We start from the raw sequence: 62,173 nt of genomic DNA on the forward strand, positions 1-62,173 counted from the left end.
TTTGTTGGGTGTTCCCCTCTTGGTAAAAGACCTTTGTAACCATTTGTGATGTGGTGACAGAAAGTCACTTTTGTTCCGAGTTATGTGTTGTGTTGTGGTTTGTCTTGTTCTTGAGGAGCTACTTAATCACCTGGAGCTGTCATCTTATCATCTCCCAGTATAATAAGACCGGCATAACTCCCCAGCACTGCCAGGTTGTACTGTCTTGATTGAAAAAATCAAGCTTTCTAGTTGTTGTTTCTGAATGGTAAATTTAGCATTTACCATTTGTTGTTTCTACCAAGTCTGGTTCAGCCAGTCTTAGACTCTCTGGGCAACCTTTATGCCAGTCTCCTCACTGCTACAACAAGGTTAAAAACCCACAGCATCCAGTAACCCACCTGGGCAGCTCTAATTCATTTCTCTTCTCCTCAACAGCATTCAATAGTTTGCTTATCCAAGACATAAATGTTGTTTTTCTGTTATTGCTTTTCCTTGAAGCTTACCTGCCAACTATCAAGGGCATTTGTGCATTTGGGCACCAGAAACAAACATGACAATGAGTTTAGAATGATGTGTTGTTAAAAGACATTTCCTAAATTTCTTATATCCATTGTAAATGGATAAAAAAATATATTGATGATAAATTTAGCAAAGGTTAAAGCACTTTTACAGGGTTAATTCTCTAAGGCATTTTTTGTCATTCACTAGGTTTGTTAGGTCTATTTGAACTGAACCTCTTTGTATAAAAAGTTCATCAAAGTGACTCTTTGCTGTAATTTGCTGCTAAATAAATAAATAAACTAAACTGAACAGAATTAAATTAACTGAAAACAAATTTTTATTCTGCCCCAGTATGCGCATTTTTTTTTTTTTACAAAAATGTATGTATTCTGTTGGTATTTTATCTAATAGCCCTTCAGAAAGCAGCCTATATTTGTGAAGTGGAGAAAATGATGACTGGGGAATTATCTGAAAAGTGTGGCAGGCATTTGTTTACAGGACCATTCGATCTGATATCTCTAAACAAAATCCAAAGCAACTAATCACCGTTAGAAGACATCTACAGTAATTAGTAAAAAGAGTCAGTCTAAAGTTAAAGGCTGGGCAAGGAGAACATTAATCAGTGCAGAGTTATTCCCTTGATAAATCTGGAGGAGCTGCAGAGATCAACAGCTCAGGTGCGAGATTCTGTTGACAGGACAAAAATCCAATAGAGAATATCTGGCTAGATTTGAAAATAAATATTTGAAGATGTTTTCCATCTAATCTGACTGGCATTGAGCTTTTTATCAAAAAAGAACGGATAAAAAACTCTGTATTTAGATGTGGAAAGCTAGTAAAGATACACCCTGTAAGACATACCGCTGTAACTGAGGTGAAAAGGTGGTTCTACAAAGCACACTTTTCAGATTTTCATTTGTAAGAAATTTTGAAACCCATGTATATTTTTTTCATTTTTCAATTAAACACCAGTTTGTGCTGCTTTATTAAAAAACATTCTGGCTCAGTTACTTTAAAGTTTCTGGTAGAAATGTGAATGTCTGTGAGAATGTTGTGAATACTTTTGCTAGCCCCTGTAAGTACAAATGGTTCATATGTTGGAGCCTGTTAATGATTTCACAGTTTACAAAATGGTAAATGTTACTAATGATACAAAATAATGCTAATGATTATAGATGGTAGACAATTTTGATTATGATTTTTGTTCAGGGCTGTCCTGAGGCCACAGTGAGGCCAGGCCAGCCTCACTGATTAAGGAGAAAAGACAGCTAGGTTGTTTTTGGTCTGTTTTTTTGAAGGAGTGAGGAGGTTTTCTATCACTGAATAATGTTTGGATTTGGAATATGTTTTAAGTCAACTCTGAAGAAACCTCTGGTTTTTACTTTTTAGTGTGCTGTGAACCTCCTCCTCAGAAAGTGTTCCGACATTCCTTTTTTTTAGCTAATTATGATGCAATATTAACCATGACAGCATACAATAAAGCATCCATATTTACTAATTAAAATGAAAGCGTTGTTTCAGGGCAACTTAACAGAAAGAATGTCAATGTTCATTTTCTACAAAAGGCGCCTTTAACTTTACAGTGTGTTTGCACCATTTTAATGACAGTTGTGGAGTCCCAAAAAGCTACAGAATTCACCTACAGTTTTCATTTTCTTTGAAACAGAAGTCATTTCGTGACATTTTATTGTTTGCGTAGCCTCCTCTTGAAAAGAGTCTGGATATTATCAGGATATTATTAGCTTGAGTAAAAGTGATACCTAACAGAAGCGTTTTAGCTGGTGGTGAAAGACCATTATGTTCTCATTTCCTGTTCAAGCTTAGACAAGCGGGACAATTTTAAAACATTTTTAAAGCAAACAGGTTTCCTCAGAGCTAGAGCACAGACCAGACAAGAAATGAAGGAAACCTTTAGGTACATTTCCCATCACAACATTTACCCTTGTGGGAGCCCCACAAGGGTAAATGTTGTGATACCTGAGTTTTGGCAAATATGAATGCTGACATGATCTGAGATAATTTGATTTTAACACACTTTTTCTTGGAGCAGAAGTAAAACCAAATGAATTCTTTCTGTTTGTAATTTTGGCATTGTCTGCATTATCACAGAGCTAAGGTAGGTGGGAATTGTCCAGTAAAGTCTAATATGATCAATACAGTAATGGAAAGGCTCTACCAGATTGTGAAAACAAAACAAGTTGAATTCTTTGTCAAACAGCATTTTCTCCACCTGTGTCAAACTTTAATTTCTCGCATCCATCACATGGGGGCATACTTTGACCAACAGACGGCTCCTTTACACACATTCTGGCCTGTTGTAGCACACACACACACACACATACACACACACACACACACACACACACACACACACACACACACACACACTTCGCTACTCACACAGACTTTGACATCAACTGTCAAGCAGGGTGACACCCCTTCTCTTTTAAATATACACAATCGCCATTCACTTTGCAAAATCCACACACACCATGTCTTGTCTGGATGGGTACACTTTATCAACACACACACGCTCCTACGCATGCACGCGCTCTTTCGCCTGCACACAAACGAGCACTTCAACGAGGGCCCCTCGGCTTATTGGCTCTCCATTTGGCTGGTGCCACTTAGTGCAAAGGTTTTGTTGCTGGCTCATAGGGTGCTGTTCACGGCTGGTTGTGTTGTGAGGGCCACATGATGGAAGCCACGCCCTGAGTAAAGGCCCGACATTAAAGAGTTTATCTGCAACATGTACACAAAGTCTACATATACTCATCGGCGTGAATGATATTCTAACATAGGGCTTTCAAAGCCACATTTGACCAGGTCTTTTTTCAGACTGGAATTTATGTACATTCAACAAATTTTTTAAAAACTCGGGGTGCAAAATGTGTATTTTTATTATGGATTTTACTTAATCTACAGACTGAAAGTTTTACAATAAATTAGACACTCCGACTACTATTTCAAATTCAATTCAAATTCAAAAATACTATTCATCCCAAAGGGAAATTGTTGTTGAAGCTCATATTATGCAGGTTTCTTCAAAGAGCCGTTGTAGATGCTGATGGCTGTGGGCAGGAAGGATCTCCTGTTGCGGTCTGTCTTACAGCAGATCTGAAGAAGCCTCTGACAAAAGATATTTTGTTGTTGTAGGACAGTTTCATGAAGAGGATGCTCAGGGTTCTCCATAATGTTCTTCAATTTATGAAAAATCCTTCTTTACATAATGATCTCCAGAGATTCCAGAGGAGTCCCCAGAACAGAGCCAGCTTTCTTTTTCAGCTTGTTGAGCTTTTCTAAGTCCCTGGCTCTGATGTTGCTACCCCAGCAGACGATGACAGAAGAGATCACACTTTCCACAACAGACTTATAGAAGATATGCAGCATCTTGCTGCAAACACTGAAAGTCCTAAGCTTCCTCAAGAAGTACAGTCTGCTCTGTCCCTTCTTGTTTCTACACCATGGCACAAAGCGGTGCACCAGCTCCCTGTACTCAGCTCCTTGTCCATCTCTGATCCACCCCACCATTGCAGAATCATCCGAGTATTTCTCCAGGTGACAGGAGTCTGTCTTGTACTGGAAGTCTAAGGTGTACAGAGTAAAAAGGAATGGTGAGAGTACAGTCCCCTGTGGTGCTCCTGTGCTGCTGACTACCTGGGTTAGACATACAACCCTTCAGTCTCACACTGTGGTATGTTTGTCAGGTTGTCTTTGATCCAGGAGATCGTTGAGGCCTCTAAATTGGTTTTAAACATAGTCCACAAGTTTTCAACGGGGTTGGAGTCAGGGTTATTCAACAAAATTTCCTTTAAAAAACTGAATAATTATTCTAAGTAAACATTTTACTATTTCAGTGCCACATAGAATAAATTGTTTATGATTTTGACTCAAAACTGTAAAATTGTTTTTTAACTTCAATTAAATAACAGCTAAAAAGGATTATACTTCTATTCCCCTTTTCTGGTTGTGAAACCTCTACTAAGTGTCCTGACCCTCACTAATGTTGTGAGATATGGATCACAACAGAAAGAATGAGTCAGTGGAGGTGGTTCAGACATCTTTCAAAATCTTAAAAAAAAATCTAACAAGGGTGGCATCGATTCGTTAATAGCCCCCTTTACTCTGACACACCAAAATAAAAGTGCACCCAATTGCTTTTAAACATCACTTTAAACTTTCAATTTAAACTCGATATACAGGTCCTTCTCAAAATATTAGCATATTGTGATAAAGTTCATTATTTTCCATAATGTCATGATGAAAATTTAACATTCATATATTTTAGATTCATTGCACACTAACTGAAATATTTCAGGTCTTTTATTGTCTTAATACGGATGATTTTGGCATACAGCTCATGAAAACCCAAAATTCCTATCTCACAAAATTAGCATATCATTAAAAGGGTCTCTAAACGAGCTATGAACCTAATCATCTGAATCAACGAGTTAACTCTAAACACCTGCAAAAAATTCCTGAGGCCTTTAAGACTCCCAGCCTGGTTCATCACTTAAAACCCCAATCATGGGTAAGACTGCCGACCTGACTGCTGTCCAGAAGGCCACTATTGACACCCTCAAGCAAGAGGGTAAGACACAGAAAGAAATTTCTGAACGAATAGGCTGTTCTCAGAGTGCTGTATCAAGGCACCTCAGTGGGAAGTCTGTGGGAAGGAAAAAGTGTGGCAGAAAACGCTGCACAACGAGAAGAGGTGACCGGACCCTGAGGAAGATTGTGGAAAAGGGAAGATTCCAGACCTTGGGGGACCTGCGGAAGCAGTGGACTGAGTTTGGAGTAGAAACATCCAGAGCCCCTGTGCACAGGCGAGTGCAGGAAATGGGCTACAGGTGCCGCATTCCCCAGGTCAAGCCACTTTTGAACCAGAAACAGCAGCAGAATCGCCTGACCTGGGCTACAGAGAAGCAGCACTGGACTGTTGCTCAGTGGTCTAAAGTACTTTTTTTGGATGAAAGCAAATTCTGCATGTCATTCGGAAATCAAGGTGCCAGAGTCTGGAGGAAAACTGGGGAGAAGGAAATGCCAAAATGCCAGAAGTCCAGTGTCAAGTACCCACAGTCAGTGATGGTCTGGGGTGCCGTGTCAGCTGCTGGTGTTGGTTCACTGTGTTTTATCAAGGGCAGGGTCAATGCAGCTAGCTATCTGGAGATTTTGGAGCACTTCATGCTTCCATCTGCTGAAAAGCTTTATGGAAATGAAGATTTCATTTTTCAGCACGACCTGGCACCTGCTCACAGTGCCAAAACCACTGGTAAATGGTTTACTGACCATGGTATCACTGTGCTCAATTGGCCTGCCAACTCTCCTGACCTGAACCCCATAGAGAATCTGTGGGATATTGTGAAGAGAACGTTGAGAGACTCAAGACCCAACACTCTGGATGAGCTAAAGGCCGCTATCGAAGCATCCTGGGCCTCCATAAGACCTCAGCAGTGCCACAGGCTGATTGCCTCCATGCCACGCCGCATTAAAGCAGTCATTTCTGCAAAAGGATTCCCGACCAAGTATTGAGTGCATAACTGTACATGATTATTTGAAGGTTGACGTTTTTTGTATTAAAAATACTTTTCTTTTATTGGTCGGATGAAATATGCTAATTTTGTGAGATAGGAATTTTGGGTTTTCATGAGCTGTATGCCAAAATCCTCCTTATTAAGACAATAAAAGACCTGAAATATTTCAGTTAGTGTGCAATGAATCTAAAATATATGAATGTTAAATTTTCATTATGACATTATGGAAAATAATGAACTTTATCACAATATGCTAATATTTTGAGAAGGACCTGTAACTACCGCTGTTATGTGAAGGTTACAGGGGTTTGTTAAAAAACATTTGTGAACAAAAAGCCTCATGAAAAATACGGCAGACTTGTCAGGAATACAGTTGTGGAGAGCTATAAAGCCAGATTAGGTGATGAGACTATATCCCAAGCTGTGGACGTACTACAGAGTACTGTTCAGACCATCATCTAAAAGTGGAGGGTATTGCCTGGCTGTAAACCTAAACGAACAGACCGGGCAAGAAGAATGTTAATCAGAAAAGTAGCCAAGACGCCCATGGAAACTCTGGAGAATTTGAGTGGGTCAGCTGGAAGAAGCTGCTCACAGGAAAACTATAGTCATGCAATCCACATTTCTGGTGTTTTTATGCCTGAAAATTTATACAAGCTATGTGGAGGACAGCGACAAATATGTGGAAGAAGATGATCTGGTCTGATGGGGATGAAAATAAAGGCTTTGGGTTACATGTAAATTGATCTGCCTGGCCAAAAATAAACACTGAACATCACTCTAAGCACACAATTACCATGGCGGTGGCAGCATCATGATAGGAGTATTCTGTTCTCAAGCAGGGACATGAAAACTGGTCAGAGTTGTTAGAGAGATGGATGGTTTTCTTCCTGGAAGAAAACTTGTTGCAAAAGATTTGCAGAAGACTTGAGACTAGGGTGGAGGTTCCCTTTAGTGCAAGGTAACAACAACCCTGAACATAAAGAATGTGATGCAATAGAATGCTTTAGATCTAAGGATGTTCATGGTAAGAATGGCCCATTCAAAGTCAAAACCTAAAATTAGTCTCGGATCTGCAGCAGGACTTGAAACTTGATGAAATGGACAGTCACTTGCGTTGTGTTGTTGACTTTGTAGTAATCCCTCATACTGGACATGCATGAAACGACAGAGGAAAGGAAAATACTACGTGCACGGATGTTTGAGATTTCATAGTCGAGCTTACCAGTTTCCCTCATTTCTGTTGACAAATTTTTACATTTCCCACATTTTCTTCCATGGTTTCATCAGAAGAGGAGGATAAGCTAATTTCCCTTGTAGCTTTGGAAAAACAAAAGAAAAGAAGGTGGTTTATAAGCCCAATAAACCAAATTAGGGACAAAGAAGAGGAAGACACCTGTCAGTGTAGTGGGAAGAGTGTCAGTGACACTGCATGTCCTCAGGTTTATTTGCTCGGAGCAGTGTGCCACGTTCCATGTGAAGTCTTTTTTCCCCTTAGCAGCTTATTAAGTTTGGAAAGCCACAGATCTACAACTTCACGTTGATTCATGTTTGTGTTTCATACTTTTTGTCTGATTGCTATTTGCTAATTGCAAACCAGTAATCACCAGTGCTATAATTGTTCTGGAATGACAGTTGCTCCAAAGGTAATGTTTCTAGGAATAGAGCAGGAATCCCAAGAAATTTCCTTGAAACTGGAAGCGGGGGGCAGGGTGGATTTTGATTTTGGGAGGGGCAGGAATGGGGGGCATCCATGGTATCTGGGAGCAGATGGCTTGCCTCGCCCTGTGTCTCCTTTTCGGTGACGTCCACTGGGAATCGGAGAGGCCTTTAAGCATTCCTTTAGAGCCCAAAGACAGATAAGTGAGTTATGCAGTTCACCACCATCTGGACTCAGGCAGCGCCTGGCCTGCAGCTGACAACTGCGCGCATGTATGGGTGTACCATAGTTGTAGTAAAAGGGAGGAGCCTGAGCCATTTCTGAGAGCTCTGTCCTCCTCCTCCTCCATGGTTCTGAGTATTGTCAACTTAGGATGCTAAGTTTGGGAATGTTTTTTTTTTTGTTCCCCATCATTGTTGACAAATTTTGGCCCAACCTTGTGCAGCTGACGGTTCCTTCGTGGGACGCAGCATCTGTTGTTAAACAGAGGGAGGGAGCAGGAGACGAAGGCAGGACACCTCGTTAGGTTTGCCAGTTTTCCCGTTCCCATCGTTCAAGCCTTTGTGTGCATTGTTGGCTGCAGCGCCGCTCTGCCAGGTCTGCTCTGTGCTTGACCTACAGCATGTCTGCTTGTTGTTGTGTGACTCTTGATTCTTCACTTAAACACAAAAACAACATTGTTCAAATGCAATTGTGTGTGCAGATGGAAGATTAATTAACTGGTGTTACTGGATTTTTTTATTAGTCTAACAGCTGCAGCTGATTGCACCTCTGGCAACAGTTAGGCCTGTCAATAATAAATTAATTTAACGAATTTACAAAAATATTAAGCAAAAATATTTCAATTGATATTTCAGCATCTTTCATAACAAAAACAAACCCTAAAATTGATACCTATTATGCTTTTTTTTCTGTTCACTTTCCCTCAAGTTGATCTTAACGTAAAACTTAAAAAGCTGAAATGAAATTGTCATGGAATTTCTTAGAAAGGTTTTATTTTAGAAGATATATGACCTAGAAAGTCATGTATCAGGTATCGGCGTAATCAACTGAACAACAGTGCTTATATTTCTGGTTAATTAGTATTCACATTTGGTATTTCTGGGCAAAGGCAATCCAAAGAAATACCCATTCTATAATTTGTTTTAAGTCTGCTGACAAATTTTTAGGTATACTTACCATGAACCTTTGCTAATTAGTCTCTATTTTGTACTCACCCATTGTCATTTCATCCTTCCTCTTTGCAGTAACCAAGCCATTTCCTACCAACATATCAGTTTATTTCTTTTGTTATTTAAGTGTTGTTGATGAGCTATGGAGACTATAAGCAACCTCCTGCTGGTAGACGTGATTTATTGGAGTCACATGACTACAGGTCAAACATTTGGAAGCCACTTCAAGTTTCTGTTTACAAAAATGTTTGTAAAAGACTTCAAAAATACTAGTTCTGTGTATTTTGGGATGTATTTACTGCATGGTCAAACTTTGCTTTCACCGATAAGCACCATTCTCCTCAGTTCACCATTCAGGTAGGCGTTGATCTTGCCACAATGTTTACAAAAGAAAAGAAGGGATTTGGTTTAGGGTTGGGAAGATTAGTAAGCTTCACAACTTGAATGCAAAAGTAAAAGTCATATTTCATATTACATATATGGCATATGGCTGTTAACACCAGAGGTCACTTTGAAGAAAGCAACTTCTTCACAAGAAAACCCCAAATATTTCTTAATTAAAGTAAAACGTATTCTATTTATGTCGGCAAAGCATACCAATAAAACTGCAGGGTTTTTTTTCTACAAATTTGACCCTGCTTCCAAATGTTTGACCTGTCAAGTGCATCTCCCTATGGATGATTATAGGAAAATAAGAAGACAGAGAATGTTTTTAGATTTATTTTTTTTTGTTAATCTGTTCACATTTTAAGAAAACTTTAATTAATTTACCTTTAAACAAGTTAGGAAAGCCCAGATAAGATGTCATGGCTCTGTAACCTTCTGATAGGTTAATATACAATAGTTAATTTAAATAAAGGCACACTTGGGTGTATTTTAACGTGACACCTCAAACATACTGCTGCCTTGTGTGACATCCATCCATTGCCTATAGCTGCTTGTCAGTCCAGAGTCGTAGGCATGCTGTTGCCTATCTTCAGTGGTCATTGGGTGAGAGGCTAGGTACGACCTGGACAGGTCTCCAGTCCTTACTTTTCCTTTGTGTGACATTATGGGAAAATCAAAAGAAAACAGGCAAGATGTCAGGAAGAGAATTGTGGATCTCCATGAGACTATCTCATTCTTGGATACAATTTCCAGATGGCAGAAAGAACCATGTTTATCAGTCCAGACATAATGCTGCTCAGGAAGGAGAAGGGTTCATGGCCATAAGGAGTCCTGTTACATTAGGAGGACAAAAATAGGGAAACGTGCAAGTCTGAGAGCACCATCTCTCAATTTGTTGCAGGGGGAACTGGTGCACTTAATGGCATCATGAAGAAAGAACAATATGTGCAAATACTGAGCAACATCTCAAGACATCAGTCAGTAAGTTAAAGCTTGGGCGTAAATGGGTCTTTCAAATGAACAAAGACAGTTAAACTAGTTACATAGTGGCTTTCGGTCAAAAAGTCATTGTTTTGGAGTGGCCATCACAAAGCCCTGATCTCAGTCCTGTAGAATATTTGTGGTCATGCCTGAAAAGGTGTGTGTGAGCAAGGAGCACAACAAACCTGTCTCTGTTACACCAGTTTTGTCTGAATAATTGGGTCAAACTCCCCGCAAAACGCTGGGAGAAGCCTGTGGAGAAATATTCAAAACATTTGACCCAAATCATTCAGTTTAAACGCAAAGCAACCAAATTCTAAGGAAATGTGGGTAAAAATCTGAAGTTATGAATAACAATAAAACAAAATCTCTCATTGTTCTTATATTTAGCTAATAGAAATAACTGTGTTAATCTTAACTAACAAAACCAGAAAAAATGTTCTGCTTTAATATCAGTGAGAAAAAAAGGATATGTGTCTTTTGTTAATGTGTGTTAATATCTGGCTTCAACTGTATAAATATATTCACTTTGATTAGTTTGTTGTTGCAGCTGACTTTTTTATCATTTCGCCTGACTAAATTACATTTTCCAAACTGAAATTAACAAGACAATAAATTATTATTAAGCCCCTGATGTTAAAGAATCTCTTTACCATTAATTCTTCTATATCTCTTCTAAAGTCCCTTTTTATGTGATAACTACTGCATGGTCATCTGTTGGCATTCGAATGCTCTGCTCGGGTACATCTGCGAATAATAGCACTTGGATCTTGGATCTATTGCTTTCTATAGATACGAAGTATCTACTGTGCAAGAGTAAGGTCTTTTTCCTCTTCTCACCCAACAACTCATCTAGTACAATATCCTTCCAAAAACTTTTACAAGCGTATTCGTGTGTGCACGTGCGAGAGCTTCTGCAGGAATTAGCATGAGTTTGTGTCTGAGCAGACCTTTCCTGCTGAGTAATTGCGTGCTGCATATCAGCCTACTGGCACTGCTCTGCGTGAAAAATGAAAGAAGTTGCTAATCCGCCAGGTCAAGCAGCCAACAGTGAGTGAATTTAACCCCCCGGACCACAGCCACAAATTAGGACAGGCTGACAAGACCCTAAAGTATTCTGGCTGTTGTTGACTGCCAACAGGTTTCAAAAGTGCATGTGAAAGAGACGCAACAGAGAGGTGAAGATTAATAGTGGGTTGCTGACCTTGGAGTATGGTTATAAATCTATATTACCATGAGGATTCTTTCCTTCACCATGTGAAAGATCTGACTAAAAAAATCAGGACAGATCAGAACATTATCAGTCCTTGCACGCCCCGAAAAAATCTCCATGCTTCTGAAACAACACAGCAGGAGTCAGTCAGCCCAAATTCTGCCACTCCTGGCCGCAGCTTGCTGAATGATGCTCCTTTGTTGAGGCTGCAGTGGTCGTCCCTTTTCATCCCGACCTGGAGAACAAATGTGAGGCAAGAATAGCATTAGTCCGAGTCAGTGCACACATAGCGGTGTAGCCAGCCCTGAAAACTGGGCCTGCTGGCCCTCCTCCCTGAAGTTTTATGAGCCAAGATGATTGAAAGAGAAGAAAACTTTCCTGCCAATAGAGGAGAGGAGCAGGGATGGAGACGGATGGATGGACGGATAAAGCAGAGATAGCAGCCGCTCACCAGAAGACTCTTGTCTTGTAGAAGAAGGGATGTGAAGGGTAACAGGTTTGCTGCAGAGGAGCTGAAAAGGAACTGCACAAAGGGAGGGAGGGTAGAAGAATGGTGGCGGAGGACTCTGGTTGTCAGGACTGGCGCTGGGATGGAGTTAGATCTCATTTCTCAACGTGTCATCGCACTATCTGCGTCTCCTCCTCTCTTCTCCGACCAAATATACATCCACAATGAGGCAGATGTCTTCCAGTGGAGCTGTATATGTTTCTCCCGCTGTAAGAACACAGCACTCGCTGCAGTTTTTGATAGCTACAGTATGTGTTAAACCACTGCAGGTTATTTTAATTGTGCTAGTGTGAACAGCTGGTCTGAACTTGCAACCTTGTCGATCACAGTCCACAGTCAACAATAAATCATATTCTGTAAGCCTCGGCAACGCCTTCAGCAACCACTTACTGTGTATATGGTTATGTTAGAACCACAAACCGCCTGTATCTTTAGGGCTGTTGTCCTGGTGGAAGGTGAGTCCCACCCCAGTGTCAAGTCTCTTGCAGCCTCCAGCAGGTTTTCTTCCAGTTTTGACCCATGTGTAGCTCCATCCATGTTGCATCAATTGTGACTACCTTATATGTCTCTGCTAAAGAAAAGTATTCCCACAGTATGATACTGTCACCACAATATTTCAGGCATTGAGATGGTTTGTTTAGAGTCATGTGCAGCCTTAGTTTTCCTGCACACAGTGCTTTGCCTTTAGGCCAAAAATTAAAATTCCCTGCAAACAGGATTACTTATGGCTGTCTTTCAATAAGGGCATTTCTTTTTGTTACTCTCTGATAGAGACCATTTGTGGAGTGCACAACTGATAGTTCTCCAGCCAATGTTCTCCCACCTGAGCTGTGGATAGCCAGAGCTCCTCTAGAGTTACCTGTTTTACATGGTAGGTTTGCATTTGATTGCAATGGGTTTTCTTTAAGTGAACCAAAGGAAAAGAGGCTAATTACAAACGAATTTGTAAACACAGGGAACAGTTATGTGCTGCTTTGTGGTGGTCAATTTCATTAAAACTAAATAAAATACACTATGCATTATGCAGAGCTGCTATCTAATATTCTCTTAACATCAATGCAAAAGGCCATAACATCACTTAGAGTGCTCTGCGTCCTTGTGTGAGAATTTAGCGCTCACCACATGCCAACTGTGATGCTGACCCAGATGTCCCAAAAGTGCAAAACAGAAGCATAAAACTTTAGATGTGACCAGTTAAATAGGAAATACTTAAGATATTTAAATCAACCATGTATGTGAGCTTTGTTTTTCTTCAAAAACAGTTTGCCAGGTGTAGACAGAGAATTAGATTTCCTGTCACATCCTGTAAATAAAGCCCAGCATTAATCTAACATGACAAAGACGTAGTTAATATCATTAACAGTGTGTCGGGCAGGAGAGCCGGTGTTGCATTGAGCCAGCTGAATCTTTGTCACGACTTACAGCGAGACTCTATAGTGGAAATGAATGAGCCATCGGTAATGTTATTAGTTACACCTGCTTTTCCCTCTAAAAAAAAAAAAAGTTATGTTATACGTCTCAATGGAACAAAGAGGCCTAAATCTGCTGGACAGCAGCGTCACAAAAGCAACTTCGATGAAGTCACATGAGCAGAATCGCTATGAATATCTGCATAGCTTTAGGATATTTCGGGGGCTTGCCCTTGTGGAATGAAGATAATGGAACTCTGCGTTGTTTTGGCGCCAGGCGGTGTTGACCTTTTCACCTTTTCGGGAGGGGGTAAAATAGGAGCGTCCCAAAGTGAATGGAAATCCTTTAATTAGCAGTACTTGAAAATGTTCCACTTTAAGTCAGTGTGCTGTCAAATGTTATTTTGCCGTGGAAATATGGAGAAAGAAAGCATGTTGATTGTAGTTTGTCTGGGTTATTATGATGTTTAAGGAGGAAAAGTCAAAAGGAGAAAAAAAGCCAAATGGCAAATTGTTTTTTGGGGGAGAAAAAGTTTTTTGTGCCGATCCTGGACTGAGAAACTTAAACCAGTTAAATCCTGATATGTTAAGCTGTTTATCCGGTGCGAATACATGGATCACAATATATTGCTACAACAATGTCAGAAGTTTAACTGAATTCACCAAAGTTATTTCAAATTACTTCAGCCCTGACCATGTATTTTAAAGGTTACCCAGTAAAAGCGTATTTATTTTAGACCTGAACAGGAACAGTGAAAATGGGATATCACTGTTTATTGGGCTTCATAAAAAAGAAAACACTTATCTAAACTTTTCCAAAACTATAATGATAAAAACTTTTTCACAATTTTTTATAAAGCCTCTTAGCTGTTTTTTTTTTGTGTTTTTGATTGTCATTGTACAGCCAGAAAACGTAACATGGGGCCTGTTTGCTGGCACATGCTCTGATAACATAGAGTTACAATTTAATCAAGAAAAGCGGTGTAAGAATCTGCACACATTTTAATCAGATAAATTGCTATCAATATTTCTGAGTTAAAAGAAGGTCAGTTTAACAGCTAAATAATTTACTGAAATAAATCTTTTAAATTCCAATCACCATTCTCAGATGCATTTAATTAACATTTCTTAAAATGCTAATCTATGTGGTTTGTCCTCCATATTAAAAAGACAAAAAATAAAAATAAAAATGAGGATTTAATTATGATTAAAGCTTAAAATGTTAGTAATACATAGTTTATTAAATGGACTAAATTGATATAGTTATTTTCCAGTCACACTGACCCCTCAAAGCACTTTACAGGAGAGTAGGATTCTCCCAATTGCACTCAGAAATGTGCACACGTTCACACACTGATGCGCAGATTGGTAGGCTTGTTAAGTGCCTTGCCCAGGGGCACATCAACATGCAGCAGGAGGAAGCTGGAATCGAACACACAACCTTCTGACATTTTAAATTATATTAGGCTACTGATACAGGCTATTTTCTATGCACTTTCATACACAATAAAAATGAATTACTATCTTGTGTATGAAACACTAGCCATTAAAGTTATTTACATTTTAAGACCATTAGTTTATCAATTGAATGTTCAATAAAGGCTGAAATCTAACATCAGGAATATATATAAATATATACAGTATATACAGTAGCTTTTGCAAATCTAGCAACAGTGCTAACGCTAAAGTCAAATTTGCTAGCAAACTAAGCTTCTTAACCCTGCCGATGAAAAGTACATCATATCTGTGGTTTTCAGGGCAAACGACACTATATTTAAAAAGTATTTATGTAGCGTTTATGTGTTTAGCAACACTGCTAATGCTTTCTATCATGTTGAGCTTTTTAACCCTGAGGAAGACATTGCTAATGAACGGCCCATCTTAGAATTATAGAATTGTCAAGGAAAAGCCTTACAAAGCATCTTGTCAGACTAGATTTAAAAGGTTTATTATTATCTAAGTAGCATTTTAAACACAATCTAGTTTTTTTTCTTTTTAACATAGAGGACAAGTTCTTGGTCAGGATTATACAGTCTTCTAAAAAGATGGTTTTCCACAATTGCCATTCTTAAGGGTTTTTTATTGACTAATCTGAGCAAACAGATTCTGAAAGAATATTAAGGAAGATAATTCTGAATTTTTTAACATTTATATGCATGCTTATGCCCTGTTGTTTGTGAAATGTAGAACTGTGTGTGTGTATTTTGTACCCCTATTTGATTCATAAAATCTAAATAGAAAATCGCCTGTTCTGTCTAAAGTTTGAGTCAAAATAAAATAGAATGAATATATTTCACAAATCGAATTAGGTAATCTGATCACAATGACCTCAGAATTGACCTAATATTCTTACGTTCTTTTAAAACAAGGTTTATTTCTGAGCAGAAATCAATTCTGCTCAAAAATATTGAAAAAAATGTATCCAAATAAAACACATGCAAATTTTTACACCAGTTTTATTATTAAAATTTGACAGTTTGTTTTATCAGTGTAGGTCCGTCTCTAAACCCATGGTGTGCCATACGCTTCATCAAGTAGACCAAACTTTGTAAAGGATCTCTAAAGGATCTAGCTTTTTTTTCCTTCTATGCAGCATTAAATCTGATCCCCTGGATGAAAGGGGGGGAGCAACGGGAATTAGAGATAAGGGCAGCAGCTTGATTCACCCCTCCTTCCTTTACCTTCTTCCTACTTCAACCGAGACCAAAGTCGAGATGCAAAGGGGGGCAAAAAGGGGTGTGTTGGGGGGGGGTTGGAGATGCAGAAAGAAGATATTTGAAAGGCTGCCACGAGTTCCCTGTCACACCACCTCCTGCGTGGATTGAGCCGTGCTCTTTGTTATCCACAGGCATGAATACTGAGTGGATGTAAAGAGAAAAAGCCAAAGAGAGAGAAAAAAGAAAAGAGAAAACAGTGGCTGAGCTTCTGCATCTGGTGGCCGAACTAAAAGTAACTTGACCTACAGATTCTCTGCAGTAATTCACTCATTATGGGATTCTATTGGAGACTGTCGTACAGTTACTGATTATCATTTATTTATAAATGTTGGCACCTTCCTGTTGAATAATGCTTAAGACTGTTCTTTTAATACTGCAGCGTTACACATTCAAATTACACATTCAGTTATTCTGACTGGTGTTTATCCACATTATTTCTGATTTTATTTTTATAGTTATAATGTATATACGGTTCTAAACCTTGTATTTAATGTTAATTGCTCTGTTTGCACTAATTTCCCCAATTCATGTCATACACTACTGTTACAAAATAACTTCTTGAGATTAATAAAGAATCCAAATATTTCTGGTAGAATTTCTGATTGTTGTTATTTTTCTGTTTATGTGCATTAGTGTGAAAAGCCTATAATTGGAATAAACAGTTTATTAAAGAGTTAAATCTATGATTTACTTGAATAAATCTTGAGATTCATCACATATTTTCTTCATTATTCTTGATAGGTATGCAAATCTATCATGCCTTGTTTCTTTGCAAACTCCGTTCATTCACATTCACAAGGAGACAGGTGTCCAACAAGCTGACAAACCCCCGCCACCCCCACAACCACCAAAATACACACACACTCCCTCACACACACTCACATGGAAAGATGCAAAATTCCACCAAGATTAAATAAGGATTATTTGGGGATTATTTTGAAATGTCATCCATCAGTCTAAATTAATTTAGCTGTTTTTTTTCCTTGCTTAGTAGCTTTAAAAAAATGTGGTCTGATGCTTAAATAAGCATCAGACAGGCCTTACAGAGGCATTTACCAGACTTTTTTTGAGCTCATCTGGGCCTTGCAGCGTGCTTTAAAACATATCCTTGGTTTTCTCCATGGTAGGCCACTTAACTCATTTCTGATTTTGCCTGTTTATTACAGCTGCACATCCATTTATTTGCTGGTCGTGGTTTTTCATCTAAACCTTAAAGTCTAATAGCTCTGAATAATTGTTCAAACTTAACAAGTCACTTTATTTCCACCTGTTTTGGCCTGGAGCGCCAAAGCACAGTCGGGCCTGGGTTCCCGTGCGTCACTCAAAACTAAAATACTCAAAATTAGATGTGGTTTTTTTTTGTTGTTGTTTTTTTTTGGGAGGGGTAAAGAGGGGGGTCAGGGAGCTTTAACTCGGTGACAAAGCCTCATTTGCAGGTCAATGCGATGGCACACTCGCCTCTCCTCTCCATCCAGCTCTCCTTTGTTCGCAGTCGCCTGCGCTGATGCCAGATGGTCATGGAAAATGCTAATTTCCCACAACCCCCCACCCCCCCACTGGCTGATTTTCCTCTTCTCTATATTTAATTGCAGTCTTCTGCAGACCGTCCTGATAATTACGTGTTTCGAGTAAAAAATGTGTCCCTGAAATCATACTTTTAGTCGCTACATTTGCACAAAGCCCAAAGAGTCATGTGTCCCAATGCAGTGCCTTTAATATCTGAAGCCGACAGACAGTTCGACTTGATTTTGCACATAGGGTCGGGACTTTCACCTGTATTCAAATAAATACAGTGCAACCTATTTTTGCCTGCTTTTGTAATCAGTAAAAGATTAATTAATTGGAGTGAAGTTTGGCAATTGGACCGTTCTGTTAATTTTGTTTCAAATTTGTCAAATAAATTTTTTTTTAACATAATTACATAATAAAAGCTAAAAACTTTCAGCCATCTGACTTAATTCTTATAGTTTAAAAGGAGATCAGATTTATTCAAAAGTTCAACACAGTTAAATAAAAAGTAACCTTTGTCATGCTTAATTGTGCAAACATTATTCCTTAATTAGTGGTTTTAATTGTTTACGTGATGACTACAGCTGTTTCTGCTCTTCTGAAAAACGTTCACTAAAATACTTGCATAAGAGAAAGAGAAAGCATTTAAATAAGTGCATACAAAGATCATAATTTTACAAATGAAACTGTGATGGAAGGAAGTTAAAGGTCAGCTGTTCCCTGCAGGGCCCATGAGACGGATTTCCCCCCCCCACCATCAGCAGCTGCTTGTACAATGATGATCCATTGTCGAAGACATGTTTAATGAGGTCTGTATGTTCGCTGTCATCTCTTTCCTTAGTGTCCATCATACTCTCATCATGCGACGGCTCAATGAAGTGATAGCGCTCCGACAGGCCATTGTGCAGCTAATTTGGACCTGTAAGACTCCATGGGTGTGAAGAAGCTCGAAAATAAATAATATCTCTACAGGTTCTGAGCTTGTTTAAAAGACGGCCTGAGACTACAAATTCATTTCTGTTCAGCCCAAAGAAGAGCTTAGCGAGTTGTTTTTCAGGCCTTAACCTGTGAACCTTCCCAGAATGGCTCAAATTCAAAACCTTCTCAACAAACGACAGCGACTTAAAGGTTCCATTTACTGGGACAAATTTTATATAGTTACACAGCTGCAGGGACAAATAGGCGAAGATGACCTGTTTAGCACCATGAGGGGCATGGAGGGAGTGGGGGGGACTGAATCCGGCTGAATGTGTCCAGTCTCCCAACACAGCGGAGACTTCATTAAAGTAACACATAAACAGCTGTTGTCTTTAACATGTAAACTATTGGGGATCTAAAACTGAGCTGAATGCGCTCTCAGGTCCCCTGCAGGCATATGGGCGTTAATTAGCTGGATATAGCCATAGATTAATTATAATATTTTTTCTTTGCCCATTGGTATCAATGGAGGAGCCAGACAAAGTGTCCTTTGTTCTCTGACGCAGGACATTCTGTGGCTGGACTGAATAGGTCTTGGCTATGTCTACATGGATTTGCCATATGGCAACAAAAAGGAAAGAATGGAGCCAGAGAGCGCTTTGTGTTGGAAATCAGAACAAGCTCCCGTCACAGCTTATGGCTGACAAAGTCACCATCAAAAAGTCTCCGTTTCCATCCAAACATTCATGTTACACAGTCAAGGGAATACAAAGGCCTCACGGACCTGAGGAAAATTATGAAATATAACCCATATTTGCTTTGTGGACATTGACAGGCGGCCGTGCATGCATGCGTGCAGGGCCCTGGATTTGGCTTCTTTCAATTAAGGCTAAACTTGCAAGTATGACCTGCTGAATGGTTTGTTTCAATAGGCAGGCACCATTACAAAGACTAGTAGGTCTCTTTTTGCACTTTCTGGCAGGTGGCCTCCACGCCCGGTGTATCCACGGTGGGGTAAACAGAGTGCGTGTGTGAGTGGGTCCTTTGGAGGGCCTTGTCGAGTGCAGGTTGGAAGTGTGTGTCTGTGTGTGTGTGTGGGGGGGGGGGTGTCTTTGCGGCAGACAAAGCGGGGATCCAAAGGCAGCTGCTGCTTCTTTACAAGGGGCGAAAGGGCCTTTAAATCTGAGCCTATATCCCGCAGCTGCCATTAGGGGTTGCTGCGTCTGAATGCGGGTTTCACCCCGCAAGGGTCTTTGGGTTCATGTGAAGCAGATCCACGCAGACAGAATGTAGTCGCATCATATAAGAGCATTTGATATCTATATCCAAGAAGGACAATTTAATGCAGCCTCTAAAGGTGCTGGAGAGCTAACAAATCTGAAGAAACACAAAGAGGTCACACTTTCACATTTCAGGTCAAGATGCTGGTCATTGTCTAATCTGGCAGTTGTTTAGTTTTTTTTTAAACCAAAAAGTAGGGTCAGTTTGTACCTGCAAGGGTTTTGGTGACCTATAATTTAAAATAACTGGCTAAATGTGTTGTTTTATAAGTTTTCTGGCCTATGTGGGAATTGGAAATAAAAATAAATGAAAGTAGGGTGTAAATCAAAGTCCTTCAAAAATAGTTAGATTTAAATATGTAGTTAAGCATTCAATGGCTATTTATCACTATAATGCATTCATATGCCAAGTACAAACAAAAATATTTTAGGTACATTTTCACCAAACGGTTTATCACTTAATCGGTCAAATATAATTTTCCTAAACTCCTAAAGAGATTATAAATCAATTAGTATGAGTATGTCTATAATACCTTAAAATCACTTAAACTACAAAATAAAATATAAACTATAAAACAGATTTTGAAGTACAGTTTGTCTATTAAAAAGGCAATGTGTTCAGAAAATAATGTAAAATTACATTATGTGAAGTATTTCTAAGACTTATTATCCTAATAAATCATTAAAATGCTTAACCACCACAAAAAAAAATAAGATAAGCAGTGGTTTATTTGGGTATGAAATAGGAACACATTCAAATAATATACAATTCATTTTTAAAATGTAATCATTTTAATTAGAACCCAGCTACATAACTGAATAAAATACGTAAATACAAAACAATAAATAAATAGGCATGTTTTAACTAGCTATGTACCAAATGTGATATCTACAGGCACGAAATGGCATGCGTGGTTACGAAACGGAGGTATGAAGTGATCCTGAGCCAACCGGACACCAAACAAAAACGGACTTAAAAGTTGAATTCAAAGATGTTTTATTTACGTCTTTTTTCAAAAAATAATTAGGGCACTTGTTTGAAAAAACATAACACACACACAGCATATAACGGCTCAGACACAAAGAAATGAGTTTTGGGAAGCTACAAGATTGCAAACCACCACAATTTTCAAAAGAACAAATATTAAAATAAAATAAAAATTTCGCAATAGGCTAAAAACAGCAAGGCTTTAAACAAATAAAGAGAAACATAAATAACTTATAAGTTAGAATAAACTTAAAATATATACATTTACAGGGAAAAAGAAAAACAAAGACCAGAATTAAACAAACGCTACTGTCTCTATAAAGCTGTACACTTTTGGCCAGTGTAGAAAATTTTCTCTAGGATTGCACAGATGTTAAAACATTTAACACTGTCGAGTGGCTGTATGCAAAGCAACAATAAATGCTACATTTGTACTGGATAGAAGTCATTCGGTGAAACTTGCTCCCTTTCATTTTCAATTCTTCTCATTTTAGTTTTTCCTTCTTCCGCCCCACCCGCCCCTTTGAGTTCCCAAACCGTTCCGAGTCCTGAGAGGATCTGCAGGCGGTGTGGAGGCTTCGCTCCGCCGGGGCGCGTCGTGCTTCGAGCCGGCGGCACAACGGGACTCCTCTTCGTCCCGTTTATTGTCCTCCCTCCTCCGGCGTCGTAAAAACGGCACTCAGAATCCTCAAAAACGCGAAGGGAAGTAGTGCAACAAAAAAAAAAAAAAAAAAAGTACAGAAGAAGGGGGAAAACACCACCTGAGGAGGAAAAACAAGAGAGGGGTTCAATTTGACAAGAAAAGCGACGAGTCAGCTTTCTACGGAAAGAAGAGTGGCGACAGAGGCGGTAGTAGCGAGGCGTCACCCCTCTTAGCGGAACATTTTCCCGCCACATCGTGACGCAAACATCCACCCCCCGCCCCCGCCCGCGTTACTACAGCTACTACTATCACTATAGCGGCTCCTGTGATTTCACCACCAGCTCGCTCCATCCCCATCCCCCACCCACTCAGACAGCGCAGATAACGTTGGCTGGATCACGCAATCACTTGCTACTACAACGTAAGAGAATACACCAGAATTACCCGCTTTGTGACAAATTGTTACCATTTAGGGGAATAAAAAAAAAGGCGTCATTGCAGCAGATGTAAAAATGTTGGGAATTCAATTAATTCCCTTACGTTTAACGGATCCTCTTTCGGGGAGTTTGTTCCAACGGGATTGGAGACTTGGAAAGTCTGTCGGCAGCCTTCTTTCGTTTCACGAAGAAATCTGTGTGAAAGAGGAAAAAGCATAATTCACAATAAATATATTTGTTCAAATGAAACTCGGCTTCTGGGTGAGTATTTTCCTAGTTTAAAGAGCCCTGTAAATACCTGTGATGTGCGTGTTGTCATCAGCAGCCGCCGTCCTCCTGCGCCTAACACACGGAGCCTGTCTTAGAGTCCCTGAGATCTCTGTCACCGGCCTGTTCTCCTGGTTTACCTCCACCCGGGTGGGAGAGCTGCTGTCCCCGGCGCCGCTGCCGCCCTCCGGCGCCGCTAAGCGCTCCATTACATCCGTACCTGGACACTCCGGCATAGCGGAGTCCGAGGAGGGCGTCCGCTTGATGGGCGTCGCCGGTACGCGCGTCCTGCCGCTCTGCACCGATTCCCGATAATACGCCGCCGTCCTCTCCGCGGGCATCTCTTCCCACTCGTAGTCCCCTTCCAGCGGGGTGTTGTCCTCGAAATTAAAGTTCCACCTCTGCCGGTCCCGCTCAGAAATCTCCCGCAACTTGGCTTTTACGTCCCGACTTAGCTCTTCGTGATCCACCGGCCCGAACAGGCTGCGGCACACGCCAGTGCGTCTCTGGAGCGGGAAGGTCCTGCGGGCCACCAGCCTCTCCAGTGCGCTGCTCGATAACTGGACGTGGGACATCTCCGAATAAAGACTGCTTTATTTACAGAATTCCAGGTGCTGTTTTTGTTGTTTCGTTGCACTGTGAGTGCGTGTCTCCCCGCCCCTCACAGCTCAGTTTAAATGTACTCCGGCCGCAGTGCGCCTCAGAATTTATAACCTCCCAACGTGTAGGACTTGCATCAAGCTCCTCGCACGACTACCTCATTGGCTGCCTGAAAGTCCAACCCTCCCCAAATACGCACACAACGCCCATCATCATTTTCCACCTCTATCCCCCACCGCCACTCCTTTGCCCTTATGGCTGCAGGCCGAGTGGAGCGCGGCGTTAGGATCTCTCAGCTGCATGCAAGGTGTTAAAGCTGGGGTGAAACTGCGTGGACCTTTCCTTATTATTCTGAAGATGGAGCTGGAGCTGCGTCAACAGATCTTCTCGGTCATGACTTAATTCTCCTTTATGTCCGAATTTAGATGTTTAAAAGGTTAAATAAAATAAATTCTGTTTAATAAATGAATCTCGCTTGGACTGAAAATGTTAGGCGAACCTATAATCCCATCTGTTTTATATATTTTGCCTCCCCAAACACACCTGCAGGTTATATCCCATGTCCACGCACAAGGCGCCCCATTTTTCGGTCCTTAAGCGAACAATGAGAGCGTCGGATCATGTTTCCAGTCAGTCTGCAGGGATGTTACAGCGAGAGTGACACACAGATGCAACCTTTGCAGCAGCTCTGTAGACCAGGTCAAACAACGAATTAAGGTGATGAAGGCTGAAATTTCCACAGCAACGACGCTGTTAATCTGGGCGTCGTTGCTCTTTTACGCATATGTGGACATACAATAAGTCCTGGTGTATTTTTGCTATGTTTTTACAACAATAGCTGGTTGTACCTTTGCCTACAGAGAGCTGAGGCCGTCCTCAGATCTGAGCTGTCAAAGAAAACGGACAACGCCTTTGCAGGGGATGATGGGTGCACAGCGAACCTTAGTGGCAAGCAATTGCTACTGCACGTTGACCAAATAGAGCAAATAAAGCAACACTTGTGGTCTAAGAGGAATAATTTGTAGGTACTTTTTATTGTATATATAATTCTCCTTTATTTTTGTCACACCTATATGTTTAAGATGATCACACACGTTTCACTTTCAAAGACACAATAAGAAGAAATACTAAAAGCAATTTTCAGATAATGGCTTATTAAGTGGAGACAAGTTACCCAAATCAGCAATCTGTGGACCTTATTTATTAAACTAAAGCTACATGAAATATCTCAAACACTCGAGTAAAGGTTTCGGGACGGCCTAGTCAGGAGATTAGTCGATGAGTTTAGACCTAAATCCAATTGACATGTTCTGGTATGACCTTTAAAAGACAAGCCGTCGTTTTTAAATAAAGTGAAATAACTTTTTTTTTTTAAACATTTTCATGTAAGCCAGGTATGAGGGAGGAGATAAATAGCAGGAGCCATGTTTAATTTCCAACAGAAGGAGATGTCACTCACATCAAACGGTGATGTCACATGACAGGATTACCATCTTGTCAGTATACATTATGGTTTCCATGTGAGTGTCATCAGAGTCACGTGCATGGAGACAACCACAGCAGAGAGGGATCTGCTTGTAAAGACACTCAGCGCTCCTTTCTTAGGAACAGCAACATTCAGTTGATCCGTCATCATGTGATGTTTGACAATGGACAGAAGAAGTTTTTTCAATGCCAAATAGTAAAACTTTCTAATTCTGCTTGACTTTTTGGTGACAGAGCAGCAGAAAATAGTACATAGTTGCGAAGTGGAGGGAAAATGATACATGGTTTTTAACATTTTTTACATATACACATCTAAAAAGTGGAGCAATCAGAGAAGCAGCTAAAAGACCCGTGGTAACTCTGGAGGAGCTGCAGAGATCCATAGTTCAGGTGAGAGACTCCGTTGATAAGTCAACTGTTGGTGTAGCCTGCCACAAATTCTGTTTTTATGGGAGAGCGGCTGGAAGAAACCCATCGTTGAAAGGTACTGAATGATTTAGTGGACACACCAAACAAGTGGAAGATGTCTCTCTGGTTAAATGAGACCAAAATTGATTTTTTTTAGCTGACACGAACATTTGCTGTGTTTGATGGAAATCAAAACTCTGTAAAAAACATATTCAGAATGTGAAAAAAATAAAAGCTGTAATTGTTATAATTCATATTAAAAATTCAAACATTTATTAGCTTCATTGTGTGGCTTAATGGCTCCCCCTAATGATTACCAATACAAACAGCAATTACTAAAACAGCCTACTGAGAAAAGTGTATCATCCAGTGTGGTAAATCCATCTATATTGTTAGTCTAATAGCTTTTTATAAACAAAGTAGGTAACATGAACTATATCTTAGTAAGGGGATCATAGATAACACAAGTTGGTGACGGGTGTTCAGAGCCAACTGACTAAACTTCAAAATGATCTTTGTTTCTCATAGGTTCTTTTGTTTTAACTTAGTTACTAATTGGCTTAATGAGGTGGGAGGAAGACGTTGGTTCCTCGGGCAAAGCTATCAAACAGATACTATCGGCTGTGAAAATGCTTAGAGAAATTCTGCACTCATTACATTTCAAAGGGAGGTTGATTATGCAGCTTTCATCAGAGCAGCAGAGCGGTCAGTCTGCAGTTCTGCTGTGCTCCCTGACCTGTTTAGCCTGGAAAGCATTGCGGTGTGATTCTTTTATCTTTAAAGTGCACACATGGATGAACTATATGTTTAAGGTAGCTTAACCGGCTTTTTGAAATAAAAGGAAACAACCAGAGGTTCTGGACGCTGGTTAGAAACACCCTAGAGGCAGAGCAGGCTTCAGACAGAGTACTGATTGATGAGGTGGGCCTCAGCACTAATGATGAGGTGTGCCTCCCTGTAACAAGTGTTAAATTATTTCTCAGATGTTTACAACACTATGACATTATCATGTGGGCTTTCCCAATTGTTTAAAGGCACAGTAATATTAGTGTGTGTAAACCCCTGACCTTGAAGAATGTAGTAAAAGATATTTAAATAGTTTTTTTCACACATTGTTCTGGGAATTAGTGAATAGACATAATCCTAACTTAACTAAAACGACAAAGTTTTTGTCAGATTCAATGTAAGACAATTTTAGAAAATGTATATAACAATATTATTTCAACTTTAAATCAGCCTGTTTCACTATTTAGGAATTTGTATTGTTTTATCTGTGCTACCCTCTTTAGTCTGGGTTGGCTGCTGCTGTTTTAGGCCTGTGAACGCATAAAAAGCCATTTCTTGGGTGTTGTCTGCCATCTCCGCACCATACACACCACTTACCTGAACAAACCTTTGATGTCGCAGACGCCATGCAGGCAGGACTGCTGAGCTCTGCAGACAGTAAACAAATGGCCATTTGATCCTACAGACCTTTTCTTAGACTTAGAAAACTGCCTTTCTGTCGAATGTCTGTAAGTTTTAAGCCGACATACAACATTCCCAGAAAGATATCTTCAAATGTTAGCTCTCGAATCTCAACTCCAAGCCCTACAAAGGACCCAGCCAGAGTACCGGGCATGCAGTATCATGTGTTTTACTGAAACATGGCTGCAGGATCATATCCCCGACTCCAGCGTCTCTCTGCCGGGCTTTTTAACCATACGAGCAGACAGAGACTTAAAAAGGAGCGCAAATGTAAAGGAGGTGGACTGGCAGGACTTGTGAACAACAGATGGTGTAATGCAGGACATGTAACTGTGAAGTGTAATTTCTGCAGTCCAGATATTGAACTGTTGGCAGTAAGTTTTCATCCATATTATTTACCCAGAGAGTTCACCAGTGTTATTTTGGCAACAGTTTACGTTCCACCTTCCGTTGTTGCCGACACTGCATGTGATGCCATCAGCTCAGTTGTTGCTAAGCTACAGACACAAAACCCCAATGCTTTTGTGGCAATTTCTGGTGATTTTAACCATGCTTCACTCTCTGCTACACTTCCAACGTTTCAACAATTTGTCAGCTGCTCTACCAGAGAAAACAAAACATTGGATTTGTTTTATGCAAATGTCAAGGACTCATACATCTCTACAGCAAGACCTCCTCTAGGCAAATCAGATCACAATCTTGTTTTTCTCTGCTCAAAATATAAGCCCCTTGTTCAGAGGCAACCTGTAATAAAGAGGACTGTGAGAAAATGGTCACAGGAAGCCGAAGAAGCTCTGCAAGGTTGCTTTGAGGCTACAGACTGGGACGCACTGTGCCAGCCACATGGAGAGGACATCAATGCCATGACTGAGTGTGTAACCGACTATATAAACTATATAAGCTGTGTGGATAACATCATCCCCACCAGAACCGTGAGATGCTTCCCCAATAACAAACCTTGGATCACCAGTGACCTGAAGGACCTGCTTAACAAGAAAAAAAGAGCCTTCAGAGATGGAGACAGATAATTATTGAGGAGTTTACAGAAGCAACTTAAAGTCAAGATAAGAGACAGCTAGGAGGTGTACAAGAAGAAGCTGGAGAGCAAGCTCTTGCAAAACAATATCAGAGATGTGTGGACAGGGATGAAGAAGATCACAGGCTTCAAGCAGAAGGATGATCAGACTGATGAAGGTCTGGACAAAGCCAATGAACTGAACACATTCTTCAATAGGTTCAGTTCAGAAACAAGCTTCGCAGCCTCCTCTCCTGCTCACAGCCAAACAGACATTCCACCTTCCTTTGACCCACAGGACCCACAGCTGCCCAGTAACACCTCACATTTTTTATCTTCCACCTCAGCCCTAGACCCTTCTGCTTCTGCATGTTTGCCTTCAACCATATCAGAAGATGCTGATGCTTCCTTTGCTTCCCCCTTCCACCTGTGTGTCTCAAGAAGTCAGGTGAAGATGCAACTGGAGAGACTGAATCGGAATAAGGCTGCAGGTCCAGATCATGTCAACCCTAGAGTCCTGAAGGCCTGTGTAGAGCAGCTTTGTGCAGCACCTCCTCAACCTTAGCCTGGCCCAGAAGAAGGTTCCGGTGTTGTGGAAGACCTCCTGTCTTGTTTCGGTACCAAAAACTCACCCATCAATCCTCAATGACTATAGACCTGTTGCCCTGACATCCCACATCATGAAGGTCCTAGAGAGACTCCTGTTGGCCCACCTGAGTAAGCAAACAGTAAACCATCAGGCCCCCATTCAGTTTGCTTATCGCTGTGGAGTTGGAGTTGAAGATGCCATCATACACCTGCTTCAACAAACCCACTGTCATCTGGACAAAGCCAGTAGCACTGTGAGGATCATGTTCTTTGATTTCTCCAGTGCATTTAATACAATCCAACCTGATTTGCTTTGTCAGAAACTGCAGAAGACTCAGGTGGAGGCCTCAACAAGAAGCTGAGTATAGGAAGGTGGTGGGCCGCTTTGTGGCATGGTGTGGAAACAATCATCTCATTTTGAACGTGACTAAAACAAAGGAGATGATTGTAGATTTTAAGAGAAACAGGAATAAGTCAAATATTTCTATCATGGGAGAAGAAGTGGAGGTGGTGGAGGAGTATAAATACCTCGGTGTTCACCTGGTCAACAGACTAGAGTGGAGATGCAACTGTGAAGCCATCTACAAGAAGGGACAGAGCAGACTGTACTTCTTGAGGAAGCTTAGGACCTTCAGTGTTTGCAGCAAGATGCTGCATATCTTCTATAAGTCTGTTGTGGAGAATGTGATCTCTTCTGCCATCATCTGCTGGGGAAGCAGCATCAGAACCAGGGACTTAAAAAAGCTCAACAAGCTGTAGCATGTAGAAAAGAAAATATAATATTCTTTAATAATAATAATAATAATAATACAGCCTTTCACTAAGTCATTATATCTCATTATATCTTGACATGATAATGTATTGGATTCTTTTCCTAAAAGTAAAAACTGATCCACTGTCTTTGGTTTGTTTACACAGATTATTCCAGATTAATTCCATAAACAGAAATATAACATTCCATCAGACTAGTTCAGACTTACGTTTCTTAAAAATCTCACCAAATTGCAAATTTTCTGATGTTATTGTGTATTTTAAACATAACTTGCAAAATATGATGGTCCACAAAGTCATCAGTTTTAAATTTGGGAAGAGTGGACTTGTTGGATCTCTGTACCGTTTTATGCTTATGATTCTTACAGCTCTTTTTTGCAAAACAGAAATGAAACTAGTATACTTTTTACAAGAATTCCCACAAACGTCTACACAATAGGTCAAATAAGGAAGAATCAGTGAATTATATATTGTAAACATTATTCAATGACTTTTTTCACTTTATGTAATAACACAATTATCTTTGATATTTTCATCTTTCAATTACTGATATATGGTTTACGGTTTAAATATCCAATGGTTCATTTTATCGACATTCAGTGATAATATTTTTACATTCAGCATCACCAAACACACCATCCCTACTGTGAAACATGGTGGTGGGAGCATCATGCTCAGGGAAAGCCTTTTTTCAGCACGCTGAAATTAGTCAGAGTTGATGGGAAGATGAATAGAGCTAAACACAGGACATTCCTGGGAGGAATTGTGTTGTGTGATTGTGGCAGAGGTCCACCTCTCATCAGGACATCACTAAACATACAGCTGGAACCACAAAGCATACTTGTGTGTTACATTGCCCGACCTCAAGTCAAGACCTGAATCCAGCTGAGAATCTGTGGCAAGACTTATAAGTTGATGTTCACAGACTCTCTGCATCACAATCGGGTCATATGCCAAGAGACCTGTCCCTGTTATTGCAGTGAATGGTGTCTTTAAAGTATGACTCAGGGGGATGAAAATAAATTAAAACCACACCTTAAAGATTGTTGATTAAAAATAAAAACTAAATAATAATTATATATATGTAAAATCATGTATCATTTTCAACCCTCCTCACAATAATGCCCTACTTTGTTTTGGTCAACCACAAATAAATCACAAAGAAGCTCTGAATTTTGTTGTTGTACCCTGTTAATATATGACACATCTATCAGGGTGGGAATACTTTCGGGTGACATTGTGTGATGAACTCTGCATTGGTATATTGGTATAACCGCCTCTACCTTTTAACTTTGACCAGCTTTCCCTGTCATGCTGAAAAAATCATCTCCACAGAATGGTGCTGGGATCATCATATTTCACAGAAGACATGATGTATCAGTGTTAGTTTCCTGGTGTTTTGCTTATAAGACAAAAATTTTACCTGTGCAGAGTTTCATTACACAAAAGAGAGATAAAAGCAGTTTGGTCATTTGCTAGCTATGAAGAAATATTGATCTAAAAAAAAGAATCTGGGGGAGAATCTCATGAATTTTGTGGTTAAGGTTACTTTTAATTATACCTGGAAAAACAAAATATCTCTTTATCTAATTCCTAAATATTTCTTGTGAACACAGTCTAAACTTACCTATTTACTTATTGTGCTGGAAAAACAAAGAAATTGTTGAGTATTTAATGGAAAAAATACAAAATTAAAAACTGGTAAATATAGCATACATTAAATATAAAGTTAAAATATTAGAACCGAGGCAAATAAATACAAATATTAATTTGTGTGGTAAATATATCTAGTGTTTGTTTTGACAAAAGTTTAGGTAAATGATTTATTTTTTTTTGTGTTATTTTATTTCTAAAGGAGGCGGATATGACGTTATGCAAACTATCCTATTACAGCCATGCTAAAAACTTCTAGCAAAAAACCGTGTTAAAGCGCCTTTTTTCAAACTAAAGTTTAAATTAAACAAAGTACTGATAGTTAGTTACTTGTATTACCTCTGCTTACTTGAACTTCATTAAGAAACCCCCCATTGCGGAAAATAAGCGTTCCTCAAATTTGCCCGCCAGAGAGGTCAGACTGTATTGGGGTCTAAATTACATCAAGTAGCTGAAGGAGGACTTCCGAATTGAAATGTTTGATTTTCAAAACAAAACTGTTTCAGTTTGTTATTATACGCACAGAAAGACTTCACGGGGGTACGGCTGTGTGAATTTGCCTTTTGAGACGCTTCCAAAGGGCTGTGGAAGACAGTGTTGTTTCTGAGGTTTTTATTGTGAATCCAGATGTTTACATTGTATTAAAAGGCATAATATTTTCTTCCTTACTGTTTGACATGAAATTACAATAAAACATTTCCTCTTTTAGGCCAGCTATGATGACCAAAATGATTCATATTTGCTAAATGCCAAGGGGAGATATTTTTAAAAGAACATTTTATTGCTTTTTTCAAATTTAGACGTTTATACACACAAAATGTACATACTTTCTAAACTAGACATTTTCTAGACATTCATTTTTGGAGACGTGCTGTAGTCTGATGAAACTGAAATAGACACCTAAGGTCATTACGAGAACCATTCAAACCTGAGAGCACAATCCCAACTGTGAGGTACAAAGGGGGCAACATCATGTTATGGGGATGTTTTGCTGCAGGAAGGACTGGTGCATGTCACAAAATAGATGGCAATATTAGAAAAAATATTATGTGGAAATATTAAAGCAACATCTCAAGACATCAGCCAGGAATTTAGAGCTTGGCGCCAACTTGGTCTTTCAAGTTGATAATGACCCGAAGTATATCACCAAATTAGTTAGAAAGTTTCAACAATGTCAGTGTTTTGGCATCACAATGGCTTGATGTCAGTCCTATAGACAATTTGTGGACAAAGCTGAAAAGGTATGTGTGGGCAAGGCAACCTTAAAACCTGACTCAGTTAAACCAGTTTTGTTAGGGTTGGACCAAAACTTCTTCAAACTATTGTGCCTCTGTAAGAAACACTAAAATGCTTGAACCAAGTGATTTTAAGTCACATCTACCCGAAGAAAATCTATTTATACTTCCGAATTTGCAGCAAGTATAAAAAAAAATCTAAAATATTATATTGCTCAATTTTTTTGATATTTAGCTATTAAAAAATGGAAAGCCCAACTGACCTAAAACAGGAAAAATGTAGTCTGATTAATTTCAGTTAGTGAGGGAAAAGTGTATTTTTATACAGTTGTATGTCTAATTTTCAGGTTTTATTTGTATATTTTTGCCGTTTCTTTCTGTTTATTTTGATGATTATATCTTACAGCTAATTAACCCCCAGAATTCAGTTTCTTCATACTAAACAATGGAGGCAAGCTGAAGGCCACTATTAAAGCCAATGGGGCTTCCATAATGGCTGAGCAGAACCACATGGTGATCACCTCCATGCCATGTCCAATGACACAATAGCTCATGTGAAAGCAGCCCTGGTCACGTTTTGAGTCCATAGACTGTACACAGAGGTAGGTAGAAGCTTGTTACATTTACTCCGATACATTTGTCTAATTACCTTTTAGAAATAAATGTACTTCTTCTAAGAGTAGTTCTACAGCACCATCATTTTTTACTTCTACTTGAGTAATATTATTCTGAAACTACTCTTAACCTCTGGCTACTTTACCACCTCTATCTACTTCCCTCAATAAAGAACAAACATGTTTTCACCAAACATCATGAGACACAGACATCATGAGACACAGACACACATGTACACAGTTTATGTTAAAGGGACACACAACTATCATTGTTCTGGTATTGAGCCTGCTGTGTCATTTGGAGGTCAAGGTTATATACATTAACTTGTACATATTGTCATTTAAAGTATGTTGCACTGTTCTAACATATATGCATTACCTACTGTAATGATTGTTTTCAAAAACTTTATGTTGTGCAAAACATTATTTGCAAAAAAGTGTTTTTGAATTTGTTGTGTGATGAGTTAATGCACTTTTTAATCTGTTACTCAGTACAGTAGCCCTTTTACGAAAAACATTTTACTCAAACTTGAGTGATTTTTGAACAACTACTTTTTACTTCTACTTGGGTAAAAATATATTGAAACAACACTACACTTGTGTACAATTTTTGGCTACTCTGCCCACCTTTGATTGTACAGTATACTTACTTTTTAGAGGGATGTCATTTTTTATTCATATTGCTTTTTTAATTGGAATTATGTAGTATCCCAAACCCTTTCAATACCTAATTTTGGGTTCTCATTTGCTGGAATCCGCCCAACCATCCAAAACTACCCCCTCACAATATGGCGCCCGCGGTGACGCATCACTCACAATTAGAGGAGGGCCTTTTACTTTGAAGAGCAATAACCGGAAACGCCTCAGTCTCTCAGAGCATGTGATGGTGTGCGGACCATGCAGTTGATGGTCAATGCTTAACGGGGTCTGCTCGTAGCTTCAGCAGTGGTGCTGTCAGTCTGTGTGGGTACAGCGAGGCTTTTCAATAGCAGCAAAGCTGTTTTCAACATTTGTTGTAATTTAGGGAGCTGCAGCAGCTTCTGAGCTTAGCCGTAAAGTAGCCCGTAAGCAAACAAATTAACTCTGCTGGTAAGTAATTGTAGCTAAATTTCAAACGCACACAAGTGGCTAGCTGATAAATGTCCTGACTCGTGAAGCGCTGTCTTAAAAAAAGTCGGTTTATACTGGCTAGTTAAGTATTAACGACCCTTTTAGTTGACTCAACCTCCTGGAGAAAGTCAAACATTAAAAATAACTGCCAATAGCTAACCAATCTTTGTGGCATTAAGGCAGAGCAAATGTTCTGATTTGTTTATTGGCGTCTGTCCTTCAGGTAAAAATCCTGTGTTTTGGAGGAAGTCGTCATTGCTGATAGTCTACGAACAGATGGTATTTAAATAGTTTGATATCAGTAGGCGGCGTCAGTGTGGATTTGCCTGTTTGACAGGTTCACAGCTGAAACAACCAAACGGGACGTGATTTTCAGGTTATTTTATTTTCTCCCTGTTGTCCTAGTTACATCGGTTTCCTCCGACCACCCCAGGATGCTGGCAGTCACCTGGGTGGGGCTGCCGCGGATGACAGAGACCGGGAGCAGAGCTCAGGGATAAGTCAAACCGAGCCGGATCGCTACTTGTTTTTTCTTCAACCCAGTGGGCGGTTGGTCGGGCGAAGCCGTCCCTTATTAGCATGACCAAGTCCGAGTCCAAGAGAAGCGGCGTGTCCGCGATCAGCGCCACCGCCGAGCAGGTCAACAGCGGCTCGTTGGATGAGGACTTCCCGGAGCAGAGCCCCGCAGTTAAAGCCAAGGCGATGAAGCAGACGTCCAAGGAGAGCCTCCACCGGAGGAACACGGAGTGCGAGGTGTATGACGACGGGACCAACACCTTTTTCTGGTGAGTGGGGATGTGAGGGTGTAACTGCGGTCACGACAGGCTCCACAGGGAAACCTGGGAGGTTTTCAGCAGACTGTGTTGAATATATGAAGGTTATCTGAAAGTCAGACCCAGGTGACCTTTTTAATACAACACTGTGGGCTCAAGTTAGAGCTGAATTGCTAAGTTTCTTCACATTGAGGAATGATCAGGCTTACATTTTTCATCCAAGCTCAGAGCTTGTTGACAGGACTCCTACTAACATCCCACCCTGCTTACCTAATACAAGACAGCAAACTTGCACAGTCAAATAAACCTGAAGTTGGTGCGCTTGCATATGAGGAGACTGCAGGTGTTGATCTGTGTGAGTTTGGAGCTGGTCCAGAAATGTGACATTCTCTCCCTGCAGCCTGCAGAGATTTTCAGCTGCTTTGGCCTTTCAGCTTGTCTCTTCAGGAATATTTCCAGCCTGGCTAACCGTGTTAGCAGTTGTTCTGTGCGTTTGGTGGCACCGCTGTCTGGTCCTCACTGAGAAAGATTGAAGGGAAATCTCTCAACTCTATGTTACAGCCTTGTTGTCCAATGTGCTCTGGTCAGATGAGACAAAAATTGGAACGTTCTTGCCTGGAAAACTTGCTGCACATAACCACACCATCCCCATGGCGAAATATGACGGTGGCAGCATCATGCTGTGGGGATGATTTTCTTCAGTCGGGACTCTAAAGCTCATTAAAGCTGGGACGATCGATGGAGTTAAATAGAGCAAACTTGGAAAACCAAGTTGGTTGCCTTTAGTTTTGTGGCGTCCTTTGTGTTGATCTGTCACATGGAATAGCAATAAAATATAGGCTTAGCTATTCTTGCAAGGTACTTTAGCCGTAACGTAAACCGTAAAAGACATCTAGTGGAAGGGAAAGGGTAAAATACTTCTACATGACATCTGTAGTATTCGAGTCCCTCGGGTCAAAGTCCTTTAGAAACTACATTGATCAATTTGTGTTTGGAAAAGACGCTGCTGCTAATCTCCATCTCAGACATGTGTGGAAAACCGGTGTCAGCTGGCTAGTGGTGAGAGTGAAGGATTTAGTCATTATGCGGATCAGAGGTCAGTTTCGAAATGCAGAAAGCAGTTGAAAGGGCAGCTGCTTTTTGGTTTAGCAAACAAGCAGATCTGGCTGTGAGTTAGTCTGCCGAATGTTGTGGAGATGCTGTCCTAAAAACCGTTTGTGGATGAGGACATCTTTCTTGAGCTAGTAAGGAGAGAGCGGGGAGCAAGCAGCCTGCCTTGCAGAGACACAAGGAAACCTTAGGGTGAACCTCAATGATCCACAACAAATGTTTCTATTTGTATAGTTCAGCGCTTACTGTGACGTTTCTGCCAATTTGAAACTGCATTTGGAGAAATGTCTGCTCACTTACAATAAAGCGACAATGCAGTTTGATAATATATGAAACAAGCCTCCAGACTGCCTCTGTGAGTACCTCACTCTAAGCCAGTTTGGTCCTTTCATGCGCTAAAAGTTGATTGTATCTGCAGCATACAGATAAGCTTCATTCTAATCTCAGCCTCCCTCTGAGCTACACAGAAGAACTAGAGGTAGTTCTTCTGCGTCGTTTTTCACCCCCGGTGTTCCTGTGTGGTTGTCAGCCTGGAGACAAACAAGGCCCTCCCCTCCTTCTCCTGCCAAACAGGTTGGATAAGGAGGTGGAACCAGGAGAAAACGCTAATGCCTCCTGGCATGCTGTCATGACTCAGACTTTGAGCTCAAGGACCTGCAGAGTGGCTGACGGTCCTCAGTTTGACTGATGGAAGCTGTAATTGCAGCGGAAAAATACAGTTACATAAAGCAGCTGTTGGCATTCACCTTAAGACATGATGAAATGAAAACCTTTCCTAACGCCGAACGTACATGCTGTTTTTATCGCAGGGTCTGTTAGAGGAACGTTTATCTGTAAACATGAACCGTGTTTATCCTAAAAGACTGAATCCTCTCACTGTACTCACTATTTGCAACTGCTATTGGGTTGTTTTAGCATTGATTTTGAGTGCAGAAGCTAAGAGCACCTGTATTTTTTGTAAATTTGGTTTCAGTTTAGATAAATCTTTAATGGGTTCTTGCTAGCTCTCAAAAATAAAACCCCATCTTCAACTTTACAGTTCATATATGTCCAGGCATGGCTGGGAAACTAACCATATTTGTGTTTTATGTGATTTAATGCATCTATCTGCTTCACCTGGTACTAGGTTTTCCAGTGCCACCATAATGTAAACCAAAAATAAGCCAGCCCTACAACAGAGGTTGCTTATTTTTCTATTTGTTATTTGATTTTGCAGGTTTTCCAACTTGCAAAGCATGTAGAAGTCTTTCATTTTTATCATAGGTACTCTTCAACTGTGAGTGATGGAATTTATAACAAAAATCCATTAAATCACATTTTGTGATTTTTAAGTAATTAATTAGCATTTTATTGTATGACAAGTATTTGTTACATCAGAAAAACAAAACTTAGTATTTGGTACAGAACTTTCGTTTGCAGTTACAGATATCAGACGTTTCCTGTAGTTCTTGACGAGGTTTGCACACACTGCAGCAGGGATTTTGGACTACTCCTCCATACAGATCTTCTCCAGATCCTTCAGGTTTCGGGACTGTCGCCGGGCAATGTGGACTTTCATCTCCCTCCAAAGATTTCTGACTGGGTTCAGGTCTGAAGACTGACTAGGCCACTCAAGGACCTTGAGATGCTTCTTATGGAGCCACTCCTTAGTTACCCTGGCTGTGTGCTTTGGGTCATGGTCATGCTGGAAGTCCCAGCCACGACCAATCTACAATGCCCCTACTGAGGGAAGGAGGTTTTTGACCAAGATCTCCCAATACACGACCCCATCCATCCTCCCCTCAATACGGTGCAGTCATCCTGTCCCCTTTGCAGAAAAGCATCCCCAAAGAATGGTTCCACCTCCATGCTTCATGGTAGGGATGGTGTTCTTGGGGTTCTACTCATCCTTCTTCTTCCTCCAAACACAGCGAGTGGAGTTTAGACAAAAAGCTCTATTTTTGTCTCATCAGACCATGTAACCTTCTTCCATTCTTCCTCTGGATCATCCAGAAGGTCATTGGCAAACCTGGACATGCTCTGGCTTGAGCAGGGGGACCTTGTGTGTGCTGTAAGATTTTAATCCATGGCAGTGTAGTGTGTTACTAATGGTCTTCTTTGAGACTGTGGTCCCAGCTCTCTTCAGGTCATTGACTAACTCCTGCCATGTAGTTCTGGGCTGACCCCTCACCTTCCTCATGATCATTGATGCCCAGCGAGGTGAGATCTTGCATGGAGCCCCAGACTGATGGAGATTGACCGTCATCTTGAACTTCTTCCATTTTCTTATAATTGCACCAACAGTTGTGGCCTTATCACCATGCTGCTTGGATATTTTCCTGCAGCCCATCCCAGCCTGGTGCAGGTCTACTATTTTATCCCTGATGTCCTTACACAGCTCTCTCTTGGCCGTTGTGGAGAGGTTGGAGTTTGTGTGATCGAGTGTGTGGACAGGTGTCTTTTCTACAGGTAACAAATTCAAACAGGTGCAGTTAATACAGGTAATGAGTGGAGAACAGAGAAGAACTAACCGGCCTGGGAGAGCCCAAATTCTTACTGGTTGTTAGGTGGTCAAATACTTTTGTGATGCAATAAAATGCAAATTAATTACTTAAAAATCAAACAATGTGATTTTCTGGATTTTTGCTTTAGATTCCATCACTCAGTGAAGAGCACCTATGAAAAAAATTAAAGACTTCTACATGCTTTGCAAGTGGGAAAACCTGCAATAGCAGCAGTGTATCAAATACTTGTTCTCTCCACTTATGTTTAGTGGTATTCTCAGGTCCAAGCGCTAACATCAGAGGAAAGTGAACGCAGCAGAAGCAGCCTCTTGTTCTCAGTTCACGGTTATGCCAAGGGGTTCTCAAAATATCCTCCACTGCACGCGGGGCAGACATTGAATGATTTGCTTTGCTTAGTTTTCGTTTAATTTTGGCTCTTAACTGTTTGTGTTGGCTTTCCAAAGAATAATCCCAGTGCTCAGACCTTGGAACTCTCGGTCATTTCTTACTGCAGATGCAGTTGAAGCCTGATATCAGTAATTGGTCAAATAAAACTTTGCCCTTACAGCAAATCTCTATCTATAGATAGCAAGAATCCACAGGATGTCAGAGTGACACCAGTATATGTGTGATAAAGGCCAAAGCCCGATCACTGGTGCAGCTTCATGAGGAAAGTATGAGCCAGTGGCCCACATCATGGCCTTCAGTTTGTTCCAAATCATGCTGTCAAAGCAACAAGGCTAGATATGAAGTCTTACCTTCTATAATCTAGCGATGGTTCGTAGCTAAACTTGTTTTGCCTTTAGCTTCTGCTAGGAAATCCAGTTTCCAGACAGAAATCAGCTGTGACTCCGCCGAAAAGTATCCACACCTGTAAACTTTTTCACATTTGTCACTTTACAGCCACAACTTTAATGTATGTTGTTAAAAGTGTTTTTGTGCCAGATCAACACAAGGTCGCCCCTTACTGTAAAGTTCAAGCAAAGGAATGCATTGTTTTTGGTGTGCATGTGTATTCTGTCCCCTGAGTCCACACCTTGCTGAACCACTATTTGCTGCCATCACAGCTGTACTACTTTCAGCGTATGTCCCGCTTCGTGCTGTGTTCCTTGGTTTGTTCACCAATGTTCTCAGAGGCCTTCACAGAAGAGTCTTAGTTATACTGAGATTAAATTACACGACGGTGGGAACTTTTTAGCATTTAGAGGATTTTTCTAAGGCTATTGGTTGCTCTGGATTTTATTTAGGGGTGACAGAGTACAGGCTGCTGAATGCAAATGTATGCTACACTTCTCAGATTTGTATTTGTAGACGATTATTTGACAGTAGAATACCATGAAATTTGTGGTTGTAATGTGATTAAAAGGTAAATAAGATCAAGAGGTCTAATGGCTCTTTCAAAGCACCGTGTTTTACTCCACGTTGAGCATTAATGAGTCTTCAGATCATTTTGTTTGTATCATTAAATGTGTTCAAGCTGGTCCAGAGAGGTGAAGGTTGAGGATGCAAAAGTTGTGCAGCATTTGCTCCAGACTCTCCTCAGAAATGTCCCTCTCAACCAGCTTGTAAAAGGCCTCCGCTGGTAAGGCGGTGTGCAGACGTGGCAGCATAATCTCCAGGATTCTACTATCTGAATGGCTTTTAATCCATAAATGGCACTCATCTTATTTTCACTGTCTACCGCTCCTCCCGCAGGCGAGCCCACACCCTGACCGTGCTGTTCATCCTGACCTGCGCCCTGGTCTACGTCACGCTGTTGGAAGAGACTCCTCAGGACACAGCCTACAACACTAAAAGGTCAGTGTGCTGCAATCGTCATTTCCACGATGTTCCCAAGGCCGAAGCCTTGACTGACCCTGAAAGAAGGGCGGGAAATTTCCACTAAAGTGCCGGAGCTGCTTGACTGGATTATGCTTACTGCGATGTGGTCGGGAGCACTTCAGCAGAAGAGAACACTAGGTTCATTTGTTCTCATTGAGTTTGTCTTTGAGTAATTTTCTCTCATGCTTCAATCAGTCAACCTGTCAGTGCTGTTCAGCCTGAGGCAGGTGGGGGCCATTCTTCACGGGACATGCCTTAGAGTTTAAAAAGTAACGAGGTAACCTCAGACAAGACAAGTTTTATACCTGGCCACTATCTAATATAATCAAGTTATGATATTTCTTTTTAAATGTAACTTAAGACAAGCATCCGAGGATTTCGTATAACAGAAACCTCAGAAACTAGGAGATAGGCCAAGAGGCTGACATGTGATTAAGTTTCTTTTGTTTGTGCCAGCATCACAGAAAGGCAAAGTGACGTTTGTCTTAGAAAGCTGGTGTCATCAAACGCCTGGAGCTTCTCAGACGTGGACAGCAGCAGCATTTAGAGATCCTCCTCTGCTCTTGGGTCTCTGTACGTTTGCTGTCTTTGTCCTGCCTGTTAAATTGCATTAGACCTAACTGATGGTATTACCAGGTGCGTAAGAGGCTGAACATGTCTGAAACCTTCACAAACAGCATGCACAGCGTGCCGTAGCTTATTGTGTTTTTATTTTTAGTTTTGTTTGCCTTCATGAGAGGACGGTTGCATGTTCATGAGTCTGATTGAAATATCCCAGGAAAGTTGAGCTCAAGCTGCACCCACTGATGTTTGTTGATGTGTCGGTGAGAGATTGCGGGAAGGCTCTTAACAGGATTTACTGCCGTCAGCACAGTCCGGCTCATCGGGATGAAGATCCAAGCTTCCCACCGGAGTCTGCTCTCGCATATACTCTCACTCCAACACACACACACCCACTCTCTATGAATTATGCTCAGTAACTCTCCCTTACTTTTAAGGTCCCACCTAACATTTTATTTTCTGGCTCTCTTACATTAGATTGCACACACCTTTGTCTTCATACACAGCTCTCATCTCACAATCACACTTAATTCTCCTCCCACACACACTTGCACAATCAGACACACTCTCATGTGACCAGACTCGCTGGCAAGTGGCGCAGGCTTTAATTTTAGCCAAGGTCTGGCTACTTATCCGTACCTACGCTGCTTGCTGGTGAGTTCAGACCTGCATCGTCGCCCCCAGACATAAAAACACACCGCGGCTATGATTAGTCTTAGCTCTGAGTCCCCTGTGAACTCCAACCACAAGTTCTAAACTACAGCTTCTCAAATGGGACAGACTAAAAGAATTCATGCCCCTTTTTTCCTTATATAATCATTTTCTATACATATTTGAATGAATAATTTTAGGGTTTTAGATGACAGACTGGTACAGTGAAGTGAACTGCAAAGGACAATGATAAATGTTTCCTGCAGACTCAAAGTGGAAGGCTGAATGGAGCTTTTTCAGGTGGAAGAACAGTTTTTTCCACTAAGATGATTTTTATTTGCAGCGACACTGTAAAATAAACCTGAAGGCTATTCTGTCTTTCTGTTTGATGGTTTCAGGGGCATTGTGGCCAGCATCCTGGTGTTCCTCTGTTTCGGGGTAACACAGGCCAAAGATGGACCCTTCACCAGACCCCATCCAGGTATGAAAGACGGATCCATCAGATCTGTTGTCTGATATTGGGAAGGTTGGTTGACCAATGGATATCTGATGTTAAGCCTTTATAACATTGGAGATATATTTTTTTAATATGTTGATGATTTTACAATGAAACCCTTCTTTACTTTACTTTACTTTAAAGTAAACTAATAGAAACACACCCCTACTCCTCAGGTTACAATGAGAAACTAGTGTTAGATTGTCTTTAACTGTCTCTGATGGTACACGTTTGTTGGCCTGACACTATGTGATTAAGTTAATCTGACCTCATTTAGTGTACTGTTACCCTCGTTGTGAAGGGCCAAGGTCAGCTTCCACTCACCATACAGCCTTCTTTGCTCTGATTGGTCAGGGCAATTGGCCTGATAAATTGGCCCATCCCATCAACAGCTTTGCTGTTGCAAACAGTACAGCTTAGATATTTAATTAAACATTTACTTACAGGACAGAGTAGTCATTAGAAATACATAAAAAAAACCTTTTGATATTCAACATTTTAGTCAGATATTGGTAATGAGATGGCATACATTTCAAGACTCATGGAACTTAATCATTTCTTTTTGTTTTTTACCCTTTCTCTTTACTTGACCATTTTTGGACTTATTGAGTGTCAAGTTAAACCATTAAGCTGACTGTACAAACATGCATAATAATCTAAAAGCAGGTGACATATTTGCATAAATGTGGTGAAGCTGGTCACATTGAGAGGGATGAGGCTGCTTTATTGAAGTAAAAGCAAACAACAAAAGGAAAAAGAAAAGTGTTCTGGACACAAGTTAAAACACATGCCCCTGCGGTTTTCTGCCCTTCCCTGATTAAGCTGCATTTCATTCTATGAATGAGCAGAACTACCTGCTTTCCTTCACAGCTTCTATAGCAGGTGTTCTGTGTTTTTAAAGCTTGCCCATCTTGTTTCAGAAGCATTCATAAAATGGATGAAAACTGATTATTGCTTAAAAATTAAAAATGCAGAAATATGCCAAGTCTAATCTAGTTAAAGGACAAAAACGCGTGGTAGAGATTAGCAACAATGTTATGTTGTTTATATAAATGCATCTGGATATGTGGTTAGTTTTAATTATGGAATAATAAAAATATAAACTTATTTAAATTGTGCAGCTAAATACAATTGATGTTGTAAAAATATACATGTACATTTATGCTCCCTTTATGTCGTGTTGAGTCCTTCCTGGTTCAGATGAAAGCAGACCTCGCTGAGCACGTCCAGTTGTTATTCCCCGCAGGGAAACATCAGTTCCGGTTTGCACGGGGACAAAGTAGTACCTCAGTCTGTTGGTTCAGCACCTCTTGGGAAGTAACCTGTGGCCGAACGAGCTTCCCTGGCTCCTGATGACAGACTGCAGTTGATGGGTGACTTGTCCAAGATGACTGGGAACCTGTTCCATGTTTTCTTTTCTGCCAATTACATAAGATTTGTCTGTATCACATTTCTGTAGTTATTTGCTACAAAGCTCTTGAAGAGCTGCGTTGTGCAGCTTAAATGCAATAGGAGGGAGGGAAGGAGCAATAAAACAAGTGATTATGTTGATGTCAGCAGCCAAGATGTTGACCTATAAGACCCTCCCTGTAAAGCATGTTTACTACACATTCAGCACTGCGTAACAGGACGTGAACATTCAAAATGCTGGTGTTAGGAGGTTTTACAATAAGGTGACCACAGCGAGCAGAATCAGATCCAAAGATGTTCAAAGAAAACATCGCACCCCAGAGAAAACCCATTCCCCCATCCTGGGTCCTTTTTCATTGATGGATCCGTAAAGACACGAGCTGTGGCAGAAGGTATTTTCTTTCACCGAGGAGTTCAACTAGAGCTACATTAAAACTTTTATTTGGAAAAAATAAACGCTTTGAAGTTTCCCTTTGGATAAATCAAAAAAAAGTTACAAACATAACTGGACTTCACCTCTTGTAGTTGGAAGATGTTTCAATCTTTACCCGAAGGGAGAAGTTCTCCCTTACCTTTGAATTGAGAAAGAATAGCCAAACATCTTCCAACAACAAGAACTGAAGGCCAGTTTTGTTTTTGAACCTTTTTAGGATTAGCCATGCCCTGGATGACTGAGAATCATCACCAGCATTCCCTCAGATAGCTGTTTGATTATTATTTAATCATTCAGGTGCATTTTCTGATTTTATTAACTCTGTTTATAGCATGTTGTTTTTTTTGCTTTACCACAATCCATAATTGAAGGTGCTTTTAGGAAAGCCGTTTTAAGTGCTTTAACATCCGTCTGTCTGTGTCTGGACATGTTCGGACCTGCCAGGTCAGATGTTGGTGCCAGGCGTGAACAGGGTCTATGTACCGATGCCCCTTCTTAAATGCTGCTACCTTATGAATGGTTTTCCTCTGCATACCTGAGCTATTATTAATGCTGTGCCTTCTTTTAAACAATGCTGCCACATAAATGGTGCTGCCATTAAAGCAGCACTTTAAGCTGGTTGTCACACGGAAAGCGCACATCATCTCACATAACTACCTCCGGGGGGGGGGGAGGAAGGAAGGAAATAAGGAAGGAAAGAAATAAGGAAGGAAGGAAAGAAAGAAAGAAATAAGGTTCAGAGGCCAGATACATCAGACTGTTGTCGGTGGTTTTCCAGGCATGTCGTTGAGTTACGGTTACTGCACCATTTTCTGCCAACCTGATTTGCAGGTGTGATCATGAGTACACACCAACTCAAACACAGTCCCCGACCTGTTGAGCGAGTTCTGCTGTTAATCACGCTGTTGCACTATAGTTCATACTTCACAGATTTGTCGCCTGGGAAAAAAGGCAAAACAAAGGTTAGGATCACAGTTTTGGGAGTCCCACAATAACTGAGCTCATTGAAATTTACAATAATATTTAATAACATTTCTGATCTGTTTTTTTGCAAAGTTTAGACCTGCTTTGATAAAGAAAGATGTAAGGAAAGCATTGAGAATATTTCTTTCTGTCTTTCCTGCAGAGAGCTGATCATTAGTTGAATAGTTAGCAGAGGTGACTCGGATGTTTCTGAAACCAATAACTTAAAACTTTTAAAGCAACAGCAGTGTATAAAGTCATACTGTTATAGAAGTTAATGTGCTTTCTAAATAAAAGTTAATTAAAAAAAAGAAAGAAATGACATCGGATATGACGGAACAGTTAAACCAGTTAAACTAAGCATGTTTTAGACAGTTTTTAGCTTCTCGTAACAGAGATTAGCACGGCTAGCGTTTCTACAACTGCTGTCTCTGTGTGTATTCCCTGTAGACCTTACTCTAACTCCCAAGATCCTGGAAACTTTGTCAAATCCAGCCTGTGCAGGGCAGAGGGTGAAACTCCAAAGGATTAAAAAAAATGCATCTTTGCTGTAAAACTTTGAACCTTCCTGTTACCTGCTAAAAGCCTCACTCTCTCTTGTAAACGTGAATGGATGTGCGACATTTCCTCTTCCTTCTTACATCTGTGTTTCCCTGACCTCCTTTTAATACACCTCACTGATACTATAAAATGCATATTTTCAGCCTCCAGTCAGTAACAGCATCTAATTTGAATAGTGTTGTTGTTACAGTGACCTTGTATTTCTAATATGTGGTGTGCTTGATAATGAGAAAACGAACAGAGTTTGGATATTTTCTTCCAGCTAGAAATCGTCAGAATTAGGTCCCCAAATGATTTCTTGGTGCATTTGTAGTTAGAGATCATCTCCGATGTTGAGCACTAAGGAGATGGAGGCACAAATGATCAAACCTAAAGATACAGTACTGCCTGTGTTTTTCAAATGACTCATGTTTGGTCTCTTTCTACAGCTTACTGGCGGTTCTGGCTTTGTGTTAGTGTCGTCTATGAACTATTCCTCATCTTCATCCTCTTTCAGGTGTGTATCCAATGGCCTACAGTTTGTTTTCCAAATTAGCTCTTCTTTATAGGCTGTTTTGTTCATCTGTTTCTGTCTTGTTCCGGACAATAATGCACCAGAACCTCTCCACTGAGACTAATGATTTCAATCACTAACCTCGACTTTAAATCTGGGAGTGGGGATTGCTCACAGATCTACAGGTCCTTCTCAAAATATTAGCATATTGTGATAAAGTTCATTATTTTCCATAATGTAATGATGAAAATTTAACATTCATATATTTTAGATTCATTGCACACTAACTGAAATATTTCAGGTCTTTTATTGTCTTAATACGGATGATTTTGGCATACAGCTCATGAAAACCCAAAATTCCTATCTCACAAAATTAGCATATCATTAAAAGGGTCTCTAAACGAGCTATGAACCTAATCATCTGAATCAACGAGTTAACTCTAAACACCTGCAAAAGATTCCTGAGGCCTTTAAAACTCCCAGCCTGGTTCATCACTCAAAACCCCAATCATGGGTAAGACTGCCGACCTGACTGCTGTCCAGAAGGCCACTATTGACACCCTCAAGCAAGAGGGTAAGACACAGAAAGAAATTTCTGAACGAATAGGCTGTTCCCAGAGTTCTGTATCAAGGCACCTCAGTGGGAAGTCTGTAGGAAGGAAAAAGTGTGGCAGAAAACGCTGCACAACGAGAAGAGGTGACCGGACCCTGAGGAAGATTGTGGAGAAGGGCCTATTCCAGACCTTGGGGGACCTGCGGAAGCAGTGGACTGAGTCTGGAGTAGAAACATCCAGAGCCACCGTGCACAGGCGTGTGCAGGAAATGGGCTACAGGTGCCGCATTCCCCAGGTCAAACCACTTTTGAACCAGAAACAGCGGCAGAAGCGCCTGACCTGGGCTACAGAGAAGCAGCACTGGACTGTTGCTCAGTGGTCTAAAGTACTTTTTTTGGATGAAAGCAAATTCTGCATGTCATTCGGAAATCAAGGTGCCAGAGTCTGGAGGAAGACTGGGGAGAAGGAAATGCCAAAATGCCAGAAGTCCAGTGTCAAGTACCCACAGTCAGTGATGGTCTGGGGTGCCGTGTCAGCTGCTGGTGTTGGTCCACTGTGTTTTATCAAGGGCAGGGTCAATGCAGCTAGCTATCAGGAGATTTTGGAGCACTTCATGCTTCCATCTGTTGAAAAGCTTTATGGAGATTAAGATTTCATTCTTCAGCACGACCTGGCACCTGCTCACAGTGCCAAAACCACTGGTAAATGGTTTACTGACCATGGTATCACTGTGCTCAATTGGCCTGCCAACTCTCCTGACCTGAACCCCATAGAGAATCTGTGGGATATTGTGAAGAGAACGTTGAGAGACTCAAGACCCAACACTCTGGATGAGCTAAAGGCCGCTATTGAAGCATCCTGGGCCTCCATAAGACCTCAGCAGTGCCACAGGCTGATTGCCTCCATGTCACGCCGCATTGAAGCAGTCATTTCTGCAAAAGGATTCCCGACCAAGTATTGAGTGCATAACTGTACATGATTATTTGAAGGTTGACGTTTTTTGTATTAAAAACACTTTTCTTTTATTGGTCGGATGAAATATGCTAATTTTGTGAGATAGGAATTTTGGGATTTCATGAGCTGTATGCCAAAATCATCCGTATTAAGACAATAAAAGACCTGAAATATGTCAGTTAGTGTGCAATGAATCTAAAATATATGAATGTTAAATTTTTATCATGACATTATGGAAAATAATGAACTTTATCACAATATGCTAATATTTTGAGAAGGACCTGTATTAGATGGAAGCCATTAAGTCATTGTAAACCATTCCTAAACACTGGCCAAAATGAGGATTTCTTTTTAATCAGGGTGTTTTTCTGTAGTGGTCCCTGGAAGCCTCTTTTCTGTCTTCCAGTGTAATTAAATTGTCAACGAGCCAATTTTGTCCAGTAGTTTAGACAGTTAAGCCTCCACTTTGGAGACGATATTAAAAAGGTAAAACTTGATGAATTTTTGATTTCCTAAAAAGATGTTTTGCAGACATGCTTCGTATCTGGTAATGTTGGTGCCTAATCTTCTTTATAATCTTGTGAAACAGACAGTGCATGATGGACGACAGTTCATGAAGTACATCGACCCGAAATTAGGGGTACCTCTGCCTGAGCGTGACTATGGAGGAAACTGCCTCATCTACGACCCGGGGAACGTGACGGATCCTTTTCACAACCTCTGGGTGAGAAAATCAGGGAATTTCTTCTTCCAATGTTGGCATAAAACGCCTTAAAAATAATGAACCTTTTGCTACATTACAGTCGAGCTTCAATGTGTTTTATTGGGATTTTATGTGATGAAGCAACAGTGGTGCTTCAGTGTAAAGAGGAAAGAAAATTTGTACATGATTTTCAACATTTTTGAAAAAGAACAATCTGAAATCCGTATTTGTATTTAGTACCCCGAGTCAATACTTTGTAGAACCACTCCATACCCATCATCTTGGATGGCACCCGTGGGCATCAATTTTTCCAGTCTTGGCACAATTTCTCAAATTGATTTAGACCTGTGCTTTGACTGGGCCATTCTAACACATGCTTCGATGTGTTCATTGTCTTGGTGGATGGTGAACCTCCACCACAGTCTAAAGTCTTTTGCAGCCTCTAAAAGGTTTTCTTCCAGGATTGTCCTGTATTTAGCCCCACCCATTTTCCCATCAGCACTGAACAGCGTCCCCAACCCTGCTGGAGAAAAGTACCCCCACAGCATGATGCTGCCATTAACATGTTTTATAGTAGGGATGGTGTGTTCAGAGTGAATGGCAGCGTTAGTTTTGCACCACGTTGTTTCGCATGTAAGCCATCCTCATCTGTCCAGAGGACCTTCTTCCACATGTTTGCTGTGGTTTGTTGCAAATTGCAAAGAGGAACTCTGGCTTTCCTCTGCAACTCTCTCATAAAGGCTGGATTTATGGAGTTCATGACTAATATTTATCCTCCACACATGGCTCACAGATGGGGCCTCAAACTGTGTGCACTGACTCCAAAAGCCGGACTGTTTTTCCTTTGGGATTGCACTTCGTTGCTATGACCCAGAGCCCTCTATTTATTGCAGCCTCCCTGAGTGGCTCAGTCCACCACTGTATCTGCTGGATTCTTACCACTCCAAGTAGTAAAACCTGCAAGTTTTCGGATTTCGTGATGCCTAAAAAAAGTGTCGTCCTGCTGGCTGACCCAGTACTCACTGGACTCCTTTCTGCTTGGTTTCAAAGTGAACTAGTTGTGGTACTTTTTTGGACAGGCCTAATTTTAATCCTACAGCACTGTTTGAATGCACATAGATGCACCCATCCAGCTTTCATGGCTCTGAGTGGTGAACTAAAACAGAACGAGCTGGACTTTAACATTTCGGATCCCTTTAACCACAGCATTTTCTCCTGTTTATAAATAGGTTCGCTTTGTTCTTAGTAGCCTCATGTCACAAGAGGCTGATTTTCATGAAGCAACGCACAACGGTGCTGTTCACTGATGTGACACCCATCAGATCAAAGGCTGCACATGTGCTGGGCTGCTTTCCAGACCCTCCTGGGAGATAATGACCCCGAGGAGATGCTATTTGTACAGAACGCAGCTGAAGAAAGTCCTGTTTTTCATGTACAGATGAGTACTGACCGACTCATCTATCGGCAGTCCTCTTTATGTTATAAAGGTGTTTCTGTACTTGTTATTAAATTTTTGCTCCGCAGTGCAAAGATTGCATTTGTTACCAAAAGCAGCGTTAGATTTGCAGACTTCTTATCCTTTCTATGCTCGATGTGGAAATCTGTTTCTTTTACTCTGCAGGATAAGATGGATGGCTTTGTTCCAGCTCACTTCCTGGGGTGGTACATAAAGGTAAACGCAGTGATCGACTTAAAAATCTTAAGAAATTAAGAGATTCCTGTTCCTGCTTCATCAAATCATTTGAGCATATGAAAATACAGACTAATGTTTTGAAGCTGAGCACGGCTTCCTCACACCGCAGCACTGTCCTTCTGGTCAGCCTCGCCTTTAACAGATTTTCTGTCTCTTGTTTTGGATCAGACTCTGATGATTCGGGATTGGTGGATGTGTATGATCATCAGTGTCATGTTTGAGTTCCTGGAGTACAGCCTGGAGCACCAGTTACCAAACTTCTCAGAGTGCTGGTGGGACCATGTGCGTATAAAGACTTCATTACTTTCTTACCCTTGCAGTTAGACGTTAGGAGCTAGAATTAGGAGTACAGGTCAAAGAAATAAAGATGGGCAAGTGCACAAAACATAATTTACTTCTCAGTCCTGTTTGTCTCTTTCATCTTGCCGTTTAGTTTTAATTAGGTATAGTTGGGTCATGATATGGATGCATGGATGGTGAGACTTGAAAGAGTAACAGTGTGAAGTCAGTGAGGTCATTCGTTCTGTGAAAACACAGAAAATAAGTGGCCCCGATTTAAGAATGAAGACAGAAAATGTACCTGCTGGTTATAGTTTGTCTCGTATCTGAAGGTCTGAGTAAAACAGGTCGTTCTAGTCATTTTTCAGAAGAACAGCGTACTTTGATTAGAACTACAGCGAATGAGGCTGCTCAGCTAATATAATCTTAAATCATTTTAAAATGGAAACCAAAACCAGACAAATGTGTGGACCAAAACAAAACTACCTGCGAGTCGATCAATTAAAAGCCAAAATCACTGAGACTCAGAAATAGTCGGCTCCAGGTTGATCAATGAAGGTCTAAAGTTCTCTTTCAGCGCTAGGTTGGGCATATCTGGAGCTAAATGATACCATGCAACTGAAAAAACATCATTACCTTGATAAAAGAAGAACCTTTCACAAACAGGTCTTATCCACCAATTCTACTGCACTTTAATAAATCTGACTTGAAATAAACACCAGCATTGCTCATGAAAGTCGACTGTGATGGCAGTGAGGCAACTCAGCTGTGCTGACAACTTGTTGCTTGTCTCAGAAAACATGGGGGAGGTAATTAAAAACAAAATAAACATGGAAGAGATATGCCTCGGTCTCAGCGACCCTGTAAGGCTGGATTTGTTTGAACAAGGCCATGGCGTCTGTAATTGCTTTTAAATAAGCAGAACAGTTAGAAATCTGTCAGTAAGAAGTTGCTCACCACCTCGCCCAAGACAAGTTAGAACCTGAGGTAGGTAAAGCTGAGTTACAGGCAGATCGCTGCATTCACAGCATGTCGCTTTCTCAAGGATGTAATAAGGTCAGGTGTGACATTTGTAGTTTAGCTGCCGTGTGAATGTTTCACTGCCTCCGCCATCTTTACCCGTAGCTCTGCCTCTTTAGCGGCGCCAGTCATCGTCAGTTTTCTGGCGGAGTAAATGTCAACAAGAGGAACAAACTCCCCCAAATCAAATAATAGGGTTGGCCGTGTTCCTAAGTTTTGGCAATGTAATCACATCCCGAGTGAGCACCGTAAACATCAGAAGACTCCAGCTGTCGGCATGACGTTTCTGCAGAGTGCCACTGATTTAAAAAAAAAAATAAAAAATCCAAACAAACAAGAAGAACACACTGACTTGCCTAAAGAGAAATGGAGCGACTTCTTTTCAACTGATGAAAGAAACATTGTTCTCTCTTTGTGGCAGGAAATATTTTGCCAGACTGTCCTGAAACACTAATTTCAAGCCCCATTACACAATGAAGCATGGTGGCCCATGCATCATGACATGGGAATGTTTCTCATTCTGAGGTGTAATGCCTGTTTATTACATACCAGGGATCATCCCTTTGTATGCTTTAAAATACTTGCAGAGGTCATGTTCCTTTATGCTGAAGAGGAAATGTCCTTGAAACGGGTGTTTCAACACAACGATATTCTAACACCCAGCAGTGAGTAAGCAGCAGACAATCAAGATTAATGTTATGTAGCAGGACAATCCCCAGACCTTCATGCAATAGAAAACTCAAAGGATCACATCAACTATGCTGTTTTTTGAGGCAAAACCAAGAAATGCAGAGAAGTTGTGGGATGTAGTCCAATCATCCTGGGTGGGAATGGCTGCTCACAGCTTCTAGAAGTTGGTCAGTTTTACTGAACGGCTTTTTTTCCCACTTTCAGAAGGTATGATGAAAGATTTGATAACTTTTCATGTTTTGCTTTGAAATAAAATGTGCAGTGTTCCCAATGCTCTTATTAAACACACTGCTATTTTGAAATCAGCTGTAAATATAGACTAATATCATATGTTTTTGTTGTTGTGCTCGTTATAGATTAACAGTATAACAAGCTAATATAGTTAGCTAATTTACAGCTCCAACACAGGCTGCAGTCAGCTGCTTCACACTCATAGCTTTGAGTCTGTAGTTTTAAAATGTTAGTATGAGTAGCGAGTGCAGCATCCTGTCTCTTTACAGTCAAAGAGAACTTCATGGCACTTTCTCTAACATCTCATTAGAAGGGCTTGGATGATGGAAAGGTTTCTGCAGTCTGGAAACCTGAACCAGAACCAGCCCTTGCTTAGTCTGAATACAGGAAAGTGTGCAGGGATTAGTTGTCTAAATGGGTCCACGCTGAGGAAAGGCTTTTAAGGACCGCTGTTGCAGCAAACCTCATCTGGAGGTCCTTTCAATAAGTAATGAGGACACTTTGACTGATGAAGTAAAAAGGTTGGTAGTTACTTTTTTAGTGTGCCAGATAACAGGCCTGTAAAATTAACTTTTAGGAGGTCTGAGGTTTGTTCTAGCACTAAAGTCCTCCATTGTTTTCACTGTGTGAAGTTCTCATTTTAGTTACACAAAAATAAACAAATGTTGAAGCTGCAAAATGAAATTGAGCCATTCATAATACATGAGATGTTTAAATTGTTACGCGTGATGTAAGTTATCTATGACTTACCACTGAGTCATGAAAGCATCCTGTAGATGCCCTCTGTAGCCAACAGTGTAGGAGAACTACCTGACCCCACTGGCCCCTAAACTAAACCATTTTCTACCCTCTAGTGGATCATGGATGTGTTGTTGTGCAACGGTTTGGGCATCTACTGCGGCATGAAGACGCTGGCTTGGTTGTCGATGAAGCCATACCAGTGGCAGGGCCTCTGGAACATTCCTACATACAAGTAAGATTTAAGAAAAGCTGCTGGCAACAGAACCCGCTTGTCTTTCGTCACTTAGGAGTTCAGTTTCAGGGTGCCAGACCTTTTTTTTTATAAGGCATTAAGGAGGTATCAAACTATTTGCTAATGTCTGTCTGATAGGAACTTAATGCAGGAGTTTTTTTTTTTTTTTTTTACTTTTAACTCGTTTATCACAGCTCTATTGTTATTGCAACATTTTAACAATATCATCACATATCGCATGTTTTCCTAATATTGCGCAGCCCTAGATCAAACTAATTAAGGGTTATATCTTCACTGTGAGCCAGTAATGTAAATGATTAAAGTTTTAGTAGGTTATGGGCAAGTTTTTAAAAAAAGCAGTTGATGTGACCAAAGAGAGACAGATAAATCCCAGGTAGGTCTGATTTTATATAAAATAGGCGAAAAAAGGCAGGGTTTTTATCCAATCATTGTGTTTTATTGAAATAGTATTTACTTCCTATTTATAAATAGTATTTACGTTCCTAACTATATATTAATTCAAATGTAAATGCAGCGCTGCTGTTTACCTTCCAGGGGGAAGATTAAACGTATAGCATTCCAGTTCACACCATACAGCTGGGTGAAGTTCGAGTGGAGGCCGGCTTCGAACCTTCGGCGCTGGCTCGCTGTGTTGGGAATTATCTTCATGGTAACAAGATCTTATCGCTGATTTCAAAAGACTTCGGCTCATTTTCAGCAAAAATATTTCAAAGCTTGACAAAAAGGCTCATGTACAGTTTCTTGCAAAACCGTTCATACCCCCTGGACCTTTTTGTTATTTTTGTCAGGGTTCTTCTGAGGCCCATTAGAAACAGCTGAGACTGACTGAACACAGATTGGACTTGTAGGATTGATTACATTGCACTGAAATTTGTGGTTTAATGTAACAAATGGGAAAAGGTTTATGGGTATGAATATTAACTGAGCTTATAGAAGATATTAAAATCTATTCATTTTAAGAAGTTGTTCTCAGTTTTTCAGATTTTCTGTCTTACTTGTTTGCGTTCACGTTGCTCCGGGCTTCAAATACTCCTTTTTTAACCCTTTATTCTCATAGTTCCTGTTGGCGGAGCTGAACACCTTCTACTTGAAGTTTGTGCTGTGGATGCCTCCCGAACACTACCTGGTGCTGCTCCGCCTCGTCTTCTTCGTCAACGTGGGAGGCGTGGCCATGAGGGAGATCTACGACTTCATGGACGACCCGTCAGTGTTGGAGATACTATTCCCGTCACAAGCTTACCTGTGATTGGTAAAAAATGTTCTTCCAGTTGGATAAGTTTTCCATAATAGGGCGTTGTGTAACTTTTCCCAACAGGAAGTTCCACAAAAAACTCGGCCAGCAGGCGTGGCTGGTGTCGGCGATAACGGTGACGGAGTTTCTCATCGTGGTCAAGTACGACCCCCACACCCTCATGCTGCCCATCCCCTTCTCTGTCATGCAGTGCTGGTTCCTGGGGATCCTCCTCATCCTCATCTGGACCCTGTGGAGGTTTTTCATCCGGTAAGAGGAATGGCTTTTGTTTTAGAAGGGGGTAAAAGTCCAAAACAATGGATGATGAAAATATTGTTTATCATCTAGTGGCGAGACTCAGACCTTTTTATAAGGCTTTTCAGGGTCTCTGTAAGAGCCTTGAATATCCTTAAATGTCTTATTTTCAAAGTTGAATAAGGTTTTGGATAAAACAGCTGAAAGAGGAAGTGAATTACTTCAATTTAAAATTATTTATCTGATTAAGTTTCCTTTCTAGATAAAATAGATGCAGATTATTAGATGATTAGTGGGAATTATTTATATAAACATTCAATTTAAAGGTTTTCTACACAGTCTGGAAAAGTATGGAATTAGATTTAAATATTTTCCAGGTCTCAGTAAATATAGACAAGATGGTAGAGTATGAAAAAAACATTTGTTCTCCTTTCCCATTATTTTCAGATAAATTCAGATAATCACTTTTTTGATACAAAACATCGCATGTATTCAACCATCCATCCTTCCAGTTTGGTTCTTTTCTTTCCTGCAGCTTCTAAATATAGGGTCTGACCATAGTGGGAAAGTCTGCCAGTATTTCTTAGTGAACTTCTGTATTTTATATTAGAGACAAAAATGTAGAATTGTGAAGAATTTTGAAGTTGAAAAATGTTTAGGTTAAAAAGCTCAGGCTGCCTTATTTAAAGACTACTGCAGCTAAATGTCTTCTTTTCAATAATTACTGCAATTTAGCCTAAAAACGTAAAAAAGAACAATTATCAAAGGATGCAAAGTATAGTATATGAAACTTCTTAGGTTTATCATCCATCTCTACATATCATCACATTCATTCTAATAAAATACTGTTTGCATCATAAAAGTGCTTCAGAGATGCTGGAATCTGAGCTTGGAGCAGCTTTTAGAACCCTGGGTCACGGCTGCATCGTCTTTCTGGACTCATTGTACCAGCAACTTCCTGTTTTCTTATAACGCTTCCTCTGTGTCTCTGTTTAAACTTGCTGTGTAATTACAGTACAAATAAAACATATATAGATTGATTGACTCCAACGAACGCTGCAGTGATCCACGCAAAAAGGTGCATTTCTGTATAAGAAATTTTGGTTGTTTTTATTGATAATTTGTAATATTCTCATTTCACAAGAAACTGAATTTTGGGTTTTCATTAACAGTAAGCCATATTCATCAGAATTAACTGAAACAAATGCTTGAACTATTTCACTCTGTGTAATAAATCTATCTTTGTGACTTTGACTACTAGAATGAAAGAACTTCTCCATGATATGAGGACCTTTGTATGTGCTAAGTCCTTAAAAAAAAAATAAAAAAAAGAACCGAAGTCGTCCTCAGTTGTCCTTATCCCTTCCAATAAGTCGTTTTAAATCAGTCCACCTTTAGCTTAGGAATATTCCTGTAAGGCTCAGATCTCCTTCAGCACGTCAAAGCTCCATGTCTTATTTCTCTTCCATCCCTCTTCCTTCCCTGCTTCCTTCCTGCCTGTAACATGCAGTAACATTCTTATTGGAGGAGGTAGGTATAAGAAACAAGCTGCCTTGAACCATTCTCCTTCTCTCACACCTCTCTGTTGGAACCCACCAGACATCACTCATCGTGGATCCATCCTCTGCCTGACACTGAACACTTTCTCTCTGTTCTAAAATGTTTCCATCCTCATTTCCCCTCATGTCAATTTTAGTCACGGTTCAGGTTAGCAGAGGGCATCCTGTTTGCTCTCTTTAACTGTTATGAGATCCATGAAGCCCAGGAGGGCCGGCGACAGACACACACACACACACACACACACGGCACTCTGCATGCCAGGTTTTTTTACTGAAACGTTCTTAGAACACTGAGAGCCAATCAGATCAGCCTGTGCGCCTTCTTCCATTCATACTGATGGATGCTGTGCATCACAAACCCCAGATGCTAAAGCATGCCATGCTCTCTAAATGTGGGTGAAATTCTATTTCCAAACGTTCCAATTCAAAAGTAGGTTATTTTCATCCTTTATAGAAGCAATATGTCAGGTTTACTCTAAATAGGGGATCATTAGGACAGTTGAGGCTTTATTCCTGGGAAGAACTAGATGAAAGTGTTCTCGTGATGTTAACCCACTAAAACAGCCCACTGCACCTTAGAGTTTTGACTTAAAGTATTTTTAACAAAAAATGTACAAATGATTGAAGTGCTATAGTTGCTGCTTGACAGTTAACAATGATTAATGCCCTTTATCATATTTTGAACCATAAACCCAGACTTTAATGTGGCCCTCACTGACCAGACAGTGGAAAAATGTTATCAGTTTATTTCTAATTTTGCAGGGTGATTAATTGTTATTCCCAACACATTATTCCCAATCTCCAGTACCAAGGTTTAACCAGCTATGTCAAATGGACTTTTTGCAAGTAAATATTTAAACTAGATGGTTAAGTATGTGATTTACTGTGCAGGAATGTATCTTGGAAAGCTAGAGGGGCCTGCAAGAATTAGGAATGGAAGGGGAAAAAGCTAAACCAACAGGGCACAATGGAAAATATAATTGGTCCTATTTTTAAATGATGGATTAATTGCGACTAATAATTCATTTTTGGGCAAGGAGTTACATTTCACAAGCCACACCTAAGCCGTTTTACTGTAGAATCAGGAAATCACTTAAATTGACCCTGTCTGGAACACATGAAGAAGGCTAAAGGGTTTTCAAAACGCAACATATCACGCTGTAAAGAAATTCAAAAACGAATGTCAAAGTTGTTGGCATCTATCAGTCTAGAGGCTGGAGTCCCAACGCCTTAACAAACGGCGTTGGGACTCCAGCGAATCCCGGAGAGAGCCACGAAGGTCCCAGGAGACCAAAATTGCTGCATGATCATATGAACGACTCATCCAGGAGGTCACACAAGAATCCAGACAATCCAACATTTAAAGATTGAACAATAACAACGAGATGAATCAAAAATGGCTTCCATTGGCAGTCCCCAGGCCAATGCAACAAAAAGGCCCGTCTAACAATGTCTTGACAGAAAATATCCTGATGCAGGACAATAATTCAAAGCATGCCCACAAGTCCACCTCTAAATGGCTGATGGGCCTCGATTTTCTGCCAATATCTGACACTCCTAGACTCAAGAAAGGTTTCATAAAGTGGATGGAAAAAATCAGTTTATTTGCTAATGTATGGTGAATACTGAAGTTAACTGCATTCTTTAAAAATAAATAAATACATATTAAAGAAAAATAATATTTATCAGGCTTTGTTGCTACCAATCAGGTGTTATCCAAGAGTAAAATGATCAGCATCCCACAAGATCACTTTGTTTTTTATGCACATTAGTTTTTAGCTTATGGATGTTCTGAAAAGTAAAATGAACTCCAAGAGGATCCAGAGGGTCAGTTCCTCCCAATAACTGCTCATTTCCTGTCCTTCCACCTTCTCACAGTGACATCACGCTCCGCTACAAAGAGACCCGCCGGCGCAAACAGGAAGCGCCCGTGGACTGGGACCGCCAGCTGGGGAACGGCAGCACGGCAGCGGCGTCGGGCCGGAGCAAACTGAACGGCAGCTCTGAGACGCTGCGACAGAGGAAGTCCTGAGAGGAAGTCCCACTGAGACAGCCGCTGGGAGGGGGGGGGGGGGGATGAGGAGGTTAGAATGGGAACAGTGAGGAAGATGGAGGTGAGGCGAGTCATGCAAAGACACGTAGAGGCAACCAGATGGACACATTTCTGGACTGTTCTTGTGCCTACACTAAAGCAAGTAAGAATATAAGGAAGAACGGGCGGGAGGAACCAGGTGGTTTTAGTTGGATGGTGTAGTTGGTTACACACTACAAGAAGTTACCTCATTCTGCTTTTTTTTTTCTAAATATTTGTGAAGCTATACACAAGAAAAGCTCATTCTTCTTATTCCTGTCTTGAATGTTGGTGAATACTGTTGACAGACAAGTGAATACTCTTAAAATCTAATCAGTAGTTTCCATTTATACTGCAAACAAAACAAAAAGGAGCATCTGCAACATTCCCTCCTCTGTAAATATTCCCGTTTTTGTTGCGAAGGTGGGATAACGGATCAGTTAGTCAGCTCCTGTCGGGATGCTGCCGGAGCTGGAGTCTGTTTGTTGTCCACTGCTATGCAATCTTGGCCGCGACCCCAGGATTTATTTATACTGTAACGATCATGACACGTTTAAGTTAAGATGATGACCTGCAGGTCTAAGTCGTTTTTCATGGTTTGAAGCTGGTCCCAAGTACACAAGCCACTGTTCAAATGTGGAGGATAATTTAAGTTTTTTGTATATAGACTTCAGGTTGGTATAAAACTTTTAGATGGTTTTTACCAAGTGACAACCTCCTGAAGGTATCATATGACGAGAAAAAAAAAGTTCTACATGTTGTATTCTAATTATTTACCCGGTGGTTTAATCAGTAAGGGGTCTATAGTCGGGTGGTTTTGGTAGATGGTTTGTTGATTATTAAGCACTAGCTGGTGCTGGAGTTTCTGCAGACAGAATAAGCGGCAGAGCTCTGGTCGTTGTAGCTTCTCTGTCACAGGATCATAATCTAGGCTCAACTCTTTGGTTTTCACCCCAATCACATCAGAAGGAAATCATACGTTGTCTTTTATGTTGAAAGCTGTAACATTTCAGTTAAATTGAGCCTCAGAATCACCTTCATACTGTCGCCTTGTTACAAGATTAACTGGATATCTGAAATTTCACATACAAAACCAAAAACTTAAAGTTTGTTTTTGTCTAAATAGTTTCTTTGCCACCTTGTTGTTTAGTAAGAGATTTCAGTTTTCATGTGTCGGTTTTCGGGGATAAACTAAATATTTCAGGATCAGAACTAAAAACCCAGAACAAATCGTTTAAAGCCAAGTTATTTTAGATGTGTATATTCCAAAACTGTAAACTCTGTAACTCTGGTTTAATCTTTAAGAGTTTTCATCGGAGGTAGAACAGCTTTACATCCTCCGTGATCATTCTCCAGAAGGCTAGTAGGAACCACGCGGAGAAACTTACCAGAACCTAGATATGAGTTGTCATTTTCTGGGCCCCTCATTGTGACTCTATAGGTGCTGAAAAAGTAGTCAATGCCTGTGAACTTTGGCTTCATGCCTTCCTGCTGTGTGATCTAGGCTGTTGAGACACTTAGTAGTAAAACAGGAGAATTTAGTTACATGACTTTAATTTTGTCAAACACTTAACAGAAATATGCCATTTCTTCAAGGTTCTCTTGCTCTGCCAGATATTTTTGATAAATGCAGTGATTGTTGTGCACATTAACATCTCTCCAAAAATGTCAAACAATATTCTTAAAGTGTGCATTTGTTATGCCATGAGTTGGACTTCATTTTTTTTTTTTTCTTCCATCCCATCCTAAATGAAAGGTTTTTACGTTTCTCCGTTCCCAACTTGGAATGGTTTCTGTCCCTTTTAATTGGATACGGTGAAAAGCTTTAAATCATACAAAGTCTCCAATTTACCCGTCACAAGTAAAAAGCAACCAGAGCAAGAAATTAAATGAAAACTGGCTAAAAAATGTCTTTTTCTTTTTGGTGTTTGAGAGTTTAACATCTTTCAGCCACATGGGGGCGCTAGATATTGTCGTTTGAGCTCTGTGCAGCCAAGTTTCAATGTACTTTGAGTATATGTGAACATCTTAAGAATTATAAATGCAGGAATATGATGCTCCACATAATTTTTTAATAAACCTTTTCAATAAAATCTATAAAAACTGAGCTGTGTGTCTTATTAATATAATAAGTCAAGTCTTTTTTTTTTTTCAGCAAAAGATTAAAAACTCAAAGATTTTTTTAAAAGTCGCACACATATTTGATTTCATTTGGTTACTAAGTCAACGGCCTGTTGCATTTATGCTGAAGGTGTTCATCAATGCATGCTTTCACCATTACGATGTTCCCCTTATAACCCGTTGGATGACATCACTGTTGACCATCATGAAAGTTATGTAACAGACTTAACCAGATCAAACACTTCCTTAAGCTTGGAGGCACATAAATCCCATTGTTTTAGGAACGTTGTTTCATCTTGCTTTTATGAAGTATGATCAGCCTTTTCCCTTTTAACTCTGTCTGATGGCATAACATTTAATACATCAGCTGAATGAAACATACAGGATGGATTCAGGAAATAAAATGAGCTGTCAGGTAAGTTGTTAAATTCCCTTTCATTTGTTTTAACAGCTTTGTACAGTATTCTTCTGCCTTGAACTTTTCTACGTTTTGTCACGTTAAAGGCAAAAACTAAGAGATTTTGAGGGCATTTGTTAGGCCAACACAAAGTAGTGCATAATTGTTAAGTGAAGGAAAAATGTGAGGTTTTTTTGGGGGGCGGTTATTGTTTTTATATAAAAAATCTGAAAAATGTGGTGTGCACATGTACTCCCAAGTCTTCTTTCCCTTTACTCTGATGCTTTCCTGTCGCTACTGAAGAACCCCCCCCACAGCATCATGGTGCCACCAGGTTTCACAAGACAATTAGCCGAATGTTTGTCACCCGTCCAAATCATTGAATTCAGGTGTTCCAATCACTTTTTTCTTTCGGCTCTTCCCTTTAAGGGGTCGCCACAGTGAGTCCTCTGTCTCCATCTAACCGCGTCTTCTGTCCCTTCGTCACTTACGTCCACTACATTCATGACCTCTTCCACTCCATCCTTAATTCTCTTTGGTCTTCTTCTTGGCCTCCTGCCTGGCAGGAGAAACTCAACATCTTCATCTTTGTTACCTCCAGCTCTGCGTCTTGACTCTTCCCCAGTGCCACTGTCTCTAAACCATACATCGCTGGTATCACCATGACTTCAGTGCCCACAGGTGTATAATATCCAACCCGTAGGCATGCAGACTGCTTCGTAGATCTGCAAGGTCTTCACAACATATAGTGAGACAAGGGTTTGTGTGTGTGAAGGCAGACAAGGGAATAGTTTTTGGCAATATTGTTTGCTTTCACTCTAAAACTCTCATTACATTTTGGTCACAGGAGGATTATGTTGCTTTAAATGAGTCAAATCCAAATTATTTACATTTTCACCTTCCCATATATTCTGGCCAAGGACGAGTGGCAAACATCTTTTCAGACTTGTTGATTAATCCTAGGCCAATTAATAACTACAATTATTTTAAGTTCCTAACACTTAGTTTTTCTCCTCCAAATTGCAAAGCATGAAATCCGCTTCTTTTTGTAGTTTTGTAATGTCCTCTAGCCCCTTGCACTCATTAATAGAGAATAAGATAATCCTAGGTTTCTTTGCACTGTAGAGCCGTCCATTCCCACTAATGACTTTATGGGACTCATTACAAATAAAATTGATTCTGTTAGTAAAATTATCGGCATCCTCCTGGACATGTTTACTAGGCCTTCAGCAAGTAAAACAGCATTGAAGGTAACTGCAGAACCTGATTTGTGTTTGGACTGTTTTGATCCTGTGGAGCTTCCTGAGTTATCAGAAATATTAGCTTCATCTAAACCTTCAACTTGTATGTTAGACCCAATCCCAACCAAATAATTTAAGGAAGTGTTCCCTCTGATTACCAGCCCCATTTTAGATATGATTAATCTGTCTTTAGTAAATGAATATGTACCACAGGCTTTTAAGGTAGCTGTAATCAAACCTTTACTTCAGACATCTTTGCTGGATCGAGATGACTTGAAAAATTACAGACCTATATCCAATCTTCCATTCTTATCTAAAATTCTTGAGAAAATAGTTGCTAATCAAATGTGTGAGCATTTACACAGCAATGACCTGTTTGAAGAGTTTCAGTCAGGTTTCAGAGCTCATCATAGCACTGAAACAGCTCTGCTGAAAGTCACTAATGATATTCTTATGGCCTCAGATAATGGACTTGTGTCTGTACTGGTTCTGTTAGATCTCAGTGCTGCATTTGATACAGTCGATCACAATATTCTCTTAGAAAGGCTGGAATATGCTGTAGGGATCAGGGGAACAGCGCTAGGCTGATTTAAATCTTATCTGTCTGACAGATTCCAGTTTGTTCATGTAAATGATAAATCATCTTTAAACTCCAGGCTTAATTGTGGAGTACCACAGGGTTCAGTACTTGGGCCAATTCTCTTTACTATATACAGGTCCTTCTCAAAAAATTAGCATATTGTGATAAAGTTCATTATTTTCCATAATGTCATGATGAAAATTTAACATTCATATATTTTAGATTCATTGCACACTAACTGAAATATTTCATGTCTTTTATTGTCTTAATACGGATGATTTTGGCATACAGCTCACGAAAACCCAAAATTCCTATCTCACAAAATTAGCATATCATTAAAAGGGTCTCTAAACGAGCTATGAACCTAATCATCTGAATCAACGAGTTAACTCTAAACACCTGCAAAAGATTCCTGAGGCCTTTAAAACTCCCAGCCTGGTTCATCACTCAAAACCCCAATCATGGGTAAGACTGCCGACCTGACTGCTGTCCAGAAGGCCACTATTGACACCCTCAAGCAAGAGGGTAAGACACAGAAAGAAATTTCTGAACGAATAGGCTGTTCCCAGAGCGCTGTATCAAGGCACCTCAGTGGGAAGTCTGTGGGAAGGAAAAAGTGTGGCAGAAAACGCTGCACAACGAGAAGAGGTGACCAGACCCTGAGGAAGATTGTGGAGAAGGGCCGATTCCAGACCTTGAGGGACCTGCGGAAGCAGTGGACTGAGTCTGGAGTAGAAACATCCAGAGCCACCGTGCACAGGTGTGTGCAGGAAATGGGCTACAGGTGCCGCAT

At 40.4% G+C, this 62,173-nt stretch overlaps 2 protein-coding genes and 1 long non-coding RNA gene across 3 annotated transcripts; 2 read left to right on the forward strand and 1 right to left on the reverse strand.

Annotated features, from left to right (window-relative positions):
* Nucleotides 1–20,751: 20,751 nt before the first annotated feature.
* Nucleotides 20,752–22,801, reverse strand: LOC124879030 (cyclin-dependent kinase inhibitor 1C-like). Its single transcript, XM_047383298.1, has 3 exons — nt 22,138–22,801; nt 21,943–22,033; nt 20,752–21,520 (listed from the first exon to the last, which is right to left on the reverse strand). The coding sequence occupies exons 1-2, from the start codon at nt 22,679–22,681 to the stop codon at nt 21,945–21,947; spliced, it is 633 nt and encodes a 210-aa protein (XP_047239254.1). The 5' UTR covers nt 22,682–22,801; the 3' UTR covers nt 20,752–21,520; nt 21,943–21,944.
* Nucleotides 22,802–22,919: 118 nt separating this feature from the next.
* On the forward strand, nt 22,920–26,261 carry LOC124879041. The gene is made up of 3 exons (XR_007040939.1): nt 22,920–23,142; nt 23,256–23,423; nt 23,567–26,261. It is a non-coding gene; the product is annotated as an uncharacterized LOC124879041 (long non-coding RNA).
* Nucleotides 26,262–32,816: 6,555 nt separating this feature from the next.
* Nucleotides 32,817–59,148, forward strand: ptdss2 (phosphatidylserine synthase 2). The gene is made up of 13 exons (XM_047392896.1): nt 32,817–33,031; nt 33,458–33,837; nt 39,114–39,215; nt 40,850–40,932; nt 44,743–44,810; nt 46,905–47,039; nt 48,640–48,690; nt 48,880–48,993; nt 51,786–51,904; nt 52,460–52,574; nt 52,983–53,128; nt 53,241–53,426; nt 56,849–59,148. Exons 2-13 carry the CDS (start codon nt 33,632–33,634, stop codon nt 57,000–57,002), a joined length of 1,479 nt encoding a protein of 492 aa, XP_047248852.1. The 5' UTR covers nt 32,817–33,031; nt 33,458–33,631; the 3' UTR covers nt 57,003–59,148.
* The last annotated feature ends 3,025 nt before the right edge of the window (nt 59,149–62,173 follow it).

Source organism: Girardinichthys multiradiatus, chromosome 2, assembly GCF_021462225.1.
Source record: "Girardinichthys multiradiatus isolate DD_20200921_A chromosome 2, DD_fGirMul_XY1, whole genome shotgun sequence".
NCBI lineage: Eukaryota > Metazoa > Chordata > Actinopteri > Cyprinodontiformes > Goodeidae > Girardinichthys > Girardinichthys multiradiatus.

Bases quoted from the DNA above. Each gene is read 5' to 3' on its own strand.
- LOC124879030 (XM_047383298.1), bottom strand. From the start codon at position 22,681: ATGTCCCACGTCCAGTTATCGAGCAGCGCACTGGAGAGGCTGGTGGCC. The intron at 22,034-22,137 runs GTATTTACAGGG...TCTTTCACACAG, and splicing joins TGACAACACGCACATCACAG to ATTTCTTCGTGAAACGAAAG.
- ptdss2 (XM_047392896.1), top strand. From the start codon at position 33,632: ATGACCAAGTCCGAGTCCAAGAGAAGCGGCGTGTCCGCGATCAGCGCC. The intron at 47,040-48,639 runs GTGAGAAAATCA...TTTACTCTGCAG, and splicing joins ATCCTTTTCACAACCTCTGG to GATAAGATGGATGGCTTTGT. The intron at 53,427-56,848 runs GTAAGAGGAATG...ACCTTCTCACAG, and splicing joins CTGTGGAGGTTTTTCATCCG to TGACATCACGCTCCGCTACA.